The sequence below is a fragment of the Bidens hawaiensis genome, unplaced genomic scaffold, assembly GCF_021521415.1.
Source record: "Bidens hawaiensis isolate Kalapana, Puna unplaced genomic scaffold, B.hawaiensis_p1.1 tig00028623_1, whole genome shotgun sequence".
Classification (NCBI taxonomy): domain Eukaryota; kingdom Viridiplantae; phylum Streptophyta; class Magnoliopsida; order Asterales; family Asteraceae; genus Bidens; species Bidens hawaiensis.
In genome coordinates this window covers 237,607-299,265 of record NW_027494691.1, presented here as the reverse complement: position 1 = coordinate 299,265, position 61,659 = coordinate 237,607, and the positions used below count along the sequence as shown (strand labels likewise).

The window sequence follows — 61,659 nt, the reverse complement described above, 5'->3', positions numbered from 1 at the left end:
GGTGTGTTGCGGTTTGACGACCTCTTAGGGTCTGTTCTGACGCGGGGCCAAAGTTATATATAAACATATTTTAAACCTGCGATGATTTGTTTAACTTTATTTTCTTGTCGCATTCATCGTCAATCTTTGAAACTTTTTTTCTATATATACGAGCCTACTTATTTTTTAGTATTTGCTTGAGGCATTTGGAATATCAGAGACAGCCATGCAGCTAACTATTCTTTCTTTAAAGCGTCTGTATATATGCTAGCTCGTTAAAAATTAATATATATAATTTAACTAAACGATCCTTTTATGAGTAATTGTGTTGAAAGTACGATATCTAAAGTTATTTTATTCTCGTTAACATCACACTAAACTAATACGAGTCACTTTTTAACTTATTCTTGTTTACAAAGACTTACATATATATGGCACGTTGTATAAATTAATTTGATATAAAACACATACGTGATAACCTTAATATTCAGGTTTTCTTTTGCTGTGTTCATAATTAAGTTTGTTACGTACCAATAAATATACTTGGCGTGCACCCTTAAACGATTGTACGTGTTTCCAACAAAAGTTATCTTGTGGTCATATTACGTCAACGATATAACAATATATTATGTGTACACAAGTCTTATTTTATAATTACTCCTATGACTAAATTTTATAAAAATCAAGCCAGAGAATGTTTTAAGAATTCTGATTGCATTACTGAATTTCAGGATGAGCGGAATCTCCCCAAAAACCTGGTATTAGTACTGTAGGCAAAAACTCGATAATATCGATACTGTTATGGATTCCGAATTTCTCGATCCTGATTTTCTTAAATATTTGGTACCGGTTTGATACCAATACCCAATACTATTTGCACATCCCTAACTGAATTTGAGTAATACAAAGGGTGTATACGTGTTTGCATATTTTCATAATCTATCCTCTACTTTGTCTAGTTATAATATGATCTAATAATTATACACATTTTTTAAATATTTAGTATATGCATGGTAAGTTCACATACAAGAATTTCTTCACTTATAAAAATAGAAAGCAGCCATGGCCGGGCACGTAATTGGAGGAGAAATAAATTCGTTTGTGCCATGAAAAAATCACATAATTACACACATTATATATATATCTACTTAACCATATATAACTAATTAAACACATATTACACAATGCGTGAAAATAGTTATGCAACTAAAATAAATAACTACATAAAGTATATGATAATGACATATTATGATATGATTACGCACATCATACACATAATATATCGACATTTTTAAAATAAAAGTTGATTTTTTTAAAGAGTATAACAATATTCTACTTAAATAAAAAAGAATGAAATGTACGAAGTTATGGTATAACTCTTTTCTTAAATAATGTCGATAATAAGTTATTTTTGTTTAAAAAAATGGGAGAACTTGAGAAAAGTCAACAAGTGCATGTTATTCTATTTTACTCATCCACGCCATTTTCATATGTGAAAGTGAAACATTGCTGATGTGACACCCCATCATCTCAACCATCGATTTTCTAGATCAAGGGTCCAAAACCCTTCCTAACACTTTGTTGGTTTAGATGAGTTCATTGTTAGGAATGTGGTTGACGAACATGGTAATCAAAAACTTGTTAATGCTCAAGGTCATCAACATGGTGCTAACAAAAGTAAAGAGTCCTCTTTAGATTCATTGATTTTGAATTGATTGTTAATGTATTAATTTTGTTCTAGTGTATCCTGCTGAAAATGAGAATATGCGGTAAAGGGTAATGAGAGTTACTTCATAATGGAAAATGATAATGGGTAGAAGATGCTAAGGACTTAAGGTTGATACTTGAATACCGAGGGATTTCATATGAATCAGTGGATAATCTTAAAGCAACTATCATTTTAATCATATTAAGCAGTGATAAGTAATCACTAACAAAATAAGTAAAGTCAAGTAATCTAACTGAGAATAAATGATGAAAAAGAAAAGAACTAATAGAGAACAAAGTCTTGGCTCTGTTGATTTAGAAATTGGTGTAATTGGAAATGAAGTTGATGTTGAGAGATGATGCATTTGATATCATATGAATCAGTGAATAATCTTAAAGCAACTAGGAGTAGAAAGTCAACAATTAAGGGAAAAAACATAGAAAAGAACACATATGTGGTTTGAGGGATTTTCTTTATAGGGGATATGTTTAGAAATAGAAATAAATTGAGGATGTGATCAAGAATTATACTATTGAACTACGAGGGAGATAATATATATATATATATATATATATATATATATATATATATATATATCAATCATAGAGTAAGAGTTATTTGGGTAACACCCCCCCCCCCTCTCTCTCTCTATATATATAGAGAGAGAGAGAGAGGATATATATATATAGAGAGAGAGAGAGGATAGGGTTATTGTACAATTTACGTACGCGAACTTCCAGAGCGTTGGATTAAAAAACACGCAGTGGCAGTTTCGTAAATAACCCAAACTAGTTCATGATCAAATTCGTCGATTACAAATCTAATTGATCCAAATTCTGAACTCATCGGTCTATCTCATCCAATTTCTAAACCCTAATCAGAGCTTAAAGTATGAAATCTCTAAAGTCAAAAACCAAAATGAAACGTTGTTGAACATCAAGAATCTTCAAAATTTATCAAAAAATGATGATTTAATCAATCAAATTGATGTGTAGAAGGATTTAGATTCATCAATCGATTATGAAATTGCATAATACTATACTCAATTGAGCTCTAATTACGGTTTAAAATATCACGTTTAAACGTTCTGAACAAAACTGAAGACACTAAAGCGTTCTGACCAAAACACATTTAAACGTTCAAGTTAAACGTTCTGACCAAAACGAACACCTTTAAACGTTCAAATTAAAATTACAATCGGTAAAAATATTCTGAGTGTAACAAATCAATTGAACGTTCATATCTTTATTAGCCAACTTCAATTGAAAAGTTGCCATTCAAGTAATACATTCAACTAATACTTTCAAGTAATACATTCAACTAATACATTCAAGTAATGCTTTCAAGTAATACGTTCAATTCCCCTCAATTAATTCTCTTAAACTAATACGTTCAAGTTAAAAAACTAAAGTTTTGATTCAAATTTAATTGAGTTCTTTGCACATGTACCCATGGTCTTTGCTGTTGGCTTGAATCAAAATCAATTTTTTGATTCAAAAAATAAAACAATTATGCTTTGAATTATGAACATTAACTAACAAACACTAATTTCTATATTACAGAGCTTCTGGTTATTACACTCAATTGATAGCATGCTCTGATTGACACCAGAATCAAAAAAACTTATTAATGATTTCACAAACCAATGTAAAACACGAAACAGATTCACGAACAAACTAGGACATTCACTTTTGAATTTCAATTACATTTTGTTTTTGATTTGGGTAGACAATTTTGGAGTACAGGTCCAATTTTTATCGACGATTTAGAAAGACGAATTGATTCACGGTCGCGTTAGTTAAAATTATGCCTTCAGGGTGATTGCACACGGTTAATTAGGGAGAAGTTGAATTGAAATAATGTACGATTTTGCCACAACGTGTTTTTTGAAATCAACGGTGAATTAACTCGCGTACCTAATGTACGATAAAGCATTATTGTATTAGATCTTTTTCCTATATATATGTATTCAATAGTAGGGAGATTATATATATATATATATATATATATATATATATATATATATTGGCTAAGTATAAAATAAAAACTCATTTGAGTTATAAAAACTCTAAAAACTCATTCTCAACTACATGTTTTTAATTAATGTTTAAATCTTGTGGTCCACAATTAAAGTGAATAGAAAATGTAAATATAAATATAACTTTTTCTCTCTCATGAAAACATATATAAAATTTAGTAAAAAAATGTTAAAAAATAGCAAAACATTTTTTTTTTGATGTTTCGATGTTTTGTATTAAATGTTACAACATATATTACATGTAACAAAAAAATAAAAACGATGTTACATAGGTTTTCGCGGGTTTTCACAACTCAAATGGGTTTTCATTTTAACCTTACCCTATATATATATATATAGTATATAGTAGTGGGATCTAGTGAAAACTCCTTTTAAAGAGAAAACTAAAAAACTCCTAAAAAACTATTTTTAACTTTTTTTTTAAAGTTTTTTTGAAGTTTCTTTTTTTTTTTTCCATTATTCTTATATGTTGTTATTGGTTTAAAAAAAAACGTTGTCGGTAACCTCGTCGGTATAGTGCGCATGTGTAATAGTGTGCATTGCATGTATGCAAAAGTGTTTGTATTGCATAGAATATAAAACTATTGCACATATTTGATACACACTATTGTATATATGCAATATAAGACTAATACACACATCGAATACACATTAGTACGTATGTGTAATACAACATTAACACACATGTGCATCACATCGACTTTTATTTTATTATTATTATTTTTTCATGTAATACCACACTACTACACATATACAATACACAAATATTGAATATATGCAATAAAACACTATTAAACTCAAAAATACATAGTAATACACATATGTAATACAACGGTATCACACAATACGTATGTGCATTACAGCGGTTTTTTTTTTGTTTTTTTTATTTTTTTCGAGTGAAATATAAGAAAATATAAGAATAATGGCTAAAACAGAATTTTGAAAATATTTTTTTATTTTTAATTAAAAATAATTCTTTAGGAATTTTTAAGTTTTCTCTCTAAAGGTGAGTTTTCTCTTGATCCTCTCCCTATATATATATGGTTTTTTGGAGGAATGTTTTGGGTTAATTTTTGGGGTTTTTATAAGTCAATGGACTAAATATGTCAATTTTGATAGTTTAAAGTTTAAGGATTAAAAAATGTAATTATTAAAAAGTTGTTAAAACGAACCATCAAATAGTCAGATGGCTTGTATAACGAGTCATACACCCCAATGACATGGGTTTGAGACCAACACTTGAATGGTTCATATGGTCAGTCTAATGCCTAGCTCGTACCTGTCCATCTTTGTCACTTCTCTTGTTGCGTGGCAGCCTCTCACTCTTGTACCCACTATGGTTTTTGACCAAAAAAGAAATGAGAAAAAAAAAATTGACTCTAGACCTCCGCCAAGGTCCATTCCACCCATCATCGATCCTTCTCTTTCTTAGCTCTATATGCAATCCACGAGTTCTTTAAGGTTTTCATGGTATTTATGAAATTTGTTGAAGATGTTTTTCCTGATCAAGTTGGTTTTGAGATTGGATTTTCATTTTCCATCTTCTGTGATTGTTAGTGTTGGTGAAGGATTTCGGATTTGGAGCTTTTCTTCAATAGCTTGGGTGTTATTTGCTTGCTAATGGTGAGAACTTTATGGGTTGAAATTAAAACTATATGCCCTAGAAAATAACTTCTTGATGTTGGTAAATTTAGGAAGCTTGTGTTGTGTTACCTTTGTAAATGACAATATGAAGTTTTAACTTTGTCATATGTATTGCTTCATGTTGGTGTATTATGGAATGTTAATTTGTAAACAACGATTTGATCATTTAAATTTAAAAATGCCTATGAAGTATTTAAAAGTTTTCTAACTTCGTAATGTTAAAGTCACTTTTATTCTGAGATGCGACTTATTAGCTGGAACCAATCTCGTCTCGCATGTTCGTCCATTGGTTGGTCTGTGACGGGTGTGACAATTTGTAAGGGCTATTTGTAAGGGAAGCATACCAACATTTACCATTGAGTCAAGTCAAATTGCAGAGGCCATGTCAATCTTTGCTGAGGGTCAGCCATGTAGTGAAAAAGAGGCTTTTATTTGTCTTTAGGTCCTTTGTTTAGCAAAGCAGAAAACAAAGTATGAGACATGGACAGTATTAACCTACACCTTGTGTATGTATGTATCCAATTTATGACATATACCCTCTTACATGTGTTGTAGTTATGTAGAACACACACCAACTCATGGACATGGTCCTTAAATGCCTAGCAGATGGACTTGATTTGACAATCAACTTCACCTTTTTTTCTTAAGTTCATATATAGAAAAAAGGCAAATGTTCATTTAGATGTGTCCAAAATGCCTATCTAATTGTACTAAGAAACGGGGCTTTGGCCTAATGGTGCCAAGATGTTGTATAAAACATTGTCTTTTTAAATGATGAGAGTTATGGTCCTATGGTTGTGTAATTAATTTGTTCTAAAGAAATTATTGTACAGTTTTGCGTCCCACTTGGGTCATGGGTTATGGGGATCAAGAGGGGCACCAAAGTCAGGGCCGGCCCATAAGGGGGGGGGGGGGGCTGGGTGGTTGACGGCCACAGGCCCGACACCCCGCTAGGTTCGAATTTATTTTTTTAATTTATATGTATTTTTATTAAAAAAAATATGTATATTTAGTGTTTAAACTCATTTGCATGAATATTAGTTTGGTCTGGTGGCAAATAGGTATTACTCTCAACCAAAAGGTTATGGGTTCTAATCTCATTTGAAACATATTTAATCCTATTTTTATACAAAAGTTTTTTACACAACCTAAATTATAACCAATTAAGCCCATATCAAAATTGAATTGTTTAAACCCAACAAAATACTCCTTTTATTTAAAGCTCAAAAAAATTTCGCCTTCGGCCCAAAATTTGTTTTGCTTTCTTGAAGCCGGGCCTGACCAAAGTTGCCGCCATGGCAGGATTTCACGGCCAACAATGCCGCACACCAAGCACCAAAGGGCACATAAGAACAACCGACGAGGAAGATAACATGCTTATTATTTTTATATTTTTAATAATATAATAACTAATCATTTATCTTCACATCACCCCACAACACATTTCATATTTCACCCATAACATATGTTTGTGAACGTGAAATGAGAATTCTTTGTCTCACACCTAGGATAACACATATCCTAAGACATCTACTAGCAAAAGTATTCCCTTATCGCCGAAGATAGGCTTTTTCTTAGCAAAAGACATACTAAATGTTGTTTAGATTAACAACCACTTTTGGGCTATAAAGTACACCTTGTTTTGATGTTAAATGAACTAATAAAGGTAAGCCATTATTAGTGTGGAGGGTGTGGGCGACAAGGTACCCCTAAGGGGTACTATCCCCCGGAGGGAACACCCCCTTCCCCAACCAAAAAAAAAAATAGAAAAAAATCGCCAACGGGTATGTGTTAAGGGGTAGTATCCCCCGAATATGTATGTCAACTAGCCGTTGAACGACTAGTTTTATTATTATTATTATTATTATTATTATTATTATTATTTCTCCTTTATAAATAACCAAACACATTAACTATATTCTACACATTATTTTCTAAAAACCATCACTTTATATGGAGCAACTGAATCCCCAACTGATAATTAGGAGAGCCACGAAGATGAAGCCATGAAGAAGAAGTAACGCTTGCAAAGGTTTAGGTCCATGTTTCCAAAGACCTATACCTAAGGATCAACGAACGTTAGATTTTTGGTCACGATCGAGTTTGGAACTATTTTGTTTCGGAGGGAGGGTCAGCGATCGTACAGCGCATCAAGTATGTTCGAAATGGCAAAATATGATCGGGCAAATTAACGCTCTCGATAACGACACATTTGAAGTCATAACAAAAGTAAAAAACTGATAGAATTGGAAATAATATTTTTATCTATTTTTTATTGAATAAAGTGTTTATAATTATTTATGTATTTTTAAATTTATGATGTATGCATTTTTATTTATATTTGAGTTTTTAAATTTATAATTTATTAGTTATTTTTAATTAAAAAATAAAATTCTTTAGGGTAGTTTAGGGTGATAATGATATGATAGTGTTGGATTGGTTAGTGTTTAGGGTACTTTTGGCACCCTTAAGGTACCACACACTCCTCCCTTAGGACCATTAACTTTTAATTTAATTTAATTTAATTTTTTATTTTTTATTTTAATTTGAAATGCCATAATTTTAGAGTTCATTTTAAACCTTGAGAAATTATAGCCGTCCTGAGTAATCCAAAGTCCCAAGCACATAGTCATGTCGTATTTTGTATTTAAAAATTAAAAACCATATATAAAACAAAGTGGTCTGAAATAAAAAAAAAAGAAAAGAAAAAAAAGAAAAGGGGCCATCAATACAACCGTATTTGCACAAATGTATTTATTCAGGTATAATATAACTAAATTCGATGGAAAAGACTATTCATATAATTAAAAATATAATGAGTCATGTCTTATTTCAATCGATCATACAATTCTAGAAAACGTACAGATATGTAAGTCCATTTGTGAGTATAATTTTGTTACTAAGAAGGAAAAATAGTGGGGGCGGGCGACAGATTCAATCATATAAGCCGTGCAAGAAAACTATTTTAATAATGTTGTTTTGCTGCCCATAATAAATGGAAAGAAAGGTGGCACGTTTTTTTTAACGACTAATTTGGATCACTCACGGATTACTGGAGTATCATCGTGTCATCAGTGGTACCACGCGATCATATCCACCACCATGCCACCAATTCAGGAGGAAACTCAATATTTGAGAAAAAACCCATCTCGTAAGATTCGAACCTAGGACCTTATGGTCACTAAGTCTTATCCCACCACGAAGATACCATTGGACTAGAAGTCCTTTGGTAAAGGTGGCACGTTAAGTTAATTTCTTTTATAGTGAAATATATAAAAGAGATGGAAACGAGATTTTTTTTTTCATTAATAAAAATTGAGTTTTAGATGCGTATGGTATTATAATTAGGTAAAACATGTGTTACTATTTGTACTCGTTTACTGAAGAGCCTACCCATGAGACAGGCTCATGGGTATGCACCAAGCCCAATAACCTAAGCAAGGCATAATTCAGGAAAGCCCAAGGGCACAAATAGTTCTAGAAGGCGGAGTGGAGGGAAAATAGATTGCGAGGGAAACTCGTGCAACATGACTAATCCGGTGGGTGGCCCGAGGAGCGTGTGACCCGGGATATGGGACAGCGACCAAGAGGTAAAGATCGCCAAAGAAGACAATGCCTGAAGGAAAGAAGATCGGACTAAGAGACCAAGCCAGAAGTCATGAACCTTAGGATTTTGTGTACATCTAACTTGTCCTATAAATAAGAAGAATGATTGTTTGTATAGGCATTCACAAAAAATAAGAAAGATCATCAATAATATACACTCTCACTTTCACTTTCAAATACTTGAACCCATTCTCGTGATAAGTTAGGAGCCTTCCCCGGTTTAGCTGGAATAGGATCCAACATTGGCGTCATCCGTGGGACCTCTTGATCACGGGTCTTACCGTAACATCAGAGAATGGTCGATCAAACCTCCAAAAGCATGCCAACGCCTTTCCCTTCCGATTCAGGGAAAGGTCATGCTGTCATCGAAGAAGCAAGTGAAGTTCAACAAGAATCTGATGCTCGACCAGAAGATGGAGGACCTGTCCTCGTGGAGGACCTCAAGGGGCGAGAAGGAGAAAATGAGGAAGCTCGAGACGATGAAGGCGAGAAGGAAGGGTGGAAGGTCAATCCGGAATTCATACGTGCACACAGGGATGCCTTAAGGACCTTCCTAGACGAGGAAGAGAAGAAAGAGAAGCTTGAAACACCCGGCGGTGGTTCAAAGGCACTGGGAGGCACCGGCATCCCAACCGGGAGTCCCGAAGCTTTGACAGATTCCTTGGTAACCCTCCTTTCCACAGCCAAGGGAAAGGAGAAGGCATCAGGAGACCCTCTGTAGGGCCCGCACCGGCCCCGGGATACGTCCGATGTTTCCAAATTCACTAAACGAATAGCTGAGGCACCGCTACCCTCGAAGCTGAAGTACCCCTCCACGGTGGATAAATATGATGGCATGCAAGACCCGGAAGACCATCTGCACGCCTATCGAGGGGCTGGTTTAGTAAGTGGATGGTCCATGCCGGTGTCTCATGTTCTCCCAGGCGTTGACGGGGGGAGCTCGAGTATGGTTTGACAGCATAGACCCGGGAAGTATTGATAGCTATGAGGAGCTAAGAGAGATTCCGACGGAATTTCAGCCAGCAAAGGAAGGCCATGAAAAACCCCAACGAAATCCTGCACATACGACGGAGAGACGAGGAAAAAGTCGAGCAGTTCATGGAAAGATAGTATCTGAAAGATTGAACATAAAGGGGGTACCGGAGGTAATGAAGATTTGTAGTTTCATTAATGGGGTCCAATTCTCCCAGCTCACAGAAAAACTGGGAGAAGATTTCCCATCCACCTTCGACCAGCTAATGGATAGAGCTTTCGTTAGAGAAAAGACACAGGGTCAAAATTGAGAGAATGGGAAGGAAAGAAGGGAGGAACTACGGCCGAAAGGTATATAGGGGGGCCGACAGGACGGGGGAAGACATCAGAGGAAGGGGCTAGGTTCTCTCCATACAAATCCCCACACCCTGTCGGCACATCCTACTAGCCCCCGCGGTTAGTCGTCCCTGCCGGTCAGAGGTTTCCATCCAAGACCTCTTTTGGGAGAAAGACCGGGGATGGGATATAGAGATGTGATGATGGCTGATCGGCCCAAGTACCCCCCCCCCCCAGATCTTCCGCTCCACTAAAGCAGCCCTACAGGCCCAATCCCCAGGGGTACTGCAACTACCACAAGAGTTCGGGACATTCTACTGAGAGCTGCGTTCAGTTAAAAAGATTATGGGAGGCTGCCCTCAAGGCTGGACGTTTACCACCTCCAACCAAGGAGGGGACCTCGAAAGTCAAAGAGGAAGAAGAGGACAAACACTTCGTTGACATGATTCGACGAAGGGGGGATGAGGAAGAATGTGGAGAAAGGCGAGCCAAGAGGGGAAAGGATGGAGAATTCCCCAAAAATCTTGTACCGATGAACGTTCATTTATCGTTCTCAGGGCTCACAAACGAAGATGCAAGAGAAATGCCTTTGAACATATCAGCTAGCATCGCGGGACATCGAGTCGCCCGAGTCCACGTGGATGGAGGAAGTGGGGTGGAGGTAATGTACGAGCACTGTTTTGCCAAGCTCCAAAAGGAGGTGCGGGAGCATCTGGAAGAAGATGTGTGTCATTTGGTTGGTTTCTCGGGAGAGATTGTCAAGCCTTTGGGCTCAATAACCCTGCCTTTCAGTTTTAAGGAGGGTCAGAAGGTTCGGACCGTGCAACTTCGATTTTCAGTAGTAAGGGCCCTTTCGAAGTATAATGTTATACTAGGGCACCCTAGCATGCGAGCCCTTAGGGCTATTGCGTCCACGACGCATGGATGAATTAAATTCCTGACCCCCCTAAGGAATAGCAACCATAAGGCGTCCGTGGAAGTTGTGGCCAATGTGGAGCCGGAGGTTAAAGTGAAGAAGAAGCAGAGGGGGACGGAGGAATGGGTTCTGAACGGGGAGTTCCCGGACCAAACAGTTAAGATAGGGACCTCCCTAACAGACAAGGGAAGAGCTGGGTTGAAGGAGTTGCTGTTAAGGAACGTGGACGTATTTGCCTGGAAGCATGAAGACATGACTGGGATTCCCCGGGACCAAGTTTAGCACAGCCTCAAGGAGTTCCATTGGATGGAACCCGTCAAGCAAAAGAAGAGGAGGAGCCTCGGCCCAGAAAAAAGCCAGGCTGTACTGAAGGAAACCCGAAAGTTGTGGCAAGCCAGAATAGTCAAAAAGGTAAAGTATCCCCAGTGGATATCTAACCCCGTTATGATAGTCAAATCCGACAATAGCTGGAGAATGTATATTGACTTTAAAGACCTGAACAAGGCTTGCCCGAAAGATGCATACCCACTCCCTGAAGTCGAAAAGAAGATAGAGTCATTGGCTGAATACCCCCTGAGGTGTTTTCTGGATGCCTACAAGGGGTACCATCAAGTGCATATGGATCCTAGGGATGAGGCGAAAATAGCTTTTTATACGGATGAGGGGACCTTCTGTTACACAAAGATGCCATTCGGTCTAAAAAACGTGGGGGCCACATATCAGCGTTTTATGGACCAGCTCTTTGAGGAACAGAGGGGCAGAAATGTAGAAATCTATGTGGATGATTTGGTCGTAAAAAGCAAGCATGAAGAGGGGATGTTAAGGGATATAAGAGAAACGTTTCAAACCCTGAGAGGGGCTAACATGAAGTTGAATCCGGGTAGTGCTCTTTTGGGGTAAAGGAGGGGAAGTTTTTGGGAGTGTTGGTCACGAATGGAGGAATTCGAGCTAACCCCGAAAAGGTTGAAGCATTGATACAAATGAGGTCCCCTAGGAGCCTCAAAGAACTGCAGAAGCTTAATGGGAGGCTAGTGGCTTTAAATAGGTTCCTTTCGAAAATAGCAGAAAGGACACTACCCTTTACGGCCGTTTTAAGAAGAAGAACGAAGAAAAGTAAATTTTGCTGGGACAAGGAGGCAGAGGAAGCCTTTCAAGAGCTAAAGAAACATTTGTGCAACCTCCCTACGATGGCAACGCCCCGATCCGGAGAAACGCTTATACTATACCTCTCCCAGACGCCGAGGACCCTCACTCAGTACTAATGGTTGAAAGAGTAGAAGCACAGGTCCCTATTTACTTCATCAGTCGAACGTTGAAGGGTCCAGAGGAGAGGTATTTACCCATAGAAAAACTGGTATTGGCCTTGATCTATACAGCAAGAAAGCTACGAACGTACTTTCAAGCACACGTTGTACGAGTGCTCACGAATCAGCCCCTGCAACAAGTATTATCAAAGCTGGAGGTTTCGGGCCGACTGACAAAATGGGTAGTAGAGTTGGGGGATTATATACTCGAGTACCGCCCCCGGACGGTGATCAAGGGGCAAGTCGTGGCTGATTTTTTTGGCCGAAGTCGAAGAAGGAGGAGGTGATGAAAAGGGAGAACCTGAGGAAGGGGGAGTGAGGAGAAAGGGGGGAAAGGTAATGAACCTTGGTGGAAATTGTATACCGATGGAGCCTCAAATGAAGAAGGAAGCGGAGCGGGGCTAATTTTGGTAAGCCCCGAGGGAATAGAGCTTACTTATGCAATATGTTTAAGTTTTCAAAGCACAAACAATGAGGCAGAGTACGAGGCACTTTTGGCTGGCCTTAGAATAGCCAGAGGATTAAGAGTAAGGAGGGTACAAGCTCATGTAGACTCCCTACTGGTAGCCAACCAGGTAGGAGGAACATACGATGCCAAAGACCCGAAAATGAAGGAATACTTGAAGGTAACCCATGAATTAATGAAAGATTTTGAAGAAGCAGAAGTAATACACATTCCCCGGGGATCGAACAAAAAGGCAGATGCTTTGAGCAAGCTGGCCGTAGTCGCTTTTAACCATTTAGAAAAGGAAGTCAAGGTAGAAACTCTCCAACAACCGTTGGTGACGGAGTCCACAATAGCCAATGTGGAAACTCAAGGGGAAAATTGGATGACTCCCCTCATCAGATACCTCCAGGAAGGGACAGTCCCGGAGGATAAAGAAGAAGAGAGAAAGCTGAGGGTAAGAGCTTTACAATATGAAATAATTGAGGGGAGTTTGTACAGGAAATCCTATATGGGACCCTCCCTAAAATGCATTAGTGAGGAGGAAGCAGAATACGTGGTCAAAGAAATACATGAGGAAATTTGTGGAATGCATATGGGGGCTAAGATAGTCGTGGCACGAGCTATTAGGGCTGGGTACTACTGGCCAGCGATGTTACTCAGCGCCGTTAAATAAATCCAAAAGTGCGACAATTGTCAGATACACGCCCCGGTGGGACGAAAGCCGAAGTCAATGATGATACCGGTAAGCTCCGCTTGGCCCTTCCAAAAGTGGGGCCTTTTCCGGAAGGAACGGGGAGAGAGAAGGTTTCATGGGAAGAAGAACTACCTCACGTTCTATGGGCACATAGAACAATGCCTAAGACAAGCAACGGGGAAACGCCTTTCAGTCTAACATATGGGACGGAGGCTATGATACCCGCGGAGATTGGGGTACCGACCCGGCGAACCCTACAGCAAGAGAAGGTAGGAGGGGAGGATCTGCGGTTGAATTTGAACCTAGCAGAGGAGAGAAGGGAAGAGGCAGCTAGAAGGGAAGTGGAGTATAAGATAAAGATAGAAAGATACTACAACGCAAGGGTGAGGGAGGTCAAGTTTAAAATAGGGGATCTGGTGCTAATGGAAAATTAGGCGAGTAGACAAGAAGACCAAGGGAAATTGGGCCCTAAATGGGAAGGGCCCTACCAAGTTATATGGGCTGGAGATAAAGGAGCCTACAAATTGGCCGACTTGGGGGGAAAGGAGGTTCCCAGGACATGGAATTCCATGCAACTCCGAAAGTACTACGCCTAAGGGCATCAGCAGAAAGGTTTAAGGATCAAAAAATAAGTAGCCTCCCCGAGAAGATAACAAGAAAGTCTAAACTGTATTTTTTGTAACCACCATGTAAACACGATCCTAATGCAAGAAAGCATTTTGTCAAAGCTGTTGTATAAAAACAATGAGTCCGTCTCATTATGAGGACAACAAGTATAAAACACGAGCCCGTCTCGTTAATATCCATAATATGTTCCCCAAAGAGGGAAAGCCTCGCCGATAGGCTAAATGGTTAACCAACAAACATAAAGGCTGAATACGCTAAGACATACGCTAATCATTGTCATACATGATTTAAACACTAGTTCAAACACTAAAGCATATAAAATTCAAATTCGCCCACGCAGGGGCAGACAAACAAAGCCATTGTTCAAAAACACACAAACCAACGTTAAGCGTATAAAGCAAACCACGAATTACGGTAACGGAGACGGGGGATCAACAACGGAAGCTAGGGCTCGAAGGTCCGCAACAGAGATCCCAGGGTCCGAGGCAACCTGTACAATGATGGGAGGAACATGGGAAGTTAAGGCCACAAATGCCTCTTGAGCTTTTGCTTCTGCAGTAGGGGAGAAAGAGGGAGCATCTTGAATAGGGATTCCATGGGAAGAGTGCTCATAACTCGCCTGGAGTCCATGTTGAAAACCAGAGGCAAACACAGCCCGATTTAAATTATCCCGAACCTCCAACGTTTCCCAAAGCTCGATCGTACACCTGCCGGAAACCCGTAGAAACCAACCACTTCCGATCCTCTTCATGCTTTAAGACAACCTCCTACAACCGAGAACACTCGCCCCTCAGCCACTCAATCTCCTTGGACAAGCCCTCGACCTTCTGCTCCCCTTGATGGTTGGCAGCCCCAAGTTGTTCCAAAGCCAATTTATAATCAGCACGTTCACGTTCAAGCAGATTCTCCAATTCATGAATCCTTACAAGAGCAGGGCTCTCCTCAAGCTTCAACAAAGACACAGAATATAAATAAGAAAAATAGAGAAAATAAGAAGAATGATAAAGGGAGGTACAAACCTAAGAAATTTTAGCCTGAGCTTCAAAGAGGGAAGATCGAACAACATCAAGATGAGCAACTTTCTCTTGGGCAAGCTGAAGGTCAGCAGTAAGGTCAGCGCCCCGTTTCTCTGAAGACCCCAATGCAGATTTTAAACCAGGAACCTCCAAACTCAACTCCTCAACAATATTAATTCTTTTGCGCATCTCCCCTACCCGTCGAGTGTAGCCATCAACAGACTTCTTCAAACCAGCAATTTCCTCCCGACAATTTTCATGAGCAACCTTGACGTCCACAAACCCTTAGCGAAGGGAAGAACCCAGCACCAATGTACGATACAAGTATGTACCAAACTCTCCAACCAAGACATCGGGTGCCATGGTTTGCACATGAGCATAGTCCACGGGGGGAACAACGCATGTCAAAAACTCATGTGCAAGTTGGGGAGTATTAACAGAGGATTCCACAGTCAAAAACCATTTTGGTACAAAAAGGTTAGGGGAAGGAAGGTTACCAGAGGCAGGGTTCGAAGAACCCTCGGGAGTGAGGGGAGCTTTACCTTTGGGGTCAACCTCAGCAGCATTAGGATTTTCACCATCAACAGTAGGAGTAACAACGGGGTCGGGAACCGCATCAAACACTTTGAAGGAAAAGTCATCGTCAACATCAACGATTTCAGGGGCAGAAGAAGAACCCTGTCCAGTGGAACCCAGATAAGAGTGTTTGGAGTTACGAAAGCGACTCTTCAGGGACGAGTCAAAAATTTCAGAAACAAGGTTCTTGCGTTTCAAAGAATCCGAAGCAGCCACAGATTGGAAGCCAGGAGCTTCGGAGTCAGAAGAGGCATCGCCGGTACGAGTAGCCGGGGTAGGAACACATGCAGACACCGGCAAGGTAACAAACTTAGCACCTTTCACATGGCGTTTCTGAAGAATCTATATCAAATCCATCTCTGCAAAACAACAACAACAGAAAAATCAAGAATGGAGCAAAGTATTTAATACAATTGGCAGAAGTCAGGGGTCACCAACCTCGGTCCCCGTCAAACATAGCAGGACGTGTCAACGGGTCCGGCCAAATGTTGCTCAGTCCAGTCATGTATAACAGGGGCTCAGGGTAGGTGGCAGCTTCAGTTGGGGTTTTAATCAACTATGTATAAAGTGAGTCATGAATGGTAGGAAAACCGGGAGCGGGATCATCAATGTGGGAACCAACATGACGACGACGAGTAAGGCTGGGGGCAAAAGAAGAAGACACAAAGAAAAAATCGTTTTTCCATTCCCGAGGGTAAAACCCTAAAGGAATGTAGGAGGTGCAAGTGGGATGCTTACCGCTTGCCCGTCGTTCGAAAGTAAACCAGTCGCCGTCGGCTTTCAAGCGATAAAACCGACGGAACAAAGTAACGGAAGGATCCCCACCGAAGGCCCGCCAAGCAACCTCAAAGTGAGTAACACGAAGAAACCCTAAGGGGTGGACTTGGGAAAAACATAATCGGTGGTGTTTCAGCAAAGCTAACTAAAATTCAGTTAAAGGGTAACGGATGTTGGCAAACTCATGGTTTTTAGCATATAGAGCAATAAACCCAGGACGACTGCAGGTTGTGTCATCCGGTCCAGGAAGGGTTGGGGATAGAGACAAGGGGATTTGATAAGTCGAACACAGGGTAGCCATTCTGATATAGGACATGGCTGAAGTAATGGTCGATCGACCGTCACGACTCATAATGTAACAAAGGAAGGAGAAGAACAAACCTAAATGAAGAAGGAAATCGCCGGATCTTTTGGAAGAAAAGAGAAGATGAGAGAAGATCAATAATGGTGAAAAGACAAGGGGGGTGGTTAATTATTACCTGGGGAAGATAAACCGTCAAAATTCAAAAGAAAGAAAAGATGGGCCGGATCAAGCAATGGGCCCAAGGGAAGTAAAAGCCTAACCAAGCGGGCCAAAGGAAGAATAAGAGTCCACGGATGAATAACAAGAATGCAAGACAAGAATACAAGCTTAACTAGGAACGAGAGCACACGATGAGTCTATTATCCTCGTCATGAATAACGAGAACCATAGACTGGGGGGACTTGAAGAGCCTACCCATGAGACGGTCTCATGGGCAAGCACCAAGCCCAATAACCTAAGCAAGGCCCAATTCAGGAAAGCCCAAGGGCACAAATAGTTCTAGAAGGCGGAGTGGAGGGAAAATAGATTGCGAGGGAAACTCGTGCAACATGACTAATCCGGTGGGTGGCCCGAGGAACGTGTGACCCGGGATATGGGACAGCGACTAAGAGGTAAAGATCGCCAAAGAAGACAATGCCCGAAGGAAAGAAGATCGGACTAAGAGACCAAGCCAGAAGTCATGAATCTTAGGATTTTTTGTACATCTAACTTGTCCTATAAATAAGAAGAAGGATTGTTTGTATAGGCATTCACAAAAAATAAGAAAGATCATCAATAATATACACTCTTACTTTCACTTTCAAATACTTGATCCCATTCTCGCGATAAGTTAGGAACCTTCCCTGGTTTAGCCGGAATAGGATCCAACATTTACTTATTAGGATTATATTGAAACATCATATAATATTAATAATTATAATAAATATTAGAGGATAATGAATATAAGGCTGTTATACATCCAAATTATATGTGATGGATAACATTCTCATCCCACCCTCTATCCCTAAACAAAAAATTACATTAAAACTCACTATATTTTCTCTCTGTATTTCAATTAAATAATACTTTTTATACCTTTTCTCTTTTCTTCACTCACAACCACTCTCAAAATATATTAAAAAATTATAGGGGATAAACAGTAACCTGTCAAATATACAGAAAAATCACTACTTTTTCTAAAACATAAAAACTCTTCACTCACAACACCCTGAATCATTCTCTAAATTATAAAAACACCCCTCACATTACATGAGGGGTTGGATGAGAATGATCTAACAGCCTCATATCCACTTTTCTCTAAATATTATATAAAATAATATATATATATAATTATTAAATTATAGAATTTTAAGAAGTGTAGTTGAATATTCTATATATTAAGTCTGTTTAAGATCGGTTTTGAGTAATTAATATCCCAATGGTTAATTTCCAGTTGCATAAGCTCGTAAAATAAGCATACTTCATACCTGTGGTATCCATGCAAATCGAATAGATAATGTATAAGTGGTACCCCATGAATATGGGACATAGCTTATAATCATGTATTAGACTGGAATTGTTTAACCCGTCTCATATGATTCATTGACGTCTTACATTTATTATAAACACTAGCGCTTTTTCTATGTTAAAAAAAATACCTTTATAGTAATATATTGGATTTTTTTTAATATTTTTCTTTTTGGAATAAGAGGATTTAAATGAATTAATTTTATTTAATGTTTTAAACCTGCTTTTACCTACTTTATTTATTTTAGCATTTATCGTGTTTGAGATTCTGGTGCTTATCATCATTAATGGCTAGCTTAAATGTAACTAGTTTGTGTTATATATTAGCGTCCACGTTAGGCAACATTGACTCATAAGAGGATAACGTTTGAAACACAGGATTGTATTGCTACATATGTAAGTGTTCCAGTTATAAGTATCACTAGTAGGCTTCGTTATCTTTGGGAAATTGTGATGAATTAACATAATGTTCTCTTCTTACGTCAGCAATTATTAGACTAGACGTAGTGGTGAGAAATAAGGCGTTAAAATGGTGAGGTGGATTCCAAATTCTAGCCATGCACCATTACACAATATAAAAATTTTGGAGTTGAGGTCTTTGTCGCCAAGCCTATAGCGGCGCTAAGACTATGGTGGAAATTGATATGTTGGCTATTCGGAGATATTTTAAGGATAATTCACTAGTTCATTAAAAATAAATAAATTTTGTCTATATTTAATAAACATTCGGATATTTTCATGCATGCACTCTTATAATTCGCTTTCTAACTATTTTATATTTTATAAAAAAATGATCAGTTACAAAAAGATTTATATTCTTGGAAGGTGGAAGAGACAATGATAATCGTTGTAGTCCAAGTGGGATAAAACTTTTAGTCGAGCATGGCAAAAAATCACAACCGGAACCGCTTTAATGACGACCACCACTAGAACAGGATTATGTGAAGGCTCATAGCCGGTTCGTGAAAGATTATTTTATTTAAAGACATGAAAAATTATTTTCTTAAGGACACACATTTTAATCTTCGAGCACACTTTATAATTGGTGACGACAATTACAAGAGCAACAATGAGAATTAAGAAGATTATTACGATTATATAATCGTACTATTTTGTAAATTAGTTTTTTATATGAAAATTAAATAAAACAATTCGTTGGTTAAATAAAAATGGTTAGTTACAAAAAACCTATTATAAAACTATTCGCTGGTTAATAAGTTGGGATTCAAAATCAAACTTATTTCAGGTATCGTTTTTTTATCCGATGTGTTTGTAACTTTAATTTTATTAAAATATTCTACTATTTTATTGTATAGTTTTATTATTTAAATTATTATGTTTTTTGAATAATAAGATATTAAGTAAATAAAAAAGCCTCTAAGTAATAAATATAATTAGTTAAAACCACTATACTTGATAGCTTTGAAGAATTTATTTTTGCCTACATGATGCTTATGTGGCACTTTAACTAAATAATTAGTTAAAACCACTACATATAGTCTCATTAAATTGTAGCAATAAAATATTACTATCTGCGGATTAGAATAACGAAGGGCCGGTATCAAGTATTATCGAGTAATCAATCATTTATCAAAAGGATATGCATCCTAGTGATATTAACGTGTGTAGTCGTGTGTATGAAAGATGTTTTCTTTCGTGCGGTTGAGACGTGTGTAGAAAAGTAGTAGGATTATTTTGACAATTGTATGTATTTAGTGATTCTGTTTGAGTATTGTATAATATACGCCTAGGGATAGCAAAATAACCCGAACCCGCCGGGTATACCCGAAACCCGAAGTATTCGGGACAGGTATACCTGAAGCCCGACGAGTATTGGGCTGGGTATGGGATTAATTTTAAAAATTTTTCACGGGTACGGGCTGTGTATATGATTTGGTGATACCCGGCCCGATTACCCGAAAAGACATACCCGTTTACCATAACTATATACCCGAAATAAAAACCCGAAATTTTTATTATTAATTTCATTTTTTCTTCACATTTTGTATTTAAGATATGCATTAAAAAGTATTATTTACGTTTTATATTTTATTAAGTTTATAAATAAAGTTTATACAAAAGTTATAGTATTACTATTTATTTATAATAACGTTTATATAGATATAATGTGTCATATTTTAGTTTATAACTGTTCATATATAAATAAAAATATGCACGATAACTATAATAGTAAAAAGATCTACTTAAAAATTCTAACGAAATTTTTTTTTAACAATCTAATGTGTGTATATACCCAATACCCGATTGGTAATTACCCGACACATACCCGACGGGTAATGGGTCGGGTATGGGACTGAATTTTATAACCGGGTACGGATATGGGATTAGCAATACCCGGCCCGAACCCAGCCCGTTGCCATCCCTATTAATACGCCTATATATATATTTAGTCAGAGCAATAAAATAAGGCTCTGCTTATCCACACACCTTTAACTTATCCACACACTTTTTCACGTGAGGTTCTATACGATCGTATAACCCCTATACAATCATATGTATTGTGTGTGAGTTTTGAGAAGCTGTACGAATATCACATCCCTAAAAAAAACATGATGTCATTGTATATAAAATAATTGGTTATACTTGATGGATTTAAATCATCTCATCTCCCTAATAATGCCACGTTGCCACCAACCACACAAAGCAATCTCCACCACCAACCTCCATGATAATCAACTAGCCATAGTAAGCCAAAAGCATACACGCGGAATCCCCAAATTATCACAAACTGTAAAGATTCATAGAGAAAGGAAAATGTAAAAGGAGAACGTATTTGGTATGTATTTTGTATGTCTAAAACATAACTATGACATAGTTCAAAAGGTACGAAAGATCATTATAGTATAGAATAAAGCAAGAAACACAAATGTAAAATATCCTCTATTACACATTTCCCAATTCACCTCACAAACAAGCACACATCAAATTGAACGTAATATCCTTTCAAATACCTAAATAATAATCACAAACTGAATGCTCATATTAATTATCTAGCATTTGATTAATAAAACGTTTTGGTTTTACACATGTAGAGCAATAATCAAAATGTTAATTAAAACTTAATAGAAACCAACTAAACCAAAACAAAATTAAAAAAAAAAAACAAAAAAAAAACAAATGAATTAGCATAAAATCAGTTATCCTTTTTGTGTACCCTTAGTCAACTGAAATTAACCAAACATATCCATTCATGTTTTCATATATATCCAGTTTTATACCTCCATCTAGAGGTGCATAAAAAAACCGGTTCCAGACCCGACCCTACCCGCGGGTATAGACCGGGCTTTGGGTTTCCTCCGAAGCTGTACCCGGAACCGGAATTGACCCGGACCCAGTGGAACTGGTTCTGCCAATACCCGGTCAAAACCCTACCCTATCCTACCCGAAACCCGAAAAAACCTGATGGAACCGGTCAAAACCCAGTCAAATACCTGACTATACCCGGAAGTGGTTCCTACCCGGACCCGGTTTTGACTTTTACCAGTTCCAGTTCCAGTTCTTGAGAATACCCGGTTTGTGCACCTCGACCTCTATCTCATGTTTTATATCTTCGTTTAATGTATCTATCCCTCCAATTCAATTCCACGTATTTATACCTTCATCTCAAAGTATATACCTCCATTTTTCATGCATATATAGTCCCATTTCATGTGTTTCTAAGCAAAAACTATAGAACTGATTGGTTTTGGTTATTAACTGAACTAAACAAAAACAACAAACTGAATTAACATAACTGATTTTGGTTATCGGTATCAGTGGCTAAATTTGCAAAACCAAAACTTCAGTCAAATGGAGTAACCAAACCGATATACGTTACATATGATTTGATCTAATATGTATCCGAACTCGAGTGGCATAATTTGCGAAAAGTCACATATCTTGAGAAAGTGAAACCCGTAAAAGTATCCTGGATCCGAAACTCCTATTCAATCCTTAGTCCCACTCGTATCGCAATATAACAAGTCAATTGAAAACTTCCAAAATTTGGAGCTACATCCTTAAGATCATATATGCCTAGAGGCAAAACTCAACTATCAATAACTTAACTTCCATAAATCAAAGATAACTGACCGAATTTCATTAAGAAACATTAAAGAGGCAAACTGAAGAAATAAGAACCATTCACAAGAAAAGAAAAGAACATCCTAACTGATAAATGTCTTAAATGAATAGTGACCCGAAACCATCTACCGATTACCCAAACAAACATAACCTTAAATTACTCTCGAATCACTGCTTTAGAATTCAATCTTACACAACATACTTAGTCCTTTCTCCACTCAAGGATGCAACGATGTCGTCATACAATTTTTACTGCACATAACATATCCAACAGAAAATTATCACATATATATTGTAGAAAAGCAGATAATATTTTAAACATTTATAACCTCCCAAATCATTTACCTTAAATAAAAGTTTAACTATTTTAACGATAATAAAATTCTATAATCATTTTTTTCATTAATCATTTATTTAATCCGAAAAACTACACAAAAATGTATCAAAATGTCAACCCAAGTACCCAAGCCTACTTGACTGTTGACTTTAACCCATTTTGACCCGTTATCCAACATCTCTATGATCAATTTTGATAATGAAAATGACAAATGGCGTTACTGAACAGAGCATTATGATTATGAATTGCTAACCTCTGCATCTTCAGCCCCAGATTTGGTGATCTCCATTTTTTGGTCTTCTGCAAATTCAAAGCACGATAATGATTAAAAACCGTAGAAAACCACTTTATTATTAAATTCAAACATTACTACAAAAATACCTCCATCCTCTGGAATGTCAGAAGTCCACAAAGTGAGGTTGTCCCTCAGAAGCTGCATAATTAAAGTGCTATCTTTGTATGATTCTTCACTTAGGGAATCAAGCTCCGAGATAGCTTCATCAAACGCTTGTTTAGCCAGGTGGCAAGCCCTAAAACAGAAAGTAAAAAACGCACTCTAAGTTATGTTTTGTATCAAGATTATATAAACGACTGAAAGAAAGAGTTTTAAAAAAATACCTTTCAGGAGAGTTCATGATCTCATAATAAAACACTGAGAAGTTCAAAGCCAAACCCAACCTGATCGGGTGAGTTGGTGACAGATCAGCTTCTGCAGTTGTGGAGGCCAACTGCATAAATCATTTTTAACTGATTAGCATAACATAAATCACCTTCCTAATTAAAATGCATAAAATTCCAAAGCAAGAAATATACTTGATAAGCCTTCAGTGATTGATCAGCTGCTTCTTTCTTATCATCACCAGTCTTGAACTCTGCAAGATACCTATAATAATCACCCTTCCTGCAGACAATTAAAACACGCCAAAAAATTATTAAAAGTTAGAACTAAGTGTAACATTTATATAAATGTAAACACACTCACATTTTGTAGTAGAAAACAGTGGATTCACCAGCAGATGAAGATGGGATCAGATGCTCATCAATCACAACCATGATATCATTACAAATGTCCGTTAATTCTGTTTCAACCTTCTGCCTATACTCCTTAATCCGCTTAACATTCACATCATTGCCTCTTGATTCCTCTTTCTGCTCAATTGAAGACAATATTCTCCATGACGCCCTACGTGATCCCACCACGTTCTTGTACCCAACTGAGAGTAAGTTCCTCTCTTCAACAGTCAGTTCAACATCCAACTTTGCTACCTTCTTCATTGCATCCACCATTTCTGCACAGAAATGAATAACCAATCCAACAAAAGTAAATGCAAGATCAAAGTATGATTGTTTGATACAATTAAATTTAAAATAAGTCCACAGTTAATGATCCAAACAGCTAGGATCGTAAACAAATCAAAACGCACGTACAAATGCATGTTCGTGTCCATTCATTTAACTTTAAATGAACACGAACATTTAATCGAACAAATATTTGTGTTCATGCTCATTCATTCAAAAAATGGAAATATTCATGTTTAGTTAGTTAAAATTTTTAAAAAATGAACACACTTAAATGAGCAAAAACAAACATAAACAAACACACTTAAATGAGCAAAAACAAACAAATACAAAACATTAAGTACATAAACGAACATAAATGTACGAACGAAGCATGTGCTCATGTTCGTTCATTTGATTAAACAAACAAACTTTTTGTTCATGCTCATTCGTTTATTAAACACACGAACTTTGTGGCTGTTCACGAGTCCAGCCCGAGTCAAGCCAGGGTGGGTTCGCGCTCGAGCTTGAAGTTAAACGAGCCTAAGATCAAGCCAACGAGCCAAGCCATGACCCGAGGTGAGCTCGTGTCGGTTACAAAAATGAGCCAGCTCGGCTAAGGTTGTTTCAAATCAAGTTTTTTTTAGCTAGTTTTATTCGAGTTTTTATCGAGCGCTGCAAGCCACAAGCTTTTTAAACGGTAGTGAACCTTGTGTTCGTTTACAGGCCTACAAACAATTAACCAGATCTCAATATTCAGAAATTCTGTTACAAGCTTCTAATCCTCAATTCCTAATACTCAACCTCATATGCACAACATTCCAAACAACTTACTAATTCATCTTATAACCTAATAATTAAAATCTCAAATCAACAGCTTATTCAAACAGAATACATACGTTCACATCTTACACATACTTAAATCTCAACTACAACAGCAGTATAAATCAAATATCAACATCTATACTAACGGATCTAATAGAAGAACACGAAAGATGCTAACCGTCGTAACGCTCGGCTTGCTCGGCAAGCTTAGCGACGTAGATGAAGTTATCACGTTCAGATGAAGAAGCCATGGCCGCCGATCTGTGTGAGGTCACTACTCTCTCTCTCTCTCTCTCTCTCTAAGCTGTCAAACTCAAAATGAGTGGTGACTGGAGAGAGACTTGTGGACCTTTTATGTGTTCCGTCAAACTTTTTAAGTTTGGCCACTAATCTATCGATATGGCCACCACAATACATTTTTTTAACTTTTTCTCTTCTTTCGGATTTTGGTTTTATCGGTTAAAACCAAAACCGAAACGAATCGAATTCGTATAGTTGAAAATCGAATACAGAAAATGACCAACTAAATGTGTGTATATATAAACAAACAAGGTTGTAACTTGTAAGTTGTAACCTAACATGTCCAAACGATTAGAGAGTGAACTGGAACACTTTTAAAGGGATAAACTACGGCATTACAATTTATGGCAAGACCGGTTCTCCCACAGGTCACAGCACGTTGTCAGGTGTTGAACACCACGTTGTTTCTTGTTTTCCACAAAACCCAAATCGTAATGAGACATATTGATATAGACTTTTAAAAATGTTTTTAACTGGGTATTAACCCGCCACTTTTGGACGATGTAGCAACGCGAATTCGGTAGGTATCGGTTATGTACGTAATGATAATAACAATAAAGTATAAACCCAAAAAAGTAAACTAAACAAAATAAATTACTTAAAAGCTTAAAAGGTTAAATAGTCAACTAAACAAAATAAATTACTTAAAAGCTTAAAAGGAGATCTTAAAAGGATTTTGTGACACCAAGCTTTGATATTTATCTATAGTTATAATTAATATAAAAAAATATTTGTTTTAAATAATCCTAACTATTGCCTATTGGTAAATAACAGTCTCAACTTAACACTTGGCTGGTTACGGTCCCAACTAAAGATGTATTTGTTTTTAACGGTCCACGACTATCGACGCCTTAACTCCGCTAGTATGATGCTGAGGTGGCATGCCATGTTGTCAAAAACATTATGTGGCATAGGAGTGGACCCCAATCCCCACCCTTCCTCTCCATATTCCTTTTTCTTCCCCTTACCCCCCCCCCCCACCACCGCCACCATCCACTTCCCACCACCGTCACTAACCTGCAACCACCACCACTTTTTTCCTCTTTTATGTCGCCACGCACCACCACCAACTCATCACCGCCTCCCAGCAGAAGCATTCGAATCTGAAGCCGTATGAATAACAAACTCTCTCTTAATACTCGAACCCCTCGTAATAAGCTGTTGAGGAGTTCCAACAAACAGATGGCGTCTAGCAATGGGACGCACACCCGTCGCACGCGGGACTGGAGAATCAAACTCAAACTTATCCACATACACAAACTGCCCCAGCTGTAAGCGATTAGTGATAATAAGATCCGTGTCTTTGTCGGAGAGAGAGATGTAGGTGGAGTTAACGGAGTCGGAGAGAGAAACGTAGAAGCCGTGGTTGGGCCAGAGGTCGTCGGAGCCTGCAAATACGATGCCAATGACCTGGAGGAGAGGGGAGCGATGGTCGTGGGTGTTGGTGTTCGAGGAGTTTTAAGAGGATTCCGTGTGTAAGAGACGCCATTGAAATGGGATTTTGAGGTTTTGTGTTGCAGATGAACTTAGTTACGGTGATGGACGGCGATGGGTTGGTGGTGGTGCGTGACGGCATAAAAGAGGAAGAAGGTGGTGGTGGTTGCAGGTTAGTGACGGTGGTGGGAAGTGGATGGTGGCGGTAGGGGGTAAGGGGAAGAATAAGGAAGATGAAGATGAAGGGTGGGGATTGGGGCCCACTTCTATGCCACATAAGGTTTTTTTGACAACGTGACATGCCACCTCAGCATCATACTAACGGAGTTAAGGCTTCGTTAGTCGCGGACCGTTAAAAACAAATACACCTTTAGTTGGGATCGTCACCAGCCAAGTGTTAAGTTGAGATTGTTATTTGCCAATAGGCAATAGTTAGGATTATTTAAAACCAATTTTCCTTAATACAATCATTATAGCAGTTAATTATTACTACACATATTTGATTTTTCGATGTTTTTTTTCTTTCCGGCTCTCACTTTGAGAAAATAAAATATGTATGATAATCAGCTATTCAATCAGTCATAGTTTCTAGGGACATTACATATTCCCCCTCATTAAGATTAATAATTACATATTTCTCCAACTATAAAAATTCAATTACATATATCCCCTTTCTAAACTAACTATATTGCATATATAACTATTTTGTTATATTAACTTGTTAGTGAACTATTTACCTTTGTTTAAAAAAACAATAAAAATGTAAAATTTTCCTTCTTCCTCACACTGCACTACGCCAACCCACCTTCACCCATGTATTTCATCTTCTCAGACAAGCAAACTCTGTTTCCCCGTGTTGTTCAAATTACTTTTTATAGAAAATGTTTTTAGAAATATGACTCAGTTTGAAGTGATTCTTTACACAAACCATAGATTTCAAAGGTAACCGACAAATGGACACGAAAATCGTGTCCTTTAAATTCGGGTCAACTCCGAATCAACTACAAACTTCTCCGATAACCTTCTAGGGTTTTGAATGTACAGATCTGAACTCGAACCTTGTTACAATATGAAGTTGAGAGCCGCCGACGTTAGAGGTTACTGGTCGCCAGAGAATGAAGAATCGCCACCCTCGAACCTAGTTACAATCTGAATCGCCGGCGCTGATAGTTAGTGGAGAGGAGGGGAATTGATGTGTATTCGGTTGTTCTTGCTAAAAATGTTCTAACTTGCCGAAGATGACGGGAAGAGTGGTGGTGGTGGTCATATCTAGCGGTATTGTAGGTCGGAGAAGATACCCTGACATCGTTGTGGGCTCATTTTAACTACTAACATAAACTTTGTTTTTATGTTTTATTATTTACTATTTGTAAAAGACATTCAACATTTTAAACAGGGGTAAATGGGTAATTTTATATGAATAGGGGAAATATGTAATTGTTTTTTTTGGTTGAGGATATATGTAACTAAAGGTGTTTATCACCGGAAATGAAATCAGGATAACATCACCCAAATCTATTGAAAACTTATAAATATTTGTAGATTCACCTTCAAAGCTGAATTTACTAGATTTGGACCTTAATATTAATCAATTAGCTTAGTATTGGTATTATTGGCCCAGTGGATATTTGGTTAGGCTGTCCTCTGTGGAGGGGCAGCGTTGCCCCTCTACGTCATCATCACGTAGAAAAAGGGGCTTCGAAGCCCCTCTTCATAACGCCCCACTGTGGTTTGTTGCTCCTTTGCTGCCCCATATTATATATACACATATATATGTATGTGTGTATGTGAGAGATAGATAGAGAAAGAGAGATATAGGCCCCACCATCCCCCCCCCCCCCCCACAATCGCCCCTTCTTCACAATACCACCCACCTAAATCGCGCCCCCGTCCCCCAAATCGCCCCTTTGATGCCCACAATGGTCGGCCTTATGATTGAAAACCGAAGAACCAAATTGGTGTGGGACCAAAACTCGAAGTTATCAGGTTTCTCCTCTGGTATTGTGTATATCAGTTTATGATCTTATACGGTTAAATATTACTCATGGGATTCTCATTACACAAAACCTGGTCTTAAATGCATCCCCAAAACTAACTTGAATTATCAAACACTCAATTACGCTTTTAATAGTTCTACATTAATAAACTTCTTATAAGTTTTTAGCAGCTTCAAAAAAGTATTTATTGTACTTTTTAAGATCGGTATCAAATAGTCGGGGTATCATCTAATATCATATACGTCTCAAACTGTAAAATAATTTATAATTAATCCCATACATGGTGTCATACCCAAATACTTGTCCCCAGTGTTTCTGGTTCGGATTCTCCGTCATTTCCCATTAATTCCTATTCATAAATTCAAGTTATTTAAATATGTAGAAAGCATCATAATCAATACTTATAAGTTCTAACTGATTGTTAGACCATCATCAGCCACTGATTATTTGTGACATGAAAAGCAGACAATAACTTTCAAATCAAAATGCCAACCATCTCCTTAACTAACTTTTTTATATCCTTCTGGAAACAGGTTCAACTACACAACAATATCATAGGACTCAAGAGCCAACATAAAGTGTCTAGAAAAACACCTCGTCTTCATAAAACATAAACATCAATGGTGTCCACATCCGGGTCGAGCTGGGAGGACAGCTCGGGTACTATATTGATTAGCTTGCTTGCTCCACTAAAAACCTAACCAAAACCGTTAAGCTGTTTCAGAAACCTCTGTCACAGGTTTAACTTTTAACAGAAAACATCATTCATCCAGAATGCGTCAAGAATCTAACAGTCCTACACCTCCAGATAACCTTTGTTCTCAGTTCCAGCACAGCAATTGTAACATGCCATTAAATACTTTGTGACTAAAAATTGGAGGGGTGCGCCATGCCTTAGTAGTAGTGTAAGACCTAAGACCAAAGCGACACTTGAAGACCCAAGCAACAAGCTACTTTGACGAATCTTACCCACAAAAAATAAGATTAATATCAAGTGAGCCAATGGCTCACATATCAGATACTAAACTAATTACACTTGATCTTAGCCAAAAGGCCGAGAAAGGTATGCTTTTCCACTTCTTGGGCTGCTAATTATATAGGTAGTCCCTGCACATATGTTTTCTTCACTCAGGCTATGTGGGATAGTGAGAGGCTCTTTTCCAACCAAATAGAAGTATAGAACTAATATTCTTCAAATTCAATGGGGCTAATACTCACACTTAGTGACGAACCAAAATTTTCAATCCGAGGGGTCAAAATAGAAACATTTCACATTCGTTAGCGGACATCAACCAAAATTTTACCTATTGATGTACAAGAAATGAAAATAACTATTGAGTTTGTAATTGTAATCTTTCTTGAAATTACTGCATAAGACTTTAGTTTTTAGCACTAAAAGCATATTTTGAAATAAACAATTAAAATAATTTTCTAAAAATATATTATCGTGTTAGTTAAGTATACAATCATAAGCATAAGGAAGTAAAACGAGCAGTTAAGGAAGCCACCGATAATGTCCCAAACCTCATCACAAAAGTCATCTTTTGCAGTTGTCTCGTAACCTTCGTCTTTACTTTTGTTTACATAAATTAGACCAATTACCTACAATAAGTACAATAAATGAGAGAAAACTAAAATATTAAACTAGTACTTAATTAAAGGTGGAAGTAATGATATTTTTCTGTTTCACTGCAAACAAATCTAACTTGAAGCATATTTGGTACAAATTAGAACCTGCGCCATAAGTGTATGAGTACAACTAGTGAGCAGTCTCGCACAGTTGTAGATACTTCATAAAATGTTTAGGATTTTATTTTATATGGTGTCTCCTAAAAGGCTGTCCAGTTCTCTTGTCTTTGCATTGCGGTAGAAGAACCGTTAACATCATCGTCTTCATCAAAGAACTAGAGGAATTAAACAAGTTTTCTAATATAGGATTGAAAAAGCATTCGCAAGCAAGACTTGCTTAAAGAAACCAGCTTACAGAAATGTATTCATCTAGCTTTACTTCAAAAATGCACATCAACTACCCTATTTGCAAACACTAAAAAACAGTAAAGAGCATAAAGAAACAGTCAACGTTAACTAAAAGATTCTTTTAGTACCTCTTACCATGATTAAAACTAAATCAAATTTGAATAAAAAATTAAAAAGGTGAAATCAGTTAATAATTTAATTAATAAAAAAATTGACTATTATTTGGAGGGGTGCGCCAGGCCTTAGTTGTAGTTTAAGACCAAGGCAACGCTTGAAGACCCAACAACCCCATAGAAAATAAGATCAATATCAAGTAAGCCGATGGCTCACATATCATATATTAACTTAAACTGATAAGAACTGATACTACACCTGATCTTAGCCAAAAGGCCAAGAAAGGTATGCTTTTATACACTTTGGGCTGCTGTTTACATAGGCAGTCCTTTCATCTTTGTATTCTCCGGTCAGCCGATGTGGGACTGTGAGAGACCTTTTTTATGTTCATTTTATGTCTTCACCTCTCAGAATTTAATAGCATAGGCAATGCTGATTAATATCTTGTAAACTGGTCTTTGAAGAACATAAAATAATGCCAGTTAATGTCTAATGCACATTAATTCATTAAAGATCATAAAGTGTTCGTTATTTGATCAACAATTAACTAATACTCCAAATCTGTTTCTAAAGGTACCTAAAACTTGTTTCAAACTTAATACTGCAGGAATTTGAAGTGGGATGCATGCAAATTACACATACTGCCTCATAACAAACCTACAAACTGAATATTCGGCTTGGAAGACCGAATTAGTTTTTATTCGTTGGTTTTCTAAGAATTCAAAGGATAGTAAGAAACTGCATAGGGTTCATAGTGTCTTTTCTACATGTGGAATTTCTTGTCTCCTCCAACTGCTAGAGAAAATTAAAGTGGTAAAAAAAACTTAGCGGACCTAAACATGCAAGGAAGACTTGCAAGTTCCAGTAACTGCACTTGCGTGTTAAGCAGTGATATAATCAGTTATGTTACTTGATAATTTTGTTACAAGCCAATGTTGACTCGATTGAAAAACAATTTATAACAGGAGACCGATCTCTCCAAAAGTTACTGCAAGAAGGCCAATGAGATTTTGTCGCTGCATGATAAAATGAACGGTAGTTCCACCAAGGAGGCCAGTGCCATGTAACAAGAGACAGAGATTCTCAATAAGACAATAACTAAACTTCGGCTAGAGTTCCCTTGCCAGATTCTGTTTGTAATAACCAAGAATTAGCATGCCTTTGAAGTTTTAAAATCAGTTTGAACTCTAGAAAAAATATATTATTGCCGGGTTAATTAATAAAATTTCATTCAGTACGCAAGAATAACCAATGAGAGAAAGGCACGCGTCGCGGAAGCAGAAAATTGAATGCGCTGCCAGGCAAGAGCATTTATGCCTACCTAGAGTAAATAAGAGTCAGACCCATACATGCGTTGACATCACTACAGCTACGAGTCATAGGGACAGAAGCTACCTGACGGGTAGATTGTAGATCCACCTTTAAGTGTAGTAATTGTAGTTAAATCATGTGCGTTTATGTTTAATTTCAAGGGCTTGGATTACTACACTATGTCGTGTGATTGTAGGTTTAAGGAGGTAAAGGACGAAACAACAAAATCATAGGCGAAAACGGTGAAGAAAACGGAGCTGGAACGAGAAAATTATGAAGAAAAGAAGAAAACCGGAAACCAGCTCCACCGTGGCCCACGGTCTAGACCGTGGACCACGGTCCACCTGAAGCAAACTGGGCAGAACACACCGTACCATGGGAGAAGGAGGCAACCGTGGCCTGGGCCGGCCCACGGTCTGGACCGTGGACCACGATCCGATCGTAACAGCTGGTTCTCTTTTGCTTTAATTGGCCGTTTTGGCTAAACTTTTCATTATCTTTTCATCAAGAAACAATCAGGGATGATCTTTGGAGTATAGACAATCATTGTTGGTGTTGGAAAACAGTATTGTTGATGCTTTCGATTCGTTTGATCATTACAATAGATGCTATGATGATCAACAAAGCCATGAGTGGCTAATCCTTTGGTATTTCTCTTGGATGTAAGGTTGTTTACAAAACACTTTTGTTTATTGTTCTTGCACTTGGATTGATTATCTAATTGATATGCTAGTATAATCATGATGTTTGTTTGATTGTTTGTAATTGGTCTATATCGTTTTAACCTAGTTTCGTTCTATACGTTCTTGGTGGTGTTGACAATCGAGATTTAGCAGAAGAAATTAAGGTTAAGAATATATTGATTGATTACCAAGTAACAACCTCGCGTTCTAGGAATCCGAGTACTTAGTTCTTGATTAATCACAAACAATTACACTAACACAAAATCAAGATATTATGATTTATCCATTGAACTTAACAAAAGTGTTGCGTAATAACCCGAATTCCAAGAGAAGTACTTGTTTAATCAATTGTTTACAACTTTCGTTTAATTTAATTAGTTTATAAAATCAAATCAAAACCAACTGGAGAATCTCTTTTTGTAAATTACTTTTTAATATTAGTTTAATTGTTAAAGCTACTTATTAACACATTTTCCACAAACTCTTCGTGTTCGATACCCATTTGCCACTATCTATTTAGTTGTAATTGGTTTAATTTTGCGCGAGTCTTCGACCTCACATAAAGAACCTCATATATAAACACAAATAAAGGATAAGTCCAAAATTCCTCCCGCAAAAATCAGTCGCGGAAGAAACAATGGACTAGGGGACTCGTGGAGGTAGGGTACTAACCCAGCAAAGACAAGGAGGCAACCCTTCCGCGACCATAAACAACTAATGAGGAACATGCAGATCACCCGCGAGGATGAGCAACCTCCGCGGAGAACATGTAGACCATCCGCGGGCGAATACATAAGTCTCCCGCAGGAAGAACACTTAAGAACTTACAAAGAAAGAAGAAACACGGAGGACTTGTTGCAACTAAGCTCAGACCAATACACGATAGGGAATTAAGAGCCAATCACAGCCCGAGCCTCGTACTATCCACCAACGCACGGTGGACCAATGGGAAAGGGCCAACGCAGTTCCTGCCCCATATAAGGATCTCCGTTGGACGACCAATCAGAAGCCAGTATCATGCACAGCCATGAGAATGGAAGGTTCCATTGAGTGGGACAGCTGGCCCAATCATTCTTCTCCCCCCTCGGCTATAAATATAAGGTGAAGAACGACGGCAAAGGGACTCTCTCATTCTCTTTAAGCATGTCTACTACTTACCATACCGATTCTCATGCCGGATGGTGGTTACGAGAAGAACCCCCTCCCCCCATTCCCCTTCTCGTAACGAGAGACATTGGCAACCGGAACAGTTGTTGCTATCTACACCGGAAAATACCGATCTAAGCCCACTCGGGGTTAGATTAGGTGTTAATCAATTCTTGAGTGAGACATTAAGCTAAACCTACCAAGGGTTAGACTAGTGTTTCTTCAGTCATGATTGAAAACTGAAAAACCAAACTGGTGTGGGACCAAAACTCAAAGTTATCAGATTTCTCCACTGGTATCGTGCATATCCGTTTATGATCTTATATGGTTAAGTATCACTCATTGGATTCTCATTACACAAAACCCGATCTTAACTTCATCCCAAAACTAACTTGAATTATCAAACACTCAATCACACTTTTAATAGTTCTTCATAGTTTACTTTTTTAAGTTTTTTGCAGCTTCAAAATAATATATATTGTACATTTTAAGATCCGTATCAAAGTAGTCAGGGTATCATCTAATATCATGCACATCTCAGACCATAAAATGATCTATAATTAATCCCAAACATGGTCTCACACCCGAATACTTGTTCCAAATATTTCAGGTTCGAAGTCTTCGTCATTTCCCATTGAATTCATGTTTTTTCTTTTTCTATCCTAGTCAAAATTGCTACCAATGAACATTCAATTCCTATTCACATTTCTTTTGACAAATTCTAATTATTAACTCTTTAGAAAATAATCAGAATCAATACTCCTATTTGATTTTTTGACCATCAGTAGAAACTGATTATTTGTGTCATGAAAAATTGAAAACCAATGATCAGACAATAACTTTCAAATCCAAATGCCAACCACCCTCTAACTAACTTTGTTACATCCGTCTGGAAGCAGGTTCATGTACACAACCAAATCATAGGACTCAAGAGCCAACATAGAGCAGCATACAGTCTAGAAAAACACTTAATCTTCATAAATATAATTGCCGTCCACATCCGGGTCGAGCTGTGAGGGAAACTCGGGCACTATATTGATTAACTTGTTTGCTCCACACTAAAAACATAACCGAAACCGTTAAGCTGTCAGAAACCTGTCACATGTTAAGCATCATTCGTTCAGAATGCACCAAGAATCTAACACTCCCACGGCACCAAAAAACCAAATGTGTACCACTCCCCAAATTAAAACAGGCTTTGTTCTCAGTTCAGCACAACAATTGTAACATGTCATTAAATAATTTGAGACTAAAAATTGGAGGGGTGCGCCAAGCCTTTGTGGTAGTGTAAGACCAAGGCAACGCTTGAAGACCCAAGCGGCAAGCTACTTCGACAAATCTTACCACATAAAAAATAAGATTAATATCAAGTGAACCAATGACTCACATATCAGATATTAAACTAAAACTGATAAGAACAGGTAGTACACTTGATCTTAACCAAAAGGCCGAGAAAGGTATGCTTTTTCACTTCTTGGGCCGCTAATTATATAGGTAGTACCTGCGTAAATGTTTTCTTCACTCAGGCGATGTGGGAGTGTAACTTTTGCCCTCATCTCTCAAAATTCAATACCATAGGTAATGCTGATTAATATCTAACAACACTAGCCTTAAATAGGGATGGCAATGAAACCCGAACCAGATGGGAAAACCCGATACCCGACATAAATGGGACGGGTAATACCCGACCCGTTAGGGTTTGGACGGGTTTGGGAATAGTTTTGAAATTTTTCATGGGTTTGGGACGGGTTTGGGATTTCTAATATACCCAATTACCCGGCCCGATTACCCGATAGCATAGACCCATTTACCTGATTATATACCCGATATAGCTTATTATATTATACATATACTATATTCCAAATATATTATTTGTCGAAACTTGTTTATGTCAATTATTTGAGATATTTTATCTTTATGGTAACCATCTTTGTAATCGATTAGTTATATTTTGTCAAAACCCCCATAGAAACCCGACTAGTTTTGATCCGGGTATATTTGACAAGTATTTTGTCAAAACCCGATAGGAAACCCAAAACCCGATGGGAAAAACCCGAAACCCGACAGGTAATTATCCGATTAAAACCCGACGGGTTTGGGACGGGTTTGGAATGGACTTTTATAACCGGGTATGGGTTTGGAAATACCTAAACCCGACCCATTGCCATCCCTAGCCTTAAAGATCGTAAAACAATGCTGATTAATGTCTAATAAACTATGAAGAACATAAAGTGTTCATCATCATTTGTTCGCCGATTAATTAACACTCCAAATCCATTTCTAAGGGTACCGGAAACTTACTCTTCCAAACTTTATATTGAAGGAAATTTAAGTGGGATGCATACAAGTTATACACACTGCCTCAGTGCAAGCCTACAAACTTCTGTCAGAGTTCCCTTGCCAGATTCTGTTCGTAAACATATGATGACCGAATTAGCATGCATTAAAGTTTTAAAATCAGTATGAACTCGAAAAAAAATATATATTATTACCGGGTTAACCAGTAAGATTTCATTCAGTTATACAAAGGATACCTAAGCATCACTCCAAGTTCAGCGGTCATAAGTCCCTGGTGAATTGTGATACCTCTCTACATCTGTGAACTAAAGACAGAACACAACGTTTCCAATTTAGGACCGGGAAAAAGCATTCACAAACAGGACAGGCTTAAAGTTGAAGTTCCAATAAAATGCATATCAAGTACATACTACTAGGAAACATTAATAACCAGCAAAGAGAATGATCTTTAATGTCAAGAGAAGCAGTAGCTCAACTTGTTTCAAAAAGTAGCAGTTAGATAGAGCTACTAAAACTTAACGTTTCAATTATTAGTCCTTTAAAAGATTTTATTGATTAACATTAAGAAGGTTTTGAATAAAGAGTAAATAAAATAATAATTTATTTAATTTATTAGCTAAAAAATTCAACTATGATTTGGAGGAGTGCACCAGGTCAAGGCAATAGTGCGACACCAAGGTTACGCTTGAAAACCACAGGCAGCAAGCTACTGTGATGAGTTCTCCCATAAAAATATAAGATTAATATTAAGGAAGCCAATGGCTCACATATCAAATATTAAACCGATAAAAACAGATACTACACTTGATCTTAACCAAAAGGCCAAGAAAGGTATGATTTTCTTCTTCTTCGGCTGCTGCTTATATGAGCAGTCCTTTCATCTTTGTATTCTCCACTCAACCGATGTGGGACTCCGAGAGCTTTTTCTTACACTTTGTGTTTTCACCTTCCATCTTTGTATAATTTGAAGTACATAAGCAATGCTTGTTAATGTCTAATACACATCAAAGATCATAAAGAGTTCAATATGTGATCGACATTAACTAACACTCAAAATCTGTTTCTGAAGGTACCTAAAACTTGCTTCAAACTCAATATTGAAGGCAATTAAAGTGGGATGCATACAAATTACACACACTGCCTCCGTACAAACTTACAAACTGAATATTCTGCTTGGATCGCCAAATTAGTTTTCATGTTTTGATTTTTTAAGAACCACTATCAACCTGACTAATCCCAATCAAGATTCTAACTTATATATGTTGGTAGCATACTCAAGAACCCAAAGGATCGTAAGAAATTCCATAGGGTTCATAGTGTCTTTTCTTCGTGTGGTTTCCTTCCAAGTACTAGAGAATATTAAAGTAGTTAAAAAACATGGCGTGCCTATTTGATTTGTATAAACAACTTGTGGAAGCAACTTGTCCCTAAACATGCAAGGAAGACATGAAAGTAACGAGTGACATTTGTAGAGTTACAAACCATTGGGAGAGCATACATTGAGATAAAATGATCATTAGTTCCACCAAGGAGATCGATGCCATATAATAAAGAGACACAGGTTTCTCAATAACTAAACTTCAGTTAGAGTTCCCTTGCTACATAATGACCAAGAATGATCATGCTGCATGCGTTTAAAGTTTTAAATCAGTATGAACTCCAGAAAGAAATATATTATTACTGGGCTAACCAGTAAGATTTCATTCAGTTATATAAAAGACACCTTAGCTCTCTCCTATTCAGAGAACTAGAGACTGAACGCAAGTTTTCAAATTTAGGACCGTGAAAATGCATTCACAAACAGGTCAGGCTTAAAGAAACCAGCTTGCAACAAATTAGCAGTCTTGAAGTTCCCATAAATTGCATATCAGGTATCCTACTTGGACACATAAATAAGCGCTAATTAGCATGAAAATCTCTAATGTAAAGAGAAACAATAGCTCAACTAGTTTTAAAAAGGAGTCAGATTTAGAGCTACTAAACCTTTTTAAAAAATAGGTCTTTAAAAGATTTTATTTGTTATCATTAAGATAATGTTGAATTAATTGTTTGAAAAAAAAAAGTTTTGACTAAGATTTGGAGGGGTGCGCCAGGCCAAGGCAGTAGTGCAACACCAAGGCGACACTTAAAGACCCCAATAGCAAGCCATTGTGATGGGACTTCCCCCATAAAAAATAAGATTAATATCAAGTGAGCTGATGGCTCACATGTCAGATATTAAATTGATAAGAACAGATACTACACTTGATCTTAGCCAAAAGGCCGAGAAAGGTATGCTTTCCTTCTTCTTGGGCGGCTAATTTTATAGGCAGTCCCTTCATATATATTTTCTTCACTCAAATGATGTGGGATTATGAGACTTCTTTCCCTTTAGTTTTCATCTCAGGGTTTAATACCATTGACTGAAAGCCAAGTCCATAAACTCACCCCTCAAATTGTTGATTCAAACTCGAAGAACTAAGATAATACATCGGTCCTTTTTATCTAACCATGATAATTATTGTGTTGGCTAAACAGAAAATATCACCTGTGAACTGTTATCAATGAATTCATATATCTAAATGTGATTAAGAAAAAAAAAGTAGATAAATATCAAAACTCTTTATATGCAGGCGCCTCACTTGCACCATTAAGAGCAAATACAGACTATAGAGTCCACAGGCTCAGCATTCATAAAAAAACACAAGGAAATTATGCATATTTCCATTTTATTGTAAAGCAGCTAACAGACAGTATTCACTTTTATCAACAAACAAAAATTTTTAATCTCTTAACACCTATTAGAAAAAAAATGCATAGTCCTTCTGCATAGTTCTACCAATGAACAAACAGCCAAGTTTTGCAGCAAGCTTGTATATGAGAATGTATCTGACTAGACAAGTTTTGCAGCAAGCTTGACTCCCTTGTGTGGATGCATCGAGAACTTATAATACGTGACACCAAGTCCATTGTTTATTATATTATAAAATATATGACTGCAAAACTTGTTTGATCTTTACTACAGTCCTAAAAGATTTGTTAATGTATCATAATAGGAAACACGGAACATGACTTTCACAATGCATCAACTCCACTAGATAACGGTCAACCTTTTGCTTGCATGATATTGTAAAATTTGGATTCTTATGTGCACTCGAGTTTAAGGATGATAGACAGTCTTAGCATATTCAACACAATAAAGAGAGCATCAAGGAGATTTCTTTACATTTTCTTTCACTGACTTGCTCATACTATACCATGGCATTTGTTTAACGAATGTCATATTAACATTCCAGATTAAGTTCATTGATTCAAACTGGAATGTTAATATGTCATACCATCACAATGTGTTCTTGGTACTAGTATAGTTTTGTAATATCCTAGTTGGTTCAATGTTAGCTTTGTTGACAAAGTTATAATTCAATAGTCAAATCTTTTATGGTCATATCTAACTATCCAAGTTTAACCTTGAAGTTATGCTTGAAACATTCAAGTCTGGCTAAGAATTTTAATGCTTTTTCGTTGTATTTAATATAAATGAGAGGAAAATACTATAATTGAGAAGAAAGGTTTCTGTTTATGTTAACCTAAATGTTGACCAAAAGATTAGGTTTTAGTGTATTAAGTAATTAAATCCAGATTTTGTGGTTAAAAATAAAAAGGAAACAAGGAGGCACTAGTGTGCTTGGCTTTGTCAACAATTTAGTCTCATTTCAAGTTTCGCTAGAGAGATCGACTGACAAAAGAGTTTGGATGGAAATCCTGACAAAATGATGCTTGTAACTAACCGCACGGGCTAACTTGAAAACCATAATATAACATCGAGCATGATAAGGCCTCGCATCATATTCTTCGAGCATATTACAGCCGTATACTCACTCGTACTTTTAACGAAAATGGCTTCAAAACAAAATACTATATTACGAAACTCCACAATAAAGACAGCATCCGACTCAACAAAAACCAAAAGAAAGACAACATGTTGCAGGAACCAGGAAGGTCAGCGTTTATCCTAAAATTAGTAATATAACAGAATCTAATCTCATTTTTGTGGTGGTCACCAGCTTGCACAATCTACAGCTGCTCTTTGTGTCGCTTCAATAATTTATAAAGCCCAAATGTATTTTTCTCTTCCCACATATACGGTATGAAGAATGATCTATATAAAGGAGGTGAAAATTCCCTATCTAGATATGGCAATGCTGCAACCACCTACAAAACAAACGTCCATTATTACAGGGGTCAAATCAGGTCAACGTACATACACTTCATTTCTCTGATTTAAATTCATTAATGTTTTAAATATTGTTACAAAATGTTACTATTATATTTAACAATTTAAGAGAATAAACAGTACCTCCCATTTTGACAAGTCAGAGCCTCGAGAAAGAACCGGTCTTTGAAGCTGTAGCTCAACAAGAAAATCACATTTTTCCACATCCTGAAGCTGTTGACAGATTAAAACAGAATAAATTATAAAAAACCTGTTTTATGTTAGCAACAAGAACGGTCGCGTGTACAGGAAATTGCTGACAAGAAGCTTACAAATTGATCAGGTGATGCCTTGTTCTTATTATTAAAATATGATGGTGCTGCTGAAGTCCCACCCACAGTTGAATTAAATGGAAAAGGAAGTAAGCCCCTGAAACCATCATCGATCCACCTAACTTCACCCACATAATCTGGAATAAAGAATGAAGACGGAAAGCGGTGCCACTCACTTCCCACACACACCACTGCACCTGCATACACGACAACCGAGTCAACAAAACGGTCAACCCGACCCGACCTGTTTTGAAACGCCTGCAAAATGGTTCTTACCGGTTCCAGCATCATCATGATGTTCAAAGTGCTTGTAAATCTCTAAAGGAGCGGAATAACCGTTGATGATTGAGAATGTTCTAGAGTGAGAAAGGCATAATATGAAGCCAAGAACTACGGGTCTTACATATTTAGCAATCTGCATATGCAAAAGGTTAATTGCTAATGAATTCATCATGCCCAAATGAAATATGAAGTTATGATTTACCTTGTAAAGCAGAGATTGTTCGGTACTATAACGTTCATAAAAAAAATCTGGAAAACTTTCAATGACAGATGCAGCAGCAACACATATAAGAGGGTATATAGGATAAAGAAACCTGCAAGTCAAAGAGTCAAAGTTACGACACTCCTTGTTATATACTTTTCAAACAATATAAATTCACTAAATTCTGACCTTTCTTCTTTATGTGGCTGCAAAGACATGAAAGCCAACCAGATATAAACAGGGGACACCACGATTAACAAGTCGGGAGTATACTTCTTTTTTGTAACCGGGAGTGTGGCCACAAAAAGCAGACCAAGAATAAGTGCGAAGTTGAAATTATTAAACCCGTTTTGCAAGTAGTATAACGGTCCTTCGGTTCCATACAAATGGCTCTCACCACCTCCTGCCACATTATACACCAACAAATTCATAACAGATGATGTCCATTTCCCATAATAATGGTAGTCCACAAGTACCGAAAGTGTCTGCACAACATTTCATACAATCACACCAATACAATCTTTAAAAATTCAGGACAAATAATCATACAACCTCAGATTACAAGTACCAAAACGAAGGAATATTCCGTACCAAAAGGGTAATAGAAATAAGTGCTCCTGAAATAAATGCTTGTTTGAACCTTCTAATTAGAGAGTAAACTGTTACGGGAAGAAATGCAAGGATTGAAAATGGCCAACCAAGAATCACACCAGTTGCTGCAACAGCGACAGCTGTCGCATGCCTACCAAAAAGAAACAGTGCTGATGATAGGGAAATAGCATACATTGAAAACGAGCTCGGTAAAAAACCTGCATTGATGTGTCATTAATAAGACATATTAATGTGTCATCAAGTAATGTTAAAGCAGTTTAATGAGTACTCACTTGTGCTAGCGAAAAAGCAACCACTTGTTAAGCACAATAACGCAAGTGTATAACAAGCAAGGCGTTTTCCATATTTTCTGGAAATTGCTACCACCAGAGCAGCTTCGGTTATGACAGAGATAAGGCCTAGAAATATCCTCACAGCATAAAATACTCTTACCTGAAATGAGATCAAAATTAAATCAATTATGTTAATGAGATAACACTTAGGGCGCGTTCGTTTCACGGAATTTTTTTAAAGGATTTGGAATTGGAATGGAATGGAATGTTTGAGAATCCCTATCATGCGTTTGGTTGGTTAATATGTATTGGAATGAGAATCTTCTTCATTCTCGGGTTTTTTTTTTTTTTGAAGAACGAGGGCAAAGGCGGAAACGTTTTAGTTTTTTTACATTTTTCGTTTTTGATTTATATTTTGAGTTATGATTTTTTTATTAGTTTTTTTGAATTTTTTTGGAAGGGTTTTTATTAACAATAAAATCCCCTCCAAAAAAAATTCAAAAAAATTAATAAAAAAATCATAACTCAAAATATAAATCAAAAACGAAAAATGTAAAAAAACTAAAATGTTTTGATTCGAAACCCGTTCTTCAAAAAAAAAAAAAAAAACCTCGACCCGAAACCCGTTTTGATCCGTTCTGACCTTGACCATTCCGACCCGGACCCTTTCTGACCCGAACCCGTTCCGACAGAACCAAAACAACCCTTTTTAGTTGACCCATTCCGACCCTAACCCGTTTCGACCCATGACGAGTTTCGACCCAACCCAACCCATTTGCCACCCTAGTACTTATTAGGTTTAATAAAACAATCCTTAATTTTCCATAACAATCCTTATAAAATATGTGGGATTTTAAAATCCCATGAAATGTGGGATTTGATGGGATTTAGTTTCCATTCCCATTCTTTCATTAATGAAACGAACATATCAATTCATGGGATTTAAAATCCCATTCCTTAGAATTCCTTCCAAATCCTTGAAACGAACCGGACCTTAAGAAACTTATACAAGTCCTAAATTGAACAAGCATTCAAATTTGTACTTTTTCCTCTTCAAGCCAATTATAACACATTGAAGCCGGCAAGCCCACCAAATAATGAAACAGAAGATAAAGGTACGAACGCAACGCAAACTCAGAACTGCAAAAACACAGATACGATCTCATAAGTAGAAAATCAAATGGATTTCATATTCTAGAAAAAAAATCTGATCATTATTCATTAGTAACATTATGTAAATTCTACTTTGTCAAAAGCCCTTCGGGCACATGCCTAGGCCCTCAGGCGAAGCAAGGTGCACGAAAATCGCCTTGCTGCTATCTAGGCCCTCCGGCGACCTTCGGGTGAAATTACGGTCAGACTCCAGTCCAATTCTGACAAGATTCCGACGAAATCCTATACTTTCAACAAAATTTTGCAAATTCCGAGCAAACTGGTTTGAAACATCGAAAAGTGGCCTGAAATTCGCCCAAAACTATCCCTCAAAAAATGTCTGCTTAAGTTATGTACGACCCTCATTTTTTAAGCGCCTAGGCCCAAGGCTCATCCTTTGCACCTCTGATAACTATGTATAGATGTCACAATTAAATTTAACAAGACACACTAATCACTAAACATGCATTATTGCATAATATTTAGTTAGCCCTAGTTTCACTTTTAGCCAATGTTGTAGTAATCAATCGCTAGTTGCTAGTCAGGTGATGGGGAGGGGACTAGCGATTAATCACCGATTAGTCAGCGCCTAGCAGGGATTTTTAGAACCGAAGCAGTGGCCACGTGGCGACTGTCAATTGGCTTGATTAACCTATCTCTAGTCACCAAACTTATATAGTCTCATGGTCACTAAACAATCTAAATTAAGCCCTTCAATTTGAATCAAACAATCAATACATAATAATAATAATAATAATAATATCAGGATAATTAATTACCTGTACTCCCAAGTTTGAAAGCCTGATTTGTAAAGTATGAAATGAAGAGGCTCCCAGTAATTGAAGACCTCATCACAGTCATGAATAATATTGGTGGTTGCGCTCATGTACCTAAACAACCCTAGGGCAAATACAGGAAATGCCCACGTCAGCCCTTTCTCCACCTCAGCACCTCCTGCTGCTGCCTTATCATCCGCCCGCTTATCTACCTTCGTGTAACCGTCCGTTGACGTTGACGGCAACAGCCGATCGGATTCCGACGGCCGCCGTCGCCGTGTTGCGAGTGCTACTGACATTGGTCGACTGCTGTGGACTATGTTTTGGTTTAGATCGGTTTAAGGAAAAGAAAAAGAAAACTAGTGTGGTGGGTTTGCTTTTCTTTTTTTTTTTGCTTCGTAGAGAAGAATATAGTGGTCGGAGATCCGGTCGGAAATGGTGATTCGACTGAGAGAAAGGCCCAAAAACTATAGCCCATCTGAGCTGGATTTTAACAAAAAGGGAGCCCACGGAAAATAGATGGGTCGGCCAAGGTGTGCAAATCAAGTATTTCATGAACTGTTTCAAACATGGTCAACAAAAGTCAACAATCAAGTCGGGTATTTAACCGGGTTTTTGGCCTGGTTGGGTTTGCGTTGCACCGGGTTGTTGTTAAAAAGGCATTGTTGTTACGCCATTTATTATCAGAAACCCAACTCTTTAGCATATGAAAATCTAAATGCTAGTCAAAACACAAATGAAAAGAAAAGATTTATATAACCAAAATAAACCAAAACGTCATAACAATTATGGATAAAATTACGCCGAGGCTCAGATTGTATCCATGTATATGTACTATATCAGAGGCATAGTTCAAGAAAACAAAACCCTGGAATACGCATTATGAAAAACCAGCAAAAAAAAACAAGAAAACAAAATGTAGTTGTCTATTGCGCATCACGACGAATGAAAACACGTGTCTGTCACGATACACAAAAGACCTGTAAAGCATATGATATTTGGGTGGTGTCGTGCTACTTCGATGGACCTACCCTTTTGACCATCGTGATACGCAAAGTGATAGTTAAGTAACCAAGACATATGTTGAGCCACGTAGCGATGACTCAGCGCCACGTGGGGAGTCTAGTGATGAGGCAGCGAAGCTAAGGCGGCGTCACGTATCACAATAGCCCCCATTTATCTTCATTGCGATACGCAATGGATTCTAAAATCGGTTATAAAAAGGGAGGAGTCGGGTGTTCACTCCACAACACAAAACTCAAATCCAGACACGCACAACATTGGGTTTCGTGCCCCAATCCCCTTACGACGACCCGGCGAATCCCTAGGCCTTGAAGTACGTGCTAACCAGTGAAATCTTGATGAACCACCAACACCCGACGTGTAGTAGAAGTGTTACCCGTTCGATCTTAATCTTATACCCGTGTTAAGGTTGGGGTTCCGCTTAAGTTCATTAAATATATAGCTTAGACCCTAGTCTAGGGTGTATTCTAAACCTTCAAAAGTTTTAAATATATATTTTTAGCTTTTCATAAACAAAGGTGCCTTCCTCATGATGAAGAAACGTAAAGTTTACATACAAAGATTATAGTCAAAATGGCATTTCTTCTTGAAGAAAAAACATGAAGATATTTACAAATAGACGATTCTTCATGAATAAGAAACGTAGCATATCATTGGTAAGTAAACTAAAAGACTATGGGCCTAAATGCTTTACTCTGGCAAAAAAGTTATCATGATTTAAGACTATATAAATTAGACTAAAGGTCTAGATCTAGATCATTCGACCTAAATATTTAAACAAAGTTAATCCCATAGTATAGGTCTGAGGTAACTCATCAGAGCATATAGCAGTTCAACTGATCATCATAACAATGTGAGTACGTTTAATTGTTTAATCTTTTTACGAGCGTGGATACATCTAAACTTTTAATAACATGAATACGTTATCCCTTATCAAATGGCCATACTCTTATGGAACAAATTGGTGTTTGTTTCAGAAGAGTCAAAACTGGTTTACAAACAAAAAAACCTTTAAACAGATTTACCGACTAAGCTAAAAGGTGAATATGTTTAACTGTTTAACAAGTCGATTTTACTCTAAAGAGATAGATATGTTATTTGTCTTAAAGCTGAAAAGACAAATATACTGTTTATCTTAAGGAGCCTGAACAAACTGATTGTACTTCGAAGAGACAGACATGTTATTTGTCTTAAAGCTTAAAAAACAAATATACTATTTGTCTTAAAGAGTCTGAATAAATTGATTTTAATCTGAAAAGATAAATATGTTATTTGCCTTAGAGCTAAAAAGACAAATGCATTGTTTATCTTGAAGAGCCTGAAAACGCTTATAAAACGTTATAATACAAGATAGAAAATAGAGGTACTCAAATTAAATGCACATGAGTATGTGTCCATACATAATTGACAAGTAGCAGGTATGCTATGCGTCAGTCTCAAACCATATCTCTAATGGGCGTAGTTCTGAGATACCGTTGATTTGTGTGTGTATTATAGTGGTACACACTAAGAGCCGATACCATGCTAAGTCGTACAGAAAATTATATTTGTATTTTAACAAAATTTCAGAAAATGTTTTAGAGTCGGTCAACAGTTCACAAACATATCGCCGACGTATTTTCCAAACTGTTTTACGAGAAAACGGAGAGGTTAGACCGGACATGAAGAAGATTGAATATAGTAGTCATTAGATTGCTACCCAAAAATTGTAATTCTCTCTATATATATTAGTGAGTACAAATTTTTTTATCAGCGGGCACCCGCTACCCAAACCCAGGGGTGGCTTGTGGGACAGCGAAAACAAGTTAAGGCTTTAGGCCCAAATTAGTTAATGCCCCCCAAGTCTAAAAGAATATTATATATAGATATATTATAATGGGTAAAGTAAACTCAAAGTAATGTATTAGTGTTGTGGTAGGCTTAGTTGTTACTATAGAATATAGGTTACGAGTTAAAAAGTTTTAATAAACAAATTTTTTTTTTTAACAATTGTCATGAAAAGGCCCCAAAATCTTGTATCGATTTAGGCTTCCACATTCGTTGAACCGGCCCTGCCCAAACTATCACATGGCGACAAAACCTAGCAAACTTTGACACAAATATAGTGATAACCAATCCATTTGGATTTTGACCATCAGTTTGGTTCCATGTAAGTGTGTCACAAGCTTGATCACAATGGTGTGTATAAGCTTGTACTGATAGCCTAACTTTGGTGATTAATTTGTATTCTTTGCCAACTAATTATTTATTGCGTGCCTTTGCAAATTTGTAAAAAGGTAAAATGATTGCCAATCGGTTATTAATGTCACATCACTTTTAAAATTCTTCAAAGACAAATAATGAGTTGATAGAATAAAAATTGTCTGTTTTGACGGTAGTACAACCTCGAACTTACTATTTTGATCAGGCTTATGACACCTGCATGGAACCAACTGATACGAAATGGATTGACAAAAACCCAATGTATTTCAAGCTTGCAAGGTTTTACCCCCTTGTGATGCTATGGGTGTTGGGGGTACCACTTACAAAAAAGTTTAAATTTCATGTAAATACCGACTAAAACTAACAGAAGTTTGCGTAGTTTTTTTTAAATAACCATTTGAATTACTGATGGGCTACTAATCCATTTGACCTCTCAATTCCACCTTTAGAAGGAAAAACACTAGAGGTTAGAACTTAGAGCTGATTAACTTAAATGGAGTGCATTTTTGTACTTGGATAATAACTGAATAATTGAATGACGTAACTAGAGGTGTATAAAAAAATCGATTTGGAATCGGTTAACCAGAAACCGAACCGGACCGGTTTCTACCAAACCGGTCCCAAACCGATAGTTCGTATACCGGTTTGGGTATTTTTCAATCAAACCGGTTTAAAACCGAACCGGTCTGGACTAGTTTGGCTATTTCTATGCATAAACAGTTTCTAAACCGAACCGGTTTGACCCAAACCAGTTTGAAATATGCAAAAACCAAACCAGTTCGGCTTGTAAAAAAAACGGTTTTGTACACCTCTAGGCGTAACATACCCCACCCTCGGCCCTTTGTAGTCTTTAACGCTTTGCATAACCGGCCCATTATGGGTAGTTTATGAAACCCAAAGTCACACTCCTATGATTAGCAACAAAAGCCTGCTAGTCCTATGTTTCAATCCAAAGGCCCAATCACTTTCGTTTACCAAGACACTAGCAAAATATATTTAAGAGAAAATAATATGAAGTTGCGATTGTTTTGTTTTTATTATTTTGATTTCCAAATTTGATTTAAATATTCACTAATCCAATTTAAATTTGATAATGTTATCAATTACATTAAATTTGATTTCCAAATGGCCGTTAAAGAAAAAAAAAAGCCTAAGGAAGCTTACATTGAATTGTTAGAAGAACCACTTGTTAGAAACGTGAACCTTCTAGTGTGTAAGGCCCCGAACCCGGTGACCCTACTTTAGCGTCGGATTTACTCATAAACACAGTTCTTCAAATCAGAGTTTATCAAAACTTTTCGCGGAATATAAAACATCAATCATTTGTTACAAAACATTAAGTCTTTTCTTTGATACCATAACACAAAACTTTATATTTAAAACATATTTACTTCTTTCTTCAGATGCCAGCCGTTCAATCCATGCCGTGTGTCATCCTCATGCTAACCCTATAATCAGCTCACCTGCGTGCATACTAAAAGTCAGCTACGCTGAGTGAGTTCTAGTTAATCGAACGCCATACAATACATACACATACATACATATCCGTAGATACGTATCCATACTTCACTAGTTACCCTTCTGTTCTACATACATACTTGCTACCATACATACATACATATCTACAATCACCAACCTCAGTCTGCCGAGAGTACGTTCATAGTTCACCATCTATACCTGTACTCAAGGTCGTGAACACGTACAAGGTTCGCAGTCCTTACCTATGTTCACCATTTATGGTACGTACAAGGTTCGCAGTCCTTCCCTATACCATAATACATCCACAACACGTACAAGGTTCGCAGTCCTTCCCTATGTTGCAACCTAACTCATAGCACGTACGATGTTCGCAGTCCTCCCCTATGCTACAAAACCAGCACGTATAAGGTTCACAGCCCTTTCCTATGCTGACATACATCCACAACACGTACAAGGTTCGCAGTCCTTCCCTATGTTGCAACCTAACTCATAGCACGTACGAGGTTCGCAGTCCTCCCCTATGCTACAAAACCAGCACGTATAAGGTTCACAGCCCTTTCCTATGCTGACACCTATCTACATTTACATCTATCATCTACATCACGTATAAGGCTCGCAGTCCTTAACTACGCCATCACCTGCCGAGTCTATGTCCGACAGAAGCTAGAGGGATTTGCCGTCCTAACTTACCATGTCGAACATAGAACTCACATACCATTCGTGTACCTATATACACATACTTCACATATACGATAATTACATTAGAACATAAGAACACTCCAGGCGTTATTTACATCATTCATTCAACCATACCCCTTGTCGATACGTGCAATATCCGAAGATCGTTCACGCCCCGACAAGTGTTCATTTGAAATATTCATACATCTTCGATATATAATGTTCGTACCTTTATTTTTTAACCTGACAGTACGCGCAATATCCGAAGATCGTTCGCGTTCCGACAAACAATCATTCATATCTACCACACATATCACATATGACATACACTTATCACTTAGGATAAATGTATTAACAACACATCGAGTATGCACACAGCCCCGAAAACATAACAAGGAATGGGGCTAGAAACTCACCTGAATTCTGCTTCTTTTTCTGATAGCTGTAAATCCCTTCTCTATCTGAGCTCGGCTGACTGTACAAGTTACACGTATCAATACTCGTCTGAACTAATCTGGTGGCCTAGTATTAGCTTACTTTAACTTATCGCTTAATAATTTATTTTCTAATCAAACTTGGCTTTAGGCGAAGTTAACCCTCGGGCGAACTTGGCTTCAGGCGAAGTTAAACCTCAGGCGAACTTAGCTTTAGGCGAAGTTAAACCTCAGGCGAACTTAGCTTTAGGCGAAGTTAAACCTCAGGCGAACTTAGCTTTAGGCGAAGTTAAACCTCGGGCGAACTTATCATCAGGCGAACTTAAACCTCAGGCGAACTTGTCATCAGGCGAACTTAGCTTGCAGGCGAAGTTCATCAGGCGAACTTAGCTTGCAGGCGAAGTTCATCGCTTGAAGGCGAAGTTGCCCAGATGAAGGCGAAGTTGCCCAGATGTCCGCTGTTTCGGTTTCTGATCAACATTTCGGGCGATTTTAACACCCTTGTTAAGGTTCAATACCACCCACTACACTTCCCGACCATTTTTGGTCGTTTATACACTAAAAGCTCGGATCTTTAAACTTCCAAGATCAAGGATCATACCTTTTGAGCTTGTTTGGATCCCGTTTATCTTGGTATCACCACTAATCTTTCTCTCTTACCCGGACCTCGCTCGATCCTTCCTTCTTTCTCGGCCCGGCCGGCGGCGGTTTTGGGTGTGCTTGGTGTGTGTGTTAGGGAGTTTGGTGAAAAATGAAAGATATTTTGGGTTTAGGGGATATTTATATCCCTGAAATCCCATGGACCTAAGGCCCATTCTCATTTAACCCATCTCTATTAATCCAAGTCCATAACCCACATCCATTACCCGACACTAGCCCGACCCATACCAACTCCTATTATTTTATTTATTTCCTGATAACCCGAGTAAACTTTCCCTCTATTATTAAGTAATATAATTAATATTGTCTCGAAATTTCGGGATGTTACATAGTGGTATCAAGGTGTTGAAAAAAGTTTGTCTTTTCAAATGGGAGGGTTTAAGTCTCGTGGTCAACAAATAGGTGTAATTTAAGAGTAGATTTAGAGAATACGTGAGTTGTCGTGCTAAAAGAACTAAAGAACTAGGCTTAGACGGATGGGCGTTAACGCTTAATGGCAAACATAAAATCCAACGCCTCATCAAATGACCGGTTCTAAGGGTGTTTGCCCGAAATTCCAAACTCAGTTGAATGAGATAGTGGTGGACCCCTCTCACACGCAACCAATATATACATACACACACAAAAATGTATATACTATTTTAATTTTTTTAAAAGGGTGTTTGAAAGTGAACGTAGCATTGAAGAGAAAATAAGTGTGTTTGAATTATTGGTGGAAATTTAATGTGGTAGCATACGTGACATGTTTATAAGCATTTGCAACCGTATGCATTGGAGATGCTCCTCGGAACATGAATACTTTGTTTATGTATGCCTATTAATTGAATAAACGAATATATAAACACAATATTTTGTTGGTTTAAGTAAATGAATGAAGATGAGCAAAAACTTTGTTACCTTAACAAACATCCCGTAATTCATTCTTATAGTCCGTTACGATTGGTTTAAGTTAATTTATGTTTGTCCATTGTATATATGTGGTAACGCCTAGACGCACACGTACTCTCCAATTGAGAAAACCATTTACATTATAAATTCTAGCTCTATCCTCAAGCAAGCAACTTTAGTTCTAAAAATTTCAAGTCATAATCGTCCTTTCTCACCACTCATAGTATGTTTTCTTACCATTTTTACCTAATGAAAACAACAACCATGTCTTTTATGCGTTTGGTTAAACATAAGCATCTTATATGTGTGTGGTTAAACAAAAGCAAATGAACACACGCACAAGTAATGTTCGTGTTTGTTCAATTCACTAATAAGTTTTGATGATTTTTTATAATATAAACTTTATTACATAAATAACTATCTGCGGCGCATTAACGTTATAGACACGTCACAAAGGCTTTTTGAGACAAACTAAGAGGCCAACCACCGATACTTTTGCGACAAAAACAAATTCACAACATAATTAATATCTTTCTTCGCATCATGTGAGACAGATTTGCAACTGAAACTTTTGTGATAAAAATATTTATGACGTGTGGGTTATTGTTAAGCTCATATCGGTAATAGCCTTTTTTAGTAGTGAATACACATGCATTTAATTAAAGGAATATGAGGTAATGCGTGTGGTCCTTTGATGGGATTGTCTTCATTTCAATTATGTGATGGAAATTGGACATGTTACTTTGTTCACCATAGAAGCATGTACCAGTGATTGTTGAATTTTTGTCGATTAAGCTCCAACTATGGAAACATGGTCTACTTTCACACCTTGGGCATCTACTATTTTGTAGGCTTATTTTCAACAAAACATACAAAAACAAGTCATGAGAAAAGGTAAGTTTTTTTTGGAGGAGAAGTAAAAACAAAGCAATCATCACAATCACTATCATCGAATATTATAATTATTATTTTCAATCAAAAGTTTACCCCTGTGGTAAAATAATTTTGTATTAACTAGAAGAATTCAAAACGTGTAAAGGTAAGAGAGGGCTAATTACGGTTAATAACCTGTGTTATGACTTATGTCATATCATGTATCGGGGTCATCTGAAGTCAGTGTCACAATATTTCTTGTGTTTTATTTTGTAACCAATTAACTAACATCCATGATTCTTAAAACAAAAAAGTTGCAAGAGTGAAAAAAATGACTTTTATCTTGTTGTACTTTAAAAGCGATTTCAATTTTCGTATGGGTTTCGAGAAGAAGCGCAAGAAAGCATAACTCCAATGATGTATGTGAAAATCCCACTCAAAAGTCACTTGCCATTCATGTAGTTTGAAGTATACTAAATATGATTATAATTAATTATTATTTTTATTAGGCAAATTGGAAATATATATTCCCTTATTTTGTGTATTGGTCGATAATAATTTCACCTTTAAAAATCACTACCAACGGTTCAATCTTTCAACTATTTTTGTCTCAATGGTCCTCCATTAAAACACACTTAACTCCGTTACGTTTTTTTTCAAGTTTCAAATCGATGTTTTAGGGCTTTTGATCAGAAGAATGATACAAGTCAACTGATGTAAAATTTATCTCTAAACGGTGATCCAAACGACGAAACAGTTTTTTTAATTTAGGTGTTTGAATTTCCATTTAACAAAAATCAATCCATTTGAAGCACCGTTTTGAGATAAGTTTTACATCAGTTGACTCATATCCTTCTTCCGATCAAAAATCCTAAAACATCGGTTTGAAACTCGAAAAAAACGTAACGACGTTAACTGTTTTTTAACGGATGACCACTGAGACAAAAGTAGTTGAAAGGCTGAACTGTTGGTAGTGATTTTTAAAGGTGTGATTATTATCGGACAATACACAAAAGATAGGATTATTTATTTCCAGAGTAATAAATGCGCATGTTGAGTGCACATGTGTAACATTCGTCAATTTCTGGTTTTGTTTGTAATTGTTTACCCGACTTGGTTATGTAATTCAAATCTTCTGTTATCAATGAAAATGAGTATTTATTAGTATTTTGTTTGGTTTAATTCATTTTATATTGTTATGTTATCTAAACATGTTAAACCATCCTCAAATTTGCTTATTTTGGGCTAAAGACTACATCTTAATCTTGTTTATTATTCAAATTAGTGACTCTAGAATGTTTACGTCTACTGCTCGTTTAGTTGTTACATGTTATATGATTAAGTGTTTATTTCTTAATTGCTAGTGACCTCATCCTGATTACTAAGATTTTACGCCCGCCTTAGTAGCTTGACTTAGTGTCATGATAAACGGATTTTATTTGTTATTGTTTCAATTAATTGTTGTGATCATGCATCCGCATAAGAATTGAATTTTTATTATTATATGTATCAAACTGTGTTTTTGCTCACCAACCTTGTGCTGATCAAATATATCTATTTTTAGATGTGTTGCAGCACTTTTATGATATAAAAGAAGACAAACAAGTAGTATTTGGTCTTTAGGTTATCGAAGAAATAAACAATTTATTTTAATGTTTTGTTTGGTTTGAAAGTTTGGATTATATTTGATTCGAAATATTGTGATGTACTTTGGTTATTTGAAATTAAATAATTAGTTACTCCCACTATATTTTTATTAGTGTCTTGTGAACTACTGAGCAATCAGTCGTGCCTCAGCATGTTCCGTCGTAGTTTGGGGTGTGTCAACATGTGCAATAGAAGATTCTTGCCATCGGGGCATGATAAGGTTGAGCTTGGGGTGGGGGGGGGGGGGTTGCTTCATTTCATTAGACAAGTACTTTTTGTCTTCATTTGAGATTGAGCAGGTGTTGCGATTGAGCACGGGGACGTGTTGCACTATTGCCGGAAATAAATGTTTTTGTCTTCACATAGGCATGGCCCAAGAGTAGTTAGCGAAATTTTCTTCGTTTCTCTTCTTCTTCTTCTTTTCTTTGCTCGTTTAAGGCCAAATTCATCCTAGAAACAAAAGTAAAACGATAAGTGTCGGTTTCAAGTAATTTCCCAATAAATAGATGTAAAATATTGTGAATTTGATGTATAATGTTGTGTACATCAAACATACCCACACTTAAACATTGCTTGTCCTCAGGAAAGTTAAACATAAAAAAATCTCCAAATGGCGATGGTTGATTAGACCAAGCGAAAACATCCCCCAAAAAGTTAGGTGACCCTGAAGAAAGATACAAGTGTTACAAAACTAACCGAAATCATATGAATATATGTAGTGATAGAATATGAAAAATGGTTTGTTTTTATAAGTTTCTTTTTATGCAAAACCCCATGTTCTCACAATGTTTACACACACTCGTCTTTATGTATGATCATACATGTAATGCTGTATGTATAGAACACTCTTTGTCGAAATGCAACGTGTAAAAAATAAGCTTGTTAAGGAATCAAATCCCCACCAATTAATAAAAAATGTTGCATAAATAAAGAGGTAATATAGGTTGAGGTGTTTGGTTTTGTGAAGGTATGGATAGGGGAGTAGATAGATTGATGATTTAAGGTGTTCTTTTTAAGGCTTAAACAAAGAGTATCAGCAAATATAGTTTTTAAAAAATTGGGTTTTGCGATTCAAAAAGGAGTAGCGGCGCAGCTTGTTGCCCGCTTGCCTTCTGTTTCGATGTAATCCAATATTTAATATTTAAAAAAAAAATATGATATATGATATAAATAAACAAAGAGTATGTACAAGCGTAACTTAATTGGGAGCTATGGCATGTCTTCAACACTTTGAGTTTCAAAAATTTCACTCCTTTCATCACCCTTTTCTGCGTGGCGATATACTTGTATTTTGATTTTTTTTTTCATTTGTTTTTGGAATTTCAAAACTAAAAAAAATATGTGACCAAAATCTGAAATATATGCGCCTTGACTCGCATGGGTCGTCTTAAAATTAAAAATGGTTGAAACTAAAAAGGTTACTGTTGGTGGATGGTTTATATGAAATGAGTGAAAGGGAATGCTTCTGGGTAGGGTTTGTGTGATTTTTGTGATGGTGTTTGAGGGGAAGGTTAGGATAGAATATGTCGTACCTCAACCTAAGACGGAAATGCAAGGGTGCAAACTAATTGCTCAAAGCTCACAAGACACTATTTTACAATATTTATGACAATATCTAAGTTATTTTATTAAAGCAACCAAAGACCCAATCTTTTCATTCACCAAATCAAGGTGAATAATCACATTCTCTTTTTCTATTTTTGTTTAGGAGGCTAAACTATTTATTATATATTTTTACTCAATACAATTCTATCATTTGCGTGATTGTGTAATTGTTCGATTAGCTACTAGATGTTACATGACTATGTGTTTACTGCTTTTATAGTTGATTGGTATCTCATCCTCATCCTCATCCTCATTAATATGAACATCTGTTGTCTGAGTATATTTGACCGAATTTAGTGTCATGATCGAAAAAACACAATTGTTATTGGTTGCGTACTTATCCGAGTAAACGTGTCTGAATCTAGTGGCATGTCGAAAAAACACATCTACTTGTTTATGGTAATTAATGTTATTCACATATCGCAAGGAATTGCTTCGTTCTCATTATTATTATTATTATTATTATTATTATTATTATTATTATTATTATTATTATTATTATTATCATCATGGTTTCTCACTCAACATGTGTTGTTAACAAATTATTTTTACGCATATTGCAGGTTTGTTATCTCAGATGAATTGAAATGGAGAATTTAGATCGGACCTTAGGATACAATAAAAAAATGTTTTGTATTGAGATCGATGTAAATGTTTTGGATTATTTTGTTTTGTGAAACAATCGTGTACGATGATTTGAATGAATAAATTAGATATTGACACTTATTATTATTATTATTATTATTATTATTATTATTATTAGTGTCTTTGAACTATGATAAAAATATTGCCGCGCTCCGGCATATTCTGCTGTTAGGTTGGGGTATGACAGATTGGTATCAGGGCCAAAGTCTATAAGATAGGTGGTTAGACGTAACAACCTAGTAGCATGCTTAGGGTCCCTATACATGTTTATACGTGTGCCCTACTTGTTTAAATTTTTTTCATGGCTTAAATATTCATTGTTTATATTTATATTATTGTACTCAAGACCCACATACAATTTCGAGGTTATGCCTCACTCTCAAAATCATTTTCAAAACCCTATATTTATTATTTTATTTTTGGAAATTCTTTAAGAATTCCCATGATTTTTATTTTTACTCCTCTCTCTTTAAGGCTTGAACATATGACAAGTTTTCATAGTAACTGGAAGGGGGAGAACATTATGAGTCGGGCCTTGACAAAAGATTCCGAGAATCAAAGGAAAGATGCTATTCATTTCCTGGGGGATCCCGACCATAATGTTTGAACTTATACGCCAAAGCGAAACATACGTTCTATGATTCAAAACCTTAAGTGGTCGACGTGATCATGTGGCAATCACATTCCTAAATAACAACCGAATTTAGTGGTTCATGACTAAATTTGGTGTATTCCTCATGATGTTTTAGTTGAAAGAATGGAAGGGAAAATCCATGGTGATTCATGGATATTCCGACCATTCACCTCAATACCTTATATCTCGATTTTAATCAATTTTAAATTTTCTTGTTGAAACTAAGTCATGGTGATACATAGACATTTCAACAATGAGATTTTTGTATTAATGTTCGAATTTTGAATGATATTTTCACATTTAATTGGAAATGAACTATGGTGATTCATGAACTCCTAATAACTCGATATTTATTTAATCTATTCGATAGTGTTAAATTTAATTATGTAATTATTTATTTATTAATATTCCTTCCTTTATTGTAAAGGTGTATTTTAGTTTTTTCCTCACGAATGATAAGATCCTCAATATCAACCATAATCTCAACCGCAATTTATGTTAGATTTACTTGAATTTTACCCAATTATTTCATTACTTTTGCACAAAACTCATATATTTACAACACTTACCTGAATTTTATGGAAATTTATACTCAAAGCTCATACATATACATTAATTACCCTAAGCTCATGGAATTTTACACATTTTATTCTCGCAACATGTCTTCTCGCCTTATCAATCATCATAGTCGCTCTGGTAACAGCCGCAATATGTCATCCCGCATCGCCAAGGGATTGTTGAATATTATTTTGTTTTGTGAAAAACTTGTGTACGATGATTTGAATAAATAAATTATATATTGACACTTATTATTATTAATAGTGTTTTTGAGTTATGATACGAATATTATCGTGTCCCGACATGTTCTGTTGTTAGGTTGGGGTGTGATAGCCACCATGGTCATTTTTTCATTGGTGAATGTGTCCGCTTGCAACTCAACTTCTTGGTGCGTGACTTCTTTTTCTTCAAATTTCACAGTTGGCTTTCCAAGTATCAATGCTTACAATTCTTCAAGATCACCAACCACGTCAAAATGTTCTTAATTCACTTCCATGCGTGGTATTGCTGACAACTCATCTTCCCAAGATGGAACAAAATGAACCGGAGGTGAGACTTGCGTGGTACTTTGTGGGCTTTGCGTTTCTCGCACCTCCTCTGGTATCTTAGTGTCCTTTTTCTCAATCAATCTGCTTGGATAGGAAATCTTCGGTATATATGCTCCCACTTGCTTCTTGACTCGTGTTGTACTTGCTGGGCTTCGCCTTAGTTGCACCTTGTTCATTATGGTCTCCATTTCATGAGTTTTCTCCAACACAACAGTGGATGAGGATCAGGGTATTTTAATTTTAATCCGCATTATCCACATAGATGTTGTGATTCGTGTTCGAAGGCAAACTTTCACATTGACGATTGGCAATAAACTAACTGATCACGGTGAGACGTGCCTGTATTCTACAGAGTTGTTCCTCATATTCACTAATATCAATTTATGGAGGCATAATTGTTATGCGCTCCATATTTTGCATGTGTTCTTCCTGCCTCGCAATCATGTCACTAAGTGCTTGTGTAAAATATTCATGTCACCGAGCTAATTTATGTGTGAGATCGTCTAAACTATGGCTCTACTTGGTTTAACTTATTTGTCTAAATTCTTGTGTTAAACTAGTTTATTGTCTCTCAAAGTAGAGATTGACTTGACATATTATTTTTTAAATATTTAAAATTTATTTACACACACATATATGTGTGTATATATATATATAATTATTCATACATAGTTTTATATATAATCATATATATTATATAAACTTATACTATAAAAATATTCAACATGTTTATATACTATGCTCGTAGGCTCACTAGCCTAATCATGCTCGATATTTAAAGCTCCTACTCTTTTTATACAATGAACTCTACTTTATACTTGATTTCATTTAGCTCGATTTAGTTTGAACTTTTAATAAGCCGGTTTTAAATAGTTGATGAGTGACTTAACTTTAATAGATCACTTTAGAATATGACGACTGTTCATGAAGAGGTAGGTCCCAGCCGAGCCCAGTTGGACCCGCAAGACTCACCTTGAAGAGAGACGTCTGCGCAGAAACCAACTGGATCCGCAGGACCCACCATGCTCAGAGACGTGACGTCCTTACGCGCAGTACGCAAGCTGTTCCCGCAGGAAATGCCTCCCAATGGTGAAGTACTCTGCCTGTTCCCGCAGCTGCGGATACAAGCCATCAGGGAAGGCCACCCGCGCAGCAAGGCAACACGCACAAGGCACTTAGCTCTCAATAATTCAGTTGTCACCTGAAGGAATGAGCAAAGCCGGGAACAATCCCGCACAAAGGCGGGAGGGGGAATACTCCCGCCCAAATAAGCCAGTCCGTACGATATGGGAAGATCTTCTGTACTGTACCTGACGAGGTATGGGCAAAAGATCTGACCAAAGATACGACAGCTCATTGACAACAGTATGGCGAGCAGCATGCTCTTGTACTGTATGTCACTATTAGCCGCTGCCTACTCACCAACTCCTGTCATACCACGTGCATAGCCGGCAGTTGGTGGAAAAGGAATAGTACACAGCAGGCCTGGTCACTGTCAGCCGCTGCCTACCCACCAACTACCAGCATGGCACGTGCGTAGGCCACAGTTGGTAGAACAGGAATACTATTCAGCCGGCTACACCTTCTTGGAAACCTACCTTCGACTATAAATACCCCAAATGGTATGATCTTATCATCTTATCATCATATACTATCTCGTATTACAATAGACGAGACTCCCCCGCCAAACACTTGAACAAGTTAAAGCGTGGGCGGAGGCACGTCAGAAGGAATTCCAAGCTGAGTTGGACGAACGCTTGCGTTCCGTCCAACAGGCTGACGAATTCGGATACTGGGACAATGATTCGGAGGAATCCGATAGTGACGCAAACCCTCGTCATAGGGCGAAAGGGAAGCGTAAGGAAACGGACTCCCAACCGAGAAGGCATTTTGAAGAAGCCTTCAAACCGAAAAACACAGGTGGAAATCCACGTGACTTCTCGAAAACATTTACACCAACTGCTGCAAAGGCGGGAACGTCCAAATTTGCAAGGGATATTGCGGAAGCAATCGTCCCGAAAAGTGCCAAACAGATGTCAAACATCGGCACTTACGATGGTATATCTGATCCAGACGATCATTTGAACAGGTTCATAGCGGGGGCAACCGTCAGTAGCTGGACGGAACCTACGTGGTGTTACATGTTCCAAATGACGCTTGTTGGGGCAGTTAGAGCGTGGTTCGATCGTCTACCGGTCCACCACATCTACGATTGGGAATACTTCCAGCAGAAGTTTAGCCAACACTTCAGCCAATAAATAAAGCATACCGAAGAGCAATGGACAATCCTCAAATGCATTCCAGAGGAAGATGAATCTTTGCTAGACTTCATCACTCGCTTCAACTCAAAGAAGCTAAGTTTGGGTAATATTAGCGAAGATCTTGTTCGCGCTGCTTTCATCCAGGGCGCGAACGACCCAGAGCTCATCCGCACCTTAACGGGTAAAGATGGCATGCCATCCACATGGGATGCCATCATGACAGCAGCTAAACGCTTTGCGGAAACGGAGAAGCAACTGGGTAGAGATCTCCCCCAGAGCACAAATCTCTACACCCAGAAAACAAGAGAAGACAACGTCCTTACCGCCCGATTAAACAAAAAGCGGAAGCTAGGCATTTGGCAGTCAAGGGTAAACTTTGACACCTCATCCGGCTTGCAACATCGGTTAGGCGGAAAAGATAACGTACAGTCAAACCAGAACTCCAGATGGACGCCGCTCACCAAAAGCGTCACCGAGATATTCGCCACTGAGGAGCTCCCATGGCCAAAGGCTCCAATAATCCGACATCGTCACAATGCTGATCGGAGCAAATACTGTGACTTTCACAGGACAAAAGGCCACAACACTGAAGAATGCACAGACGTAAAGGACATGGTCGAAGCATTTGTCAGAGATGGGACGCTCGCGCACCTCGTGGCGCAATGAACGCTGAGCAGACTGATGCGTGTAGAACCCCAGCTGGGGAAAACACGAATAAAATTGCAGCTTCAATGTGGAGACTACATGCTGCGTAAAGAACGAGATCCCGAACCAGGTGCATATCGGCTCGATGGCACTCCCATCCCAACAACATGGAAGGGAGCTCAATTACACAGTTTGCATGTAGATCAATTCCAAATTTGTAAAGAAAAGGCCCAGAGCCACTTCTAATGGAAATGATTATCCTTAGAACATCGACGCTGATGATTTTACATTTATACTTTATGAACTTTCCACACGGATATGCCGGTTTTCACCGCATAATTACGTGGAAAGTCGTTGCGTGGGGAAGGCGGCAAAACCCGCATAAACCCAAAAAACGACAAATCTTCACGCAGGTCAGTTAAAGGGTAAAGTTCAGTCATCCCACTAAATGAAAGTGCCGGTCTATCCGCATGAATCATGATAGAGGAAACTGAACACTAACCTATTAACAACCGCGCGTCGAACGGTTAATTTATTCAACACGGATATGACGGTTTTCACCGCATAATTACGTGGAAAGTCGTTGCGTGGGGAAGGCGGCAAAACCCGCATAAACCCAAAAAACGGCAAACCTTCACGCAGGTCAGTTAAAGGTAAACTTCAGTCATCCCACTAAATGAAAGTGCCGGTCTATCCGCATGAATCATGATAGAGGAAACTGAACACTAACCTATTAACAACCGCGCGTCGAACGGTTAATTTATTCAACACGGATATGACGGTTTTCACCGCATAATTACGTGGAAAGTCGTTGCGTGGGGAAGG

At 37.3% G+C, this 61,659-nt stretch overlaps 3 protein-coding genes, 4 non-coding genes and 1 pseudogene across 7 annotated transcripts; 1 reads left to right on the top strand and 7 right to left on the bottom strand.

The window, feature by feature from the left end:
- Positions 1-12,460: 12,460 nt before the first annotated feature.
- LOC143577466 (uncharacterized) lies at positions 12,461-13,624 on the top strand. The gene is made up of 2 exons (XM_077061293.1): positions 12,461-12,531; positions 12,967-13,624. The coding sequence occupies exons 1-2, from the start codon at positions 12,461-12,463 to the stop codon at positions 13,622-13,624; spliced, it is 729 nt and encodes a 242-aa protein (XP_076917408.1).
- Positions 13,625-22,624: 9,000 nt separating this feature from the next.
- Positions 22,625-25,294, bottom strand: LOC143577478 (14-3-3 protein 9-like). Its single transcript, XM_077061304.1, has 7 exons — positions 25,153-25,294; positions 23,854-24,160; positions 23,685-23,772; positions 23,490-23,599; positions 23,253-23,401; positions 23,125-23,171; positions 22,625-22,786 (listed from the first exon to the last, which is right to left on the bottom strand). Exons 1-7 carry the CDS (start codon positions 25,223-25,225, stop codon positions 22,784-22,786), a joined length of 777 nt encoding a protein of 258 aa, XP_076917419.1. The 5' UTR covers positions 25,226-25,294; the 3' UTR covers positions 22,625-22,783.
- Positions 25,295-29,582: 4,288 nt separating this feature from the next.
- Positions 29,583-29,772, bottom strand: LOC143577486 (U2 spliceosomal RNA). The gene has a single exon (XR_013143118.1). It is a non-coding gene; the product is annotated as a U2 spliceosomal RNA (small nuclear RNA).
- A 1,135-nt stretch (positions 29,773-30,907) lies between these two features.
- On the bottom strand, positions 30,908-31,085 carry LOC143577485 (U2 spliceosomal RNA; annotated as a pseudogene).
- Positions 31,086-35,195: 4,110 nt separating this feature from the next.
- Positions 35,196-35,397, bottom strand: LOC143577482 (U2 spliceosomal RNA). Its single transcript, XR_013143116.1, has one exon. It is a non-coding gene; the product is annotated as a U2 spliceosomal RNA (small nuclear RNA).
- Positions 35,398-36,873: 1,476 nt separating this feature from the next.
- LOC143577484 (U2 spliceosomal RNA) lies at positions 36,874-37,069 on the bottom strand. The gene has a single exon (XR_013143117.1). It is a non-coding gene; the product is annotated as a U2 spliceosomal RNA (small nuclear RNA).
- A 1,244-nt stretch (positions 37,070-38,313) lies between these two features.
- Positions 38,314-38,509, bottom strand: LOC143577481 (U2 spliceosomal RNA). Its single transcript, XR_013143115.1, has one exon. It is a non-coding gene; the product is annotated as a U2 spliceosomal RNA (small nuclear RNA).
- A 1,757-nt stretch (positions 38,510-40,266) lies between these two features.
- Positions 40,267-44,371, bottom strand: LOC143577477 (alpha-1,2-mannosyltransferase ALG9-like). Its single transcript, XM_077061303.1, has 10 exons — positions 44,058-44,371; positions 43,170-43,266; positions 42,127-42,286; positions 41,834-42,051; positions 41,432-41,727; positions 41,243-41,354; positions 41,035-41,173; positions 40,759-40,955; positions 40,571-40,660; positions 40,267-40,425 (listed from the first exon to the last, which is right to left on the bottom strand). The coding sequence occupies exons 1-10, from the start codon at positions 44,351-44,353 to the stop codon at positions 40,288-40,290; spliced, it is 1,743 nt and encodes a 580-aa protein (XP_076917418.1). The 5' UTR covers positions 44,354-44,371; the 3' UTR covers positions 40,267-40,287.
- Between the last annotated feature and the right edge of the window lie 17,288 nt (positions 44,372-61,659).

What these genes read in the sequence shown, in the direction of transcription:
- LOC143577466 (XM_077061293.1), top strand. Translation starts at nt 12,461, where the DNA reads ATGGTTGAAAGAGTAGAAGCACAGGTCCCTATTTACTTCATCAGTCGA. An exon ending in TTGAAGGGTCCAGAGGAGAG is followed by an intron (nt 12,532 to 12,966) that starts GTATTTACCCAT and finishes AAGTTTTCAAAG; the next exon opens with CACAAACAATGAGGCAGAGT.
- LOC143577477 (XM_077061303.1), bottom strand. Translation starts at nt 44,353, where the DNA reads ATGTCAGTAGCACTCGCAACACGGCGACGGCGGCCGTCGGAATCCGAT. An exon ending in ATTGGCTTGAAGAGGAAAAA is followed by an intron (nt 42,287 to 43,169) that starts GTACAAATTTGA and finishes ATCTCATTTCAG; the next exon opens with GTAAGAGTATTTTATGCTGT. An exon ending in TCATGATGATGCTGGAACCG is followed by an intron (nt 40,956 to 41,034) that starts GTAAGAACCATT and finishes TCGTGTATGCAG; the next exon opens with GTGCAGTGGTGTGTGTGGGA.
- LOC143577478 (XM_077061304.1), bottom strand. Translation starts at nt 25,225, where the DNA reads ATGGCTTCTTCATCTGAACGTGATAACTTCATCTACGTCGCTAAGCTT. An exon ending in GCAAGCCGAGCGTTACGACG is followed by an intron (nt 24,161 to 25,152) that starts GTTAGCATCTTT and finishes ATTTCTGTGCAG; the next exon opens with AAATGGTGGATGCAATGAAG. An exon ending in ATCATGAACTCTCCTGAAAG is followed by an intron (nt 23,402 to 23,489) that starts GTATTTTTTTAA and finishes TTTCTGTTTTAG; the next exon opens with GGCTTGCCACCTGGCTAAAC.